This window comes from Zootoca vivipara, chromosome 3, assembly GCF_963506605.1.
Source record: "Zootoca vivipara chromosome 3, rZooViv1.1, whole genome shotgun sequence".
NCBI lineage: Eukaryota > Metazoa > Chordata > Lepidosauria > Squamata > Lacertidae > Zootoca > Zootoca vivipara.
The window spans coordinates 92,366,770-92,438,858 of NC_083278.1; the positions used below are offsets into that span (position 1 = coordinate 92,366,770).

At 43.5% G+C, this 72,089-nt stretch overlaps 1 protein-coding gene across 1 annotated transcript; it reads right to left on the bottom strand.

The window, feature by feature from the left end:
* Positions 1-346: 346 nt before the first annotated feature.
* Positions 347-28,195, bottom strand: RRP15 (ribosomal RNA processing 15 homolog). The gene is made up of 5 exons (XM_035111354.2): positions 28,060-28,195; positions 21,954-22,210; positions 18,473-18,570; positions 16,322-16,523; positions 347-871 (listed from the first exon to the last, which is right to left on the bottom strand). The coding sequence occupies exons 1-5, from the start codon at positions 28,124-28,126 to the stop codon at positions 710-712; spliced, it is 786 nt and encodes a 261-aa protein (XP_034967245.1). The 5' UTR covers positions 28,127-28,195; the 3' UTR covers positions 347-709.
* Between the last annotated feature and the right edge of the window lie 43,894 nt (positions 28,196-72,089).

Here is a 72,089-nt window from a genome sequence, read left to right on the forward strand (position 1 = left end):
CCAAAGTCTCCCTGGGTGCATGGAATTAGTTACACAATCCTTTGGATCCCAGCCTTGGTATCTCAAATTTCAATTAACTTTCAGAGTGCAAACTTAATAAATTAAAGAGAATTCAAAGCCATTACCCCCTCCACACACAAACACACATATGGAAAAAGGAGAGGACACAGTATGGCTACATTTCCTGGCTTTTCCACCTCCTTTTAAAATTAAGTTTTCATGGTCGTCTCCAGTTATATCAACGCTCAGAGACCAAAATCACACATTAATGGTTGCTTTATTACCTACAAAGCCCTTTGAAGCCAAGAAAGGTTAAGTCTCTATAGAAGCAAATAATTTTACATGGTAAGGGTAGTTCACTGTTTTATTTTATGAACTGATAAACACCTAGCCAAGTTACAAACAGAGAGGTGGAAATGCAAGCATCATGTTAATATTTAAACTCATAGAGACCTTGGCAAAAACCCCTCCCTTTTTCCGACTGGGCAGGTGCTGCTGTTTTGACTATACAGCTTTGTTTTGGAAATATGTATAAATTAGACATCTTTAGAGATTTCAGGATTGTTGGACGATGCTTTGTTAAAACAAGTTTCCCTTCAACCTTCAAAGAGACCGTCTGTAAGAAAAAAGGCATCCTTCCTTGAACCAAGAATCTTTATATTAACCACCACCCCAAAAAAACCCACTAGTTTTTGAACCGCTTTGGATTTCAACGGTCTGAGTCACTTTCACTCTCCTCCTTGATTCCACTGTCTTCTCCAACAGCGTTTTCCCCATCACTCTGTTTATCCCAGTCTTTCATGGAAGCTCCCATCATGAAGTCGTCTCGCAATATACTCCAGGCCGGTCCCTCTTCCGATCTAGATTCATCCTGAGGGTTGGGAAAGGAGAAGAGTGTGAATGGTAATATCAAGCAGAAGCAAATTAAGTTACCTTAACTGGAAGCATCCAAGACTGACTATATTTAGAATTACAGATATGCTACCTGGTCCCTACATGGATCTTGCTTTAAAAAGTAATGGAAATATTTAAAAAGTAATGAAAGCATTCCCAGGCAGAGGGCCTTCTTAGTATCACAGTAGTCTCTCACCCACGGCAGTGGACCGCCCTCCTCTCAGATGTCATGGTACTAAACAACTATCTGACTTTAGAAGACATCCAAAGCCAGCCCTGTATGGGGAAGTTTTTATTGTTTGATGCTTTACTGTGGTTTTCTAATCTGTTGCAAGCCATCCAGAGGACAACCCAGTCAGATGGGTGGCATGAAATGTGAAGAAGTGCATGCACACGAAAGCTCATACCTATGACAAACTTAGTTGGTCCCTAAGGTGCTACTGGAAGGATTTGTTTTGTTTTGTTTTGACTATGTCAGATCAACACGGCTACCTACCTGTAACTAGTAATATAAATTACAATTATTAATAGTTTCACTCAAACCCCACCTTACTTGGCTCACAACCGACACCTACTTACATGGCTAGAGCTTACAAAAGAAAGGCCCAAGATCCAATTTAAAAAAGAAATTAATGTATGTAAGCAAACCATCTTAAAAGCAAGAAAATTGTAAGTCAAAGAAGCACCAAAAGGGTTCTTTCTCCAGTAGCTTACTCATGACACCCCATAGAGTGGAGGTGCTCAGAGAAGACGTGCCTCTACTGAAGGTTTTAGCAGGGAGTCCTTCACAGTCCTGAAGTCAACTAAACCCAGACTGGGAGCTTGCAGAGCTGACAAAGCACTGCTACAAACCGATCATGTTGCCTGATGGCAGCCCCATGTAGTAGCCCAACCAGCAGGTTACTGAAACATAGGTTATCAGAAGAACATAGAACACTGAAGTTGGGCTATATCTACCCAAAGCAGACCTGTACCTGGCATGCCTGCCAACCTAAGCTGGTGAAAGGCAACCTGGCCTACAGAGGCAACATGTGCCCTCACCAACAATGCTGGAACACCCCCAGGCAGGCAGCCCCTTTTTGGGGTAGTACAACCCTGTCAAGAACAGGGTGAACCACCCACCAGGGAGACACCAAAACATGAGTAGAAGAACAACAGTCTGCCAGCACATCTTTTGGAAGAGGCCACTGAACAAAAGCACTTGAAAATGGTGCCTCAAATTCCGAGCCATAGGATACCATGGTCAATTGCATTTAAAGCTACCGAGGAGAATTGCACGCAAACTCCTGGTGGTCTTGGTCCCTGGAGGTGACCAAAAGCAGGCCTAAATCCTACAAGAAATGGTTCTAGAGACTCAGCCCTCATCCAAGAGTGCTTGGCATTGTATGGCAATCACATAAGCTCCGTGAATCCCCAAATACGGGTGATTCCCACCTCTAAAAACTAAAGATGTTTAACTGGAGACTTCTTCAGTAAATAGTTTACAGCATACTCCATTATCAAACATGTTAGAGAGCTTATTTTGACATCTGTAAGAAATGCAGCGTTTTAGTAGTAATCCGAGGGCTGGCTCATGCATGACATACGTCACTTAATCTCTCAGCACTCGAGGACTAGCAGCTGAACGCAAAAACTACATCTGGGATCTACAGGAAAGCACAGAGCGCTGCAGAGTGTACAGGAATGCACAAAGACATCTCCCCCAAATCTCTCTTGGTGGATCAAGTTTAAAAGCTTTCGGATCATGCATGCAACTCCCAACTCTGTGTCATTCCAAGAGATTTCAAAATACATGTGAACTGAGGACCGGCTTCATTTTATATCTGCAAACAAGGTGCGTGCAAGGACAAAGCATTGGATGCTTAAGTAGAAAGAGTGCTGGCTATTTTCAGACAGGCTACGAGCATGGCATGGTGCACTTTGACCTCTCCCCACCCCCATGGATTAATTTATAGTTAACTCAGGAAACAGTGTCTTTAAAAAAGACTTCTATGTGGCAATCCAAGCTGCCTCTCTTTTATTACTCTCAAGATACAGCTTCATTAAGACATTTCCTGGCACATTTCACCAACACAAAACATGGTTACAGGTAGGTTGGTCTGGATCGAAGTAAAATAAAAAAATTCCTTCAGTAGCACCTTAAAGACCAACTAAGTTTTTATTTTGGTATGAGCTTTCGTGTGCATGCACACTTCTTCAGATACCTGAAGAAGTGTGCATGCACACGAAAGCTCATACCAAAATAAAAACTTAGTTGGTCTTTAAGGTGCTACTGAAGGAATTTTTTTATTTTACAAAACATGGGTTCCATAAAGTCCTGAAACAAACAACTCACCCCAAAGTTAACATTTAGCGTATCTGGTTAGTTACCTAAAAGCCTCCTTGGTGTGAGCCAGTCATATGGGGCAATATCTGACGATAGTCACACTCAGAGGAGACCCACTGATTTCAGTGGGTCTATTCAGAGTATGACTTAATTGTCTATCATCCATAGCAGAAAGCTGCCATGTGGTTGTTGTTGTTGTTGTTCAACAAGTTCATATCTGGATAGCAATACACTGGTAATTTGGAAGCAGCTAGTATGAGGCTACTTTGAGAAGGTATAAAAGAGACAGAAGAGAGATGCGGAGTTTGGTTTTCACTGAGGATTTAGAACTTCACTAGTTGTCCGTTATTTGAGAATGAAGAAGAAAAAAGGACATTTTCTACAGTGCAACAGCACCACTTTGTGGTGGCTACAATTCAAGCAGTAGCATACTAAAGCATAGCTATGATAGCCTTTGCAACAAAAGCTCAACGTGACCCGTGGCTTAACAAATTTAGTTAGCATTCCTATATACAATTACGTGGGGATAAATCCCACTGAATTCAATGGAGCTTATTTCTAGATAGACACATATAGGACTGCAGTGCTATTGCATCAACAAGGCATTTAGCGCTTTCTTTTTAATAAACATTTACCAAAGAAAATTTACAGAGATCCAGTGTTATGATTCATTTTCAGTCCTATTAAATGCAGCTCAGCCATGTTCAACATCAAATTAACAACATAATTCTAGTTACAGTTAATTCAATCACCCACTCCCACCACAAGGAGGGAGTAATACCCCTCCCCACTCTCTCACTATATATAAGCACCTGGTGACCTCTGTTTCAGTGTATCTGAAGAAGTGTGCATGCACACGAAAGCTCATACCAATGACAAACTTAGTTGGTCTCTAAGGTGCTACTGGAAGGATTTTTTTATTTTGTGAATAATATCCTTATACTATGAATTGTCTGTGTCACCATTAAGAAGAAGGGGGGTAGGAATAGGCCAATAGGTATGTGGACTATCCCTGGATAAAGTGACTATTCTTCTTTTAGTTCTCAAGGGTTGTCAACCGAAGTAGCCAGATGTTTAACTGATAATCAATCACAGTCAGTCAAACATTTGAAAAATAAGGCTTTAGAGCCGCCTTGCCCCCAAATGGCAACTAGACATTCTATTTTGGTAACTGTAACCTTGGTTTAAGGGGGTATTTTGCATCTAGCTTATATATCTGAATTTCTAACACTGATCTGCTATATGTAAAGTGAGAAGTCCTGGGTTTCTGTACCACATCTACACAGCAAAATATGCCCTTTTCATACATCACTGTGTATATGAAGAGTATATGTGATTTTCTACGTGGAAGTGACAGCCATATGGAAAATTTGTCTTGCGGGAGGACACCTATAGACAGAGAAGCACTGTCGGCCACCTAACATATTTTTTAAACTCAAAGCCCACAAACACAAATCAGCCTATCTGATGTGCGCATTGACTTCACCCCATGGGACAACATGTGAATCGATTCTGACCCAGTTCTCCTAAAAGAGAAGAGAGTCCAAAGAACACAATAAGGTCCTTGTCTACATGATTAGCAATTAGCTCACATCGACTCTCCCTCTGCAAAAACGTATTATCTAATGCCAGAATCAAACTTCCTCTAACAAACTTATTCCTGGCACCTGCAACATGATGCAACTTTAATTCTACCTTATTAAGCCAAGGCCTACATTCCTTGCCTTCCAAAATGGCACATTCCTGAGAAGCCAAAACAATTTGTATCTTGGCACAGCAGTGCAGAGAGGTGTATATTCACAAACCCCCACATCTACATAGGCACCTACATACCGGTAGGCACTTATTTTTGCTTTTTTGTAATAAGAATAGTACAATCATATGGCTGAAGTAATAGTGTGCAAAATTCCTCACCCACCCAGAAAAGAAGATGGCTGGTCTTCCACGTTTGCTTCATTGGTGCAAAGCAAAATAAAAATAAAAATTGTAAATTTCAATGGGGACTGGGTAGTCTTGTATTATTTCCTAACATTATCCTTGCAGCAAAGGCCTGCTTCTGGTGGAACAAACTGCAGTTTCTTCTACACCAGAAGCAGAAGCTTTACCTCTCCTCTCCTCATACACACAGAGCACAATGGAGGGCCGAAATCCCAAGACTGGTGCTCATAACAAACCATTGTTTATTGTTGCTTCCCAACCAGTCTAACGTGTATGTGAGAAATACTTCTTAGAAACGGCAAACTTAAGCTCTTGTACTGAAATCAAAAGGACTTACAAGTAAACATGTTTTGCACTAGCTTTTTGCTCATTACTCTGAGGACTCATTTACAAGGGCAAACTAATCTCCATTTAGTAGAAACATATTGGCAGTCCAAGCTCAATTAGTAAAATAAAAATAGAGACAAGTTGGGGGTTCCTAGTTGGGGCACTGCAATTCTTACAGGGTGGCTGAATGCGAATCATTGTAAAGCATTCAAAGCTTCATCCCCCCAAAATTTTGGGGTGGAGGGTGGGCTTGTGACTTTTCTAGTTAGGTATGTAAAATCTTCATTTGGCCTTGCACAGGATTGTGGCCAAACTTTGAAGCTGAGAATTTACCTAGGAATTCTCCTGTCACTGAGTTTGCCAAGCCACAGCACAAGCGAGCTTCTACCCATTTTCCCTGCTTTAATTCTTGATCGCATGAGCAGTCTTTGGGTGTAAAAACAAATTGAGTTTTTGATAGGCAAAGACATCAGCTGGGACATTGAGAGAACGCTATATACAGAGAATGGCTAAATACAACCACTGCAAGCTTGAACATTTAAGCTCCCTATGAATCAATGGGACTGAGACCGAAAAGGGCATTGCTTTCCCAGCTATATTGACTTAGCATCTCTCCTTCATAGCAAAAGGAGATTTAAAGGAAATCTTAAGATGGCTTTTCCTTCCCATCTGCATTTGTAGCTACCATGTATATTGCACATCAGGAACAAACTTGACCTCCCTCACCCACCCCCCTCCTCAGTAAAAATAGGTAACTGAAGCAAACAGTGCACAGTGGGAATCAATGGCAATACAGCATTTAAAGGTAAAGGGACCCCTGACCATTAGGTCCAGTCATGACCGACTCTGGGGTTGGAGCGCTCATCTCGCATTATTGGCCGAGGGAGCCGGCGTACAGCTTCCAGGTCATGTGGCCAGCATGACAAAGCCGCTTCTGGTGAACCAGAACACACGGAAACGCCGTTTACCTTCCCGCTGTAGCAGTACCTATTTATCTACTTGCACTTTGACGTGCTTTCGAACTGCTAGGTTGGCAGGAGCTGGGACCGAGCAACGGGAGCTCACCCCGTCGCGGAAATTCGAACCGCCAACCTTCTGATCGGCAAGCCCTAGGCTCTGTGGATTAACCCACAGCGCCACTTAAATACAGCATTTAAGTGTTCCCTAATGCTGTCTGATAGGACTTGAACTTGCTTCATTCTTAAGCCATTGTGACTTTGGTGCATTACTGTAATAATTACTGTACATCACAGGTCCCCAAAATGAGGAGGAATATTAAAGACATCTATTTCTTTCATGTGGCAACTTTGGTTTATCAGGTCGTTTAGAATTTCTACGATGAAGAAACAAAAATCCCTCTAGGGCCTCAAAGGGGCATTGCAGCTTTGGAAATATGCAAAATGCATTTAGATTTAAGCAAAGGCAAGTGATAAATCATTAAAAAAAATAAGGCTTCAGTCAGTTGAGAGCCATACTGAAAATAAACTCCAGTCCTCTCTGTAGACTGTGCAATTTCAATTGGTGGGTGGGTGATGAAATTGGCCACTGCTGCCTTGGAACAAAACCCAAGCAGCAAGTTATACTGGCTTCAAAACTCAAAATGTGAAAAATGATGTACACAATTGAACACCCACAGTCCCATCAGCAGCTCTTAATCAGGAGGTTCTGCTGCAGCTGCTGGAAAGCATTCCCAGTAAGCAAACATTGCAGAGACTTGTTTACAGCACCTGGTCTCCATTCTATTCTGGATAACTTCATCTCCAGCACACAGAAGTGTTGTGTTTGTCCTGCTTTAATTAGCCACAGAGCTGTGGAATTACAGGTTCGCTTTCTGAGTCTTTGCTGGGGGACCACCCAAGGAAGGCAACCTGTCTCCATGTACACCCAATATTTAACAGCCTCACTTGGGTTCTGTTTCAAACCATGTGAATAAACACATGCCTCAGGTTGACACTGACCAAGGATGAAGCTCCTGCAATCTTAAGCCCAGCACTTAATCAGAAAAATGCACGGAGGGCATCAATGGGCCATACAGCACTTCTAGGATCAGAGGAAGCCTGCCTCTGAATACCAGTCAATAGGGAATTGTAGCAAGTCAGGGGTATCGTGCTCACCGCCCGCCTGGGGTGCTTTCCCAAAGTATCTAGTCTCCCACTGTAGGAAACAGGATGCTTTGATAGACAGGTCTTTTGTCTGATCTGGCAGGGTAAGCTAAAGCATGATACAGATAGTGGACACCACAATTAACATCAGGCCTTTGGGTGCAACCTTACTTACTCCCAGTTTCATCCCACCTACCTTGCTTATGACAGAGTTTTTCCCTGGCCACATTCACTCCTTATCAGCTGGAATGTGCACAGTTTCTATAGCAGTTCTTTGACACGGAGGCAATGGCCACTTTCACACCATGCTGCTTTAAATGTATAGCATACAGAAACTCTGCACAATCAAACTGACAGATTCAGTTGCTTCCAATACTATTCCTCTCCAGCTGCTGACTGTTCCATTTTTGGCATTCAGGATTCAGCGACGGCCCAATACCATCTCTCCTCTACTCCCCTGGTTTATGCACTGGTACACGTCAGTGGCGGCTCATTTAATCAGGTCAGATATTCAGCACATACATAAAAATGGGTAAATGACTCATGTTTTCCTACTTCCAGCCCAGTAGTGGTTGGTGCCCTGGTTTTCCCCGCTTCCTCCTCTACAAAGTCAATACTGAGCCCAAGGAGCAGGATGCCGATGGGCAGTGCCACCCCCTTGACCTGGTTGCAAGGAGTCAGGCAGGTAGAAATCGAGGGCAGAATGTGTTTGGTGGGGCAGTGCCCCACTGGCCCTACGGAATCAGCCTCCAGTGCCCCAGTCCAAGCTGCTGAATTCCAGGGCACTAACAGATCGACAGGATTTGCTTCTGAATAAACAGGGATAAAACTAGACTGCTTTCCAGCCTACAGAACTTTACTTTGAACAACAAAACGGCAGTAGAATTATAGAAATGAGCATGCATAAAGTCACGTCAAAGCAGCTAGTTAAGCAGCAGCAGCTACAGTGGCTTTCAAACTACAACTCAATGAGCAGACAAGTGGCAAATTGCACCTGCAAATTAACCTGGAGGGGCCTTAGAAGCAGGGTCCTAATTATCCTTTTCAGTCCCATGGCTCTATGAGATTTGCAACATTGCCAGATAATTTCCATGTGACCCGCCAGTGTTCAGCGCTGTTCCACCCCTGGGATTCCATGTTCGAAAATATATACAATTAGTACTGGGGCAGAAAAGCTTCATTGTTCTATAAAGGGGAAAAAAAACACTTATTAACTTAAATCTGCATCACTAAACTTGAGATGTTTTCAATAGACCAAGATTCTCTGTAGAATTCCCCCTACTTTTAAGAATGCACTTCTTATTAGGGGAATATGTACAGAGCCAGTTGAGAGACTGGCAGTACTAGGGTCTAAATTCTCTGTTCATGAGCCAGGTAGGGTTAACGAAGGCGTAATGCTTTGTTGAACATCTTAATCCCGACCTGGAAAGATCAGACCGTCTATCGGAAAGAACCCATTTTTATGCTAGCTTAGCCCTTGGCCTCACTGGAGAAGAGCCTGCCAAATCCTGGCCATTCTGTACCAATTCCTAAACTGTGATATGGACCATATAAAAAAGCTTGGACTGCGATTTGCCAGTTAATTCCAAAGCCTCTATGATCTTTCCAGGTTGTTACTAAGATGCAAGCTCAATAAGGCACACAAACACACACACACACAATAAAAGCAAAACTGCTTCCCAAGGTGCACTGCTTACTGATGGTTAAACATGAGGCTCTGATAGCAGCAGGCTGGCTACTGAAAAGCAACAGGATGGTGGGTGCAAAGTCTCACAAACGAGGACAAATACAGCTCGATGCACCACGAGCTAAGGAGCAGGGGAAGAGAGAGAGGCATCCTCCTTCCTTCCCATCTTCTTCTGACTGGTTTGCTAGGAAATGCCCTTTCCTGACCACTTTCTTAACAGGGGGGGGGGGGGGTAAAGTCACATCTTCATTACCAAGGACTTTCATTCCACATTGCTTAACACATTTCCAAAACCCTGAAGAAATCTGGAGGCAACGTTCTGCAAGAAAAAGGCACGCTGTCTATTCTATACAACTGAGTCCAAAGCTAGAAGTCAATTTGGAATTAAAAAGATACCTAACGAAAGCTTAGGAAGTTTATATTTCAGAATTTACTATGGTCATGGTAGTCCACAACAATGTGGCTCAACAAAGACCTGAATGGTGCCATTTTCAACTTCAATGTAAAAGACAGCTTAGGGTTGGGGGAGCCTAAATGAGAGGTAGTGCAGGTGAATGAGCATCCGAGACAATCATGACCACAGGAATAACAGAAGCTGTTAGTACAATGCTGTCAAGTTAAAACTCAAATAAAATATCTGTGACTATCATGCTTCTAAAGTTCAATAAAGCAGTCCTAATTGAATTAGATGTCTGTGCATAATACATGTACTAGATAAAAAGGTGTGTATCACAGGTTGTTCCAAGTTATTTTATATACCATTTTTATATTTAAATAAAAAACAAAAACAAAAAAACCATTCTGGCAGCAATACCAGGGGGAAATAAGGTAACAACCCGAGATCCCCTTGCAAGATATTTCAACACAATGGATAGTACTGGTTGTTAATTTAAGGTCCTGCATTACATATGAACACATGCACAAAACAGGTCATGTAATTGTTGATTTATCACCACTATGATTTAATACGGGGTGTTTTTTTTCTGTTGCAAGTTTCTACAATGCAGTCCTGTTCTTCGGGCTACTTAACACGTTCCAAACGTCTCCCTAGCTCATATATTATAATAGCAGAGGGAGATTCTGGTATGCAGACAAGCAGCTACAGTGCTTCTAGCAGAGCCACCCAGCAGAGGCACCTCCACTTTTGCACAAGAATTGTTAGGATATATGAGGTTCAGCTACACTTCGCATAACAAACTTTTAAAAAGCACAGAGGAGCTTTTTAACTGCTCCTCTCCCCAAGTGTCTCCTTAGTGCGGACTTGGACGCAGCCTGACTACAGAGTGCAGATATGCAGACGTACAACACAACTGCAGGAGCAAGGGGAGCAAAAACACAAGACTTTTCCCAATTGCAGAGGGGATGCATTATGATGAACAAGGGAGCAAGATCCTGACCAGTAGGGAGGGAGACTCTGCATCTTGCATCTAGCCTCAGTGGAAGAGGGGCAGTGTAGAAATCAACAGTACGGCGCAGCCTGCCAAGTTCTTGCATTATCTCCCTCCAAAACCACGCTGGTGCTCATCCTCTATCTCCCAGAAGATTGTATCTTAGTACTCCCTGTGCAAAGGGGTCCAAGGCAGGGTTGGTATTCCTGGCTGGCCCTACAGTGGGCACTGGAGCAGTGGAGATAAAACCCTTCAAGTACTGGGGAACATCCAATAAAGATATACTCAGAGTAGACTCAATGTCCCCATTATGCCTATGTGAGAGGCCATGCTCAGAATAACTCAACTCAACGCTGAGAATACAAATGTTCCAAGCCTGCCACCCCTCACTGCTACCACACTCTAAGTAGTGCAGCACAAACAAGCCCTGCTGCCTTCTCCAAGCAGGCTTTCCAGATAAGGAAGATGGGAAGAGGGCAGAGACCACAAGATCCTGCCCAGAAACAAGCATTGTGTACCTTGGAGAGAGGAAAAAAATATATTACAAAAGTCAGCAGGTTCGGCGAGGATTAAGAAATACTTTGATAAACCGTTAATGATATGAAAGGCAAAGTCCTTGGATCCTGTTCAAAAAAATAATTACTCCCATCTGAGCACACAAAATCTGCAGAGAGGGCTACAGTTTTTAAAAGAAGCATGAACAACTTTTTAAACACCAGACCGTGAAACCTCACTGCAGCTGTAGAGGAGACAGGCGATAGGAAAACCCTTCTCAGCTGGAGAACGTGAACAAGCATGCACAGGATCTGCAGAAGCAGCAAAATTAGGTGGCACGATAAAGACGGTATCAGATTGTAAGCAGGGGTGGGGAAGGAAATCAGACTGTGGTTCCCCCCCCAAAACACACACACACACACAAAATGCTGGCTTTCTAGCTGCATACAATTTTAGGCAGGGAAACTTCCCACACTTCCCAAACTTTGGGATATTACCACCTTATTCCGCTTCATGTAAAGATCTGCCTTACATCTTTTGCAGTTGTAGAACGCCAAAAGCTTCAAAAAGACCCCCCCAAAAAAATCCAGCTCACAATGTAGCGAGGAAGATGTACCACAAACCCTTCCTAGGAATGTACCCTCCATGGCATTAAATTCCTCTATTAAATAAAAAACAAGGCACTTAGGCAGCGAGGGTGGTGTTCAACTACTTCAGATCCTGCTTGTGCCGCTCTCTTCAACTTTGGGTCCCCAGATGGTGTGGGACAACTCCCATTGCCCCATCAATGCTGGGCAAAGCTGGCATTGGATCATGGGACCTAGAAGCCAACAACATCTGGGGCCCAAGGTTGAAGAATTCTGCGTTATAGCATGCTCTGTTCTCTAAGGATCGCATGTGCTACTTTGAGAACGTGGTGAGATAAGGTGTATGCTTGAACACAAGCAAAGCAGGTCTAACCTACAGCATGCAGTTACTTAGGAAAGCTATACAGAATCGCAGGCACTGGAGAGGTCTTGCTCTCTGTTTCAAGGTTTGATCAGGAGCACATCTGCTGCCCACACGACAGTTCAGGCGATGGTGTGTACTGCTGAGCAGGCAGTGTCATACTGGAGAGGCAAAATAAATCCTTTCATCATGACGAGGGCTTCTGAATGACCTGTGGCTGACCTTAAGCTACCATAGTGTAGGAACTGATAAGATTCCTTCCCTGTGGCCTTGGAATATCGACACTTACAAGTTGGCCTACCAGAGCATTTGTTCTTCAAGTTCAATTAAAACTTTTCAAGTTTAATTAAAACTTGCTTTCCAAAGCTGGATTTGCCAGGTTAAAAAGAGAGAGAGAGAGAGAGAGAGATCTGCTCAAAGCAGTTTAGAAACCTAATAACCACACATTTATAGGCATTCCCACACAAAGGACACAAAGTGGTGGTGCACACTTTTGGCAATGCATAGCACAAAAATGTGCACAGTTCTGACATCTACTCATTTCATAGAGCCAGAGGAAATTTTGTGTTCCCCACCTCTCTCTGATCTATGGCCACAATCAAGCTTAATAACCCCCCCAATTAATACATTGACAGTATTTATCCATTGCAAACTGATTACCCTAGAGATATTCATGCAAATTCCATCTTTCGCGGTTCCACTCAATGCATTAACAACCTACCTGTCACATAAAGGCTGCAGAAATCCTTAAGGAAGGAACGCTTAATACACATGTCCCCCAAATACCCCCCATCCACAAATATTTGTGTTCTGAGGTCAAGTTCCTATCTGATGCTAAACATTTCAATTCCCATTTATTTCTTTAGAAGGTGAAGGGTGGGGAACAAAAGCAAAACCAAAGCCAGCCTTGACTGAGAGCTGCATGGCAACCCCCCCCCCAAGTTGGTTTAGTTGAATAGTAGGAAGAGATTTAGAGTTCAAAAAGTTGCAGGAAGTGAAAAGGGGGGGGGGGGAGAGAATAGCCACAAATACCAAGGCATTACTGTAAAGGCAGATTTTGCCGCAAATGCATATGATCTAAAAATCCAGGATTTCGCACACCTCCGCACCAGCTTTATAACATTATTTCAACTAAGGGGTTGAGGGGAAGGTATCAGATGTTAGGTTTGGGAAGCTGACAAAAGCTTCTGCCATCCAAAATTGATTTCCTGAAATACCTACCAGGCGGGGGGTGGGGAGAGAACCAAACACCCCACATCATACTTTTTACCATGCAAAAAGACAACCAGGACATTTCAGCCGTACAGAAACAAGACGTCCTCCAGCGCCCGTTTCGCTCATCAGTTCTGCGGGTAAGATATGTATGGGGCCTAGTCAAATCACAGGAGTCTCTGCTTGGCAACTATGCATATTGGCTAGATACTGTTCACAGCACACCTGCATATACTGCCGAGTTGTGCGCAGTCTCCATTTAACCCACAGTAAAACTGAACACGAACACACACACACACACACACACACACACACGACTTCACAAGAGGAGCTTGTTCTCTTCTCATTCTGCAAGTACTCCAGGCAAAAGGAGAGTGAAGACCCTCCCAAATGGGAGCCTGCCCAGTCCCGCCCCCCCCAATATACCATAATGGCATGGGTTTCATTCTCCTTGGCTAGGCCACTCTTGCATATTACCCCCTCCTTACTTCCACATAGCTCCTGGCCTGCCTTCCCACCCAACCTCAATGATTTTTAGTGACAAGACCTGCTCCATCAGCAACCAAAGCACCAACTCTGACCACAGTACTAGCTAGCTATGCAACACGCCCTGTAAGTCAGTTTTAAGTTTCTGTGTACCAACAGATTACGAACAGCAGCACTGGAGAGCTTCTATTACAACATCAAGCTTATTATTCTAATTTTTCCAGCCTTTGAAATCAAGCAAGCCGGGCAGATTTAAGGAGAAATGGAACACTTGGCGACAGTCTAAGTTACTCTTATTACCCAATGAATTTTTAAAATACTTTAATCGTACACTTGCGTGAAATTCAGAGGGCTCTTCATGCCACGGAGTGTTTCGGCATGCTTCCCGAAAGCACACTAAACAAAGAACGCATGACAAACTGTTGTCTCCCAACTGATTAAAGTATTTCTTGCTGGCACAGGAAAGCGCTTAGTTAACTCCAATGGAATGGGGCCAAGAGAAGTATTCCACCCACTAGCGAGCACAAAGTTCAAGCATGAACACAAATATGCATTATAAACATGCAGCTTCTGAAATTCTAGATTCCGAAACCCCAAGTCCTGCTCCCTTTCAAATATGACTGATCCAACATCTTTGCCCTTGAACGACTTTTTAAAAGCAGATTCCTCTCGGAAGGAATTCTTGTGTCGGCAGGAACCCTGGAGCTGGGCTGGAACACAGGTAACTCGGCAGAACTTTTCATGAAAACTAAAACACTGCAGGTAAAGTCTCTCCCCAATTCAAATCAGTGTGAACAAATGTCATTCTGAGGTCAGCCCCAGAACCAAGTCATTCACAAGCCCACCACAGGTAATGGTAAGTACCAGATGAAATGTAGGAAAGACAGAATTTCTAACCTCCAACCTGTTGTTTCAAGTTTTCAACAGTCTTAATATACAGAATGTAAACAGTCCTTCTGGTTCAGATCAATGGCCCATCAGTCAAGTATCCATAGCAAGAGTGGTTGACAGAGGCTGGGTTGATACGCAACACAAACTCATGATTTGCTTATTTTAAACCAGGCATAGGCAAACTCCGGCCCTCCAGATGTTTAGGACTACAATTCCCATCATCCCTGACCACTGGTCCTGTTAGCAAGGGATGATGGGAATTGTAGTCCCAAACATCTGGAGGGCCGGAGTTTGCTTATGCCTGTTTTAAACTGTAGTTCCATAATGTCTGATTGTGAGCCTACTCACATTTGGAGCTATCGAACTCAAAGCATGGCTTGAAGCTAGGATAAGCTGTGGTATACTTTTATGTTTGAATTGACAGATCACTGATAAGCTTGTTTAGGGCCACTGCTCCAGCTCATGAGGCTACTGCAGATGGAGATGGGAGTGAACTAACGAAGCTGAATGATGAGCAAATAGGAAACAATTCAGATAAGCACCATCGTTTGGCTTCTTAACTATGGCTTGGCATTATGCCTGAACTCAGCCAATGCATGTCGCAAAGATGTGCAGAGAAGGACAATAGGGGATAAAGTGGACCACTTGAAAGCAGAGATGGTAGCTTGGAGTTAGAACAATGCTGCCATAAGATCTCCTTTTTCCTCTTCAACCAAGATGAGAGCGCCAAGGTTTCCTGCAAGTGCTGACATAGTTTCTAACTCAAATTTCAATACCATTTCCCAGAAAAAAAAATCTGTCCAAGACTAAACACTGAAGGACCAAAAGGGGGAAATCTGTCTTAGAAAGTTAGCAGTACTGAATATGTTCATCTCTCCTTAAGATGCTCCAAAAGAAGATACCCAGGACTCTATTGAAAATGTGAAGCGGTAACTTCCAGTGGGGCATTTGGTGTCAATGGCTGTGTTCTTCTAAGTTCCATTGCCCCACCAAGCCCATTCAACGCTATCCAGACCCCAAGGAGGGCAAAACAAAAATGTGAACGAGATAAGGACTTTGCTTAGGGAAAACCTTAGCAACTGAATCTGTAAGAGCTCTTCGAGAGTGGACTAGACCCATAGCTGCCAAGTTTTCCCTTTTCTCGCGAGGAAGCCTATTCAGCATAAGGGAAAATCCCTTTAAAAAAGGGATAACTTGGCAGCTATGACTAGACCGCCTTGGGAAATGGTGGGCTTTACTTTCCTGGAGGTATCCAAGCTAGACTGCCATCTGTCAGGGGTACTGCAACTGCAGAATCCAGCACTCTCTAAAAGTCAGCAGCAAGGGTCATGAAACACAGCATGTCTGGGGAACCTTGGGCCCTCCAGGTGTTGCTGAACCCTCATCTTTGCTGGCCAAGCTTTCTGTGGCTGACGGGAGTCTTAGTTCAGCAAATCTGGAAGGCCTAAGGTTCCCCAGACAGGCTATATAGCTTCCAAAACTTTGAATAACATTCAAGCAGTAACTTACCTGACACCGAAAAAGTTCCATAATCATTTGAAGCCAGGAGAGCAAAATTACACAAAGACACAAGTTGAATGGGTCACTCTGCCACATTAGAACAACTGCTCCAAGAAGTGGCGCCTACCTGTTCGCTTTTCAAGGTCTTCCTGGCAGCTTTTTGCTCCGTTTCCATCCCTTCCATTCCTCTCAATACGTTGATAAAGTCTCTCTTTGAAACGGAGGAGATCAATTTTGCCCGTTTTCTTTCGGAACTCCCTGCTTCTTTCACCTTCTCACTGACGTTCTGTTGATGCTTCCGGACAGCATTAAATAACTGAACGACTCCCCTGGCAGATGAAAGGAGGAGTGGTTAGGCACCTGTTGTTTCATTGCCACACCTCCTAGGTAGCATGGCTTTGATAAAGCGTCTCCTCAGCCCCACTGCACCAGACACACAAAGTAACAACAAGAGGAGTCAGGGTAATAAGTCGGAACGCAAGTGGGTTTAAAACACAATTCAAAAGCCAAAAGGGATCCAAATTATGCACTTTTCGTAAAGTCAAAGAACAGTGAAATGTCAGGACACCGCATACAGTCACCGACCCAAAGGCTAAGAGACCTTGGCCCCCAATTTGTGACGGCAACAATGTGTACTCCTTCAAGCATCCAGTAAACATTCTAAGCCCAGTTTAACACCACACACCAGTTTGCGCTTGGAGAGTAGCACCATGTTAAGGAAAATCAAATTAAGAGACATCACAATCCCATGCTACTTGTGTGCCATGAGCATCGGTATCTTCAGGCTTGCTTGTAACCTTAACCAAACCCACGGACCAGTATTGCCACAAAAAATGACGTGGCCCTATAGAAAAAGCAAGGAATATTCCTACCATTAGCAAAGTGTCCTATGAACCAGGCTGTTGATGCCCATTTTGTGTTAGTGAGTTTGGTTTGTGTGCTGTTTGCTGCGACGGAACTAAGCCTCATTTCCAACACTTTTGTCCAGTAGGTTGTGTGGAATTATTCTCAGTATTTTACAGTATCTTTCAGATGGCCTATAAAAATGTCTTATTCCTGAAACGATTTACATGGATACACAGGATTCATCTCCTCCTTTTATAGTGCCCCTGGGTAACTGTTATCGAAGAACACTGGGCTTAATTCATAAACGACATATTTTCAGTGCACCGTGGGGGTCACCTCCCCTATTGTTTTAGTGCCTCTTCACTTTCCCCCCATTTCTGGGAACCAGGTGGCCTTCTGTGGCACCCAGTTTGAGAAAAGACTTAGTAAAAGTTATTGGTCCCACGTTTTAGCAATTACTGGAAGAAGGGTGGATGCCTCCCTCACATTCCAGAGGAATCTCAAGCAGAGTTTTTTTTTACCATCTCCCTTGGTCTGAGAGAAGTAGCTGTTATTAGCTGCATCCTCCTGTACTTAAGTCAAGACGCAAGTCGCATCTTCCTCTGAGGACAGAAAAATCAAAGAACCCCTTGGCTCTGTAAGCAGAGTCAGCACAGAAAAGGCATTTGCTTCATGCAAAACCTCTCTTCTTGGCATGGAGTGCACACACTGGCAGAGTATCTGTGTGCATGTCTATGCAACCTGTCAGGTGTGTGTATGCACACTGGATAAATTATCAAAATGCTTTTATTCCTGCTAAGGGTCAGTGCACGCAAAAATGACAGAAGCAGAAGGGAAAAGGAACTCGGAACCAACAAGTAGTAAACAAACTGAAAAGTGTGACACTAGGTTCTGGGACATACCAGAGGAGTCAGCCAATGACTTAGCACACCCACCTCCGCAAAGTTCAGAGGCAAGCTTTTAAAGCAGTCTCTGTGGAGGTAAGGATGTCAAAAACAAGCCCACTGATATGATCAAGAAAATGCACTGGTTATGTGCTAGACCAGAGCCATGTGGTGCAATGCTAGGTTAATGCAAGACAGTAATCTGACCGCAAGAACAGCGAGTTTTGGTGAATGCACTTTAGAGAAATACAAAGAGTGGGAGAAGTGATTGATCTGTGTATTTTCTAAGTATGGAATTAACAAAAACGATGAGCTCAGGCCCAGAACTCCTGCTGGGCGAACACTTAACACGTTATAGTCTTGTCCAAATTTTAAGCTTTCATAAGACTTCTGAAATCTTTTGTTGAACTTGATACTGTACGAGACAGAACTAGGTATAAATCATTTGACTCCCACGAGTCACTTCTTAAGAGTTCAATTTGATTAGAAGCAGATTACTCAGGCATGCCTTTAGATCTGTTTTCAAAAGCCCAAACACACACTCTTACCTCGTGGCAATTCTCTGAAGGCTTCTCTCCATTTCTCTGTCTTTCGCAACATCTGGCTTCACTCTGCACATCATTTCCCACTCCCGCTTTTTATCAAGCTGCATCATAAATATTGTTATGTGAAAGAGCATTAGGCATTTTAAAAATGCAGCATGCACATATAGATATTTCTTAAGAAAACCGAGTTGATAAATCATGTAGGACGACGTTAGGTGAGGATGGGGAGAATACAACTACGCTTAACAGCATCATTCCTCTAGTGCCAAGCAATAGGCCCAACAGGTCAGTGGTGTGGATTTTCACATAACAGGCTCTCCAGTGAACCTTTCCAACTACAATAGAACCAATGGATCAAGCGGATTCCTGAGCAGGGATGTTCTGGGCGTTGAGTTCTCCTGCCAGTCAAAGTCAACAACTGCAGTGTGACCAGGACCTTTGGGTGCTCACCCAGGCAGGCGATTATTTGTTCTCACCAAGAACAAAGAAACTCAGTCAAACAACATCACACCTACTTTGAACCATTTATCCTGGGCAAGTTAATGTTTAAAGCTGATCTGCAAGGTTGAAATAGTTAACTTAGAGCATAGCCTCTTATGAAATGAATTCTAAACTAGAGTTGAAGGGTATGCAGGTCCCAACTCATTTGTGGGGCATTACCCCCTTCCCAGATGGTTTGCAGCACCATCTGGCCACCACAGATGAATAATATACAGGGCAGCTCTTCAAGAATGACTTGAGTAAGTTTGCCCGCAAATAAGCAGTGGTGCCCAGTGATAGTGACCTTGTATTCAGACTCTAAATGTTTTGGGAGCAAATGAGCAACCTCAGTACTCTGACAATATATGTGACTATTGCATTTTATGGGGAACCTTGAACAATATCCGAGACTAGAAATCATTCCAATGGTACAACCATCCAAGCCTAAGACACTAGAAGCAAAGAAGCTTCTAGATCAGTGGTGTCCAAACTTTTTTCAAAGAGGGCCAGATTTGATGAAGTGAAGGGCCGTGAGGGCCAACCAAAGTTGTTGCCTAGGATTGAAGTTGTTGAGCTTTTTTTAGGACTGAAGTTTTTTATCCCAGGAAATAAACTGCCACAGGGGCCAGATTAGACCCCTGAAATGGACTTTGGACATGCCTGTTCTAGATGCACACAACTTTAAATTGGAGTATGATACATACTATAGCTATGCTTAGCTATTGTCCAGACCTTTCTTCAACTTTTAAGGAGGTGTGACAGAGAAGATACTTCCTTCCAATACTCAACTCCCAGTGTCTGTTTTGAAATCCACCTGTCTTACTGATGCCAAAACGTTTCTCAGTTCATCCGCTATTTTGTCAGACACTTTTAAAGTTGTTTAACATAGCTCAGAACAAATGCAGTTAGTTTTTCAAAAATAAAAGGATTGCCATTTTTAAGTAGGGTGGAGCCATCAAACTTCTTCATACAGCCAGACTTCAACTTTAACACAACAGTTAAATCAGCTTGCTAAAAGTTTATATTAAATGTGTAACACTTGAGAGAGAGAGTTACATATTTAATATAACATGAACCAATTGTTTTCCAGTAATTATTTACAGTTAAAACTGGAGTTTATGCTTTACATGAGAGAGCAGACAGCTTCAATGCCAATATGCAGATGTCTTAGCTGCAGTTCCAAAGCAAATATGCAGAAGCTTGTCAATTAGAGATAAAGAGCGTTATCATGATTTTTGGAATACTGGAGACATTTCCCACTTCATTTTAATAACGTAGCACTTTACTTATGAAGATTAAGACTGGGATTTACGGTATTATATTTTGAGATAGCCCAATGTTTAGTGAGAAAAAGAAACCAGCTTCAGTGTGTAAAGATTTCTTGATTTAGACACGAAAACCAAACCCAATCACGGTTCCTATCTTTATCGACAGCAATTTCATACACACACAAACACACACATCTATGTTTATTATCCTACCTTTCCCCGGACTCTACTTTAGCAAAACCGACTGTCATGCTTCTTAAAACAATTGAACAGCAAGTTAACATTGTTTGAACCCTCTTAACACTAAGTCTCCATTACCCACAGCCTCTTTTTATGAAGTTATAGAAAACTCTTATCTTTATAATTCCAGGCAGACCGCTATGAATTCATGTCTTGATGACTACGCTCTGGCCTCTGATCAAACAGCTAACCCTATTTTAGTTTTCCATCAGCATGGAATCAATAAAAGGCAGGCTGTTTCAAGTTTATCTCATGATGAACAAATCAGTTTATAGACTAACAGCACACCACCAATTTGTGGTACCCCACATATTTATCTGATAAAACCAGATTCAGAGAGCAAACAGTGACTGAATAGATCCTATATTATAGCCTTACATTTTCATCCGAAAATATCGGGAGTAAGTAAAGCAGCTGTGGTCTGGTAACACAGTGGTATTGAAATGAAGCCGTTTCAATACACATTAGAGCTTCATTAGATTCATACCAAGTAAGAGCAGCTGGCTTACTTGGTACCCTGGCTTACTTGGGTAATGAATCACACCATATAAATCAGTTCAGTTTATACAGCACCACTGTCCAGTCATTAAAAGATGTGAAACACCAGACCCAAGAATTGTAGCCCACCTTATCACTGTCATCAACAGAGTGGAAAACCTAAGTGTCTTTCAAAAGAGACTAGTACCTTGTTCACCAGGTGAATCAGCAGTGACCTAAGCATGTCTTATTAACTCCCAGAAAAGCACTGCTTCCCAAAATTTTACACTTTGACACAGGGAGCACTGTCAGCCGTAAGGACCAGGAACCATGCAAACCCCGGGCCTAAAATGTAGTACTACACAAATTATTGGCTCATTTACAGGGCCAGGAACCAGCATCCTTCAAACAATAAATAACTTTAAATCACAAAAGTGCCAACCAGTGCTTTGAATTCTGATTTAGGAGTTGGCTTATTGAGGGGAGGGGCCTGTTCCTTCCTGGACTCTGAGACACAACAATGCAAAGGTTGAGTATGCATCATCTGTTTTGAGTGACATGTTCATTCTGCATAGATAACTTGCCAGAACTCGTCCCAGTTTCGGTTTTCCCAGTGCTAATATGCTAACTGAGATGGAATCAACAGTCTGAGGTTGAATTCAGATGGTACTTTTAGTAAATTGCGGGCATGGTCCCAGGTCAGCAGCTAGGGAGCAAACTTGCTCCTCCAATGAGCTTTGAACTCCTGCACAAGCATAACTTTGCTTATGTTTCGGCTGCTTTTTTTTACCCTTGGAGCACACTAGTGATCCCTACCATGACACGCCAAAGCATATGCACAGAGCGCAAGCTTCATAGGAACCCAGAGGTGTCTCTCAAACTGACCTTTCATAAATCACTGCCTGCAAAAGGTTAGCAATCTGGCTACTGAGAGTTAGTGTGAATAAATGCTAAAGGGGAGGACTGTTTTTATGGAAGACATAATGTATGGTATCATAATGTTGCATCTGCTTCCTTACCTTTCTCCTCTTCTCCAGCCTCTCCTGCTTTTCCTTCTCTCGTTCCCTATCCCGCTCTTTGTTTTTAACCAGTATGGTGGGCTTACTCTGGGGAACTTTCTTACTGAGCACTTTTGCCATGGCATCAGCCCAGCCAGCATTTCCAGCATCTTTGGCTTTCGTGTCTGGGGTCTGAGGCTCATCCTCATCATCGCCATCAAGTTCTTCACCCCCTGAAGAGAAGCTGTCCTCTGGAATGCCTGAGCTGCACTCAGAACCTAAAAGAAGAGCAGTGGAGAAAAATCAAACTCAATGAGCATGTATGCAACGGTCTTCGTTTTCTAGCAAGATACCTTTATTTGCCAGAGGGAACGTTCCTCCGCAGTCCCTGGGGGGAACTGGAGCAGATTTTAGGGGCACAAAGCAGGAGAAGAGGAAGGCGAAGTCCCACTACACTTGCAGAGTTGCAATTGTAGAGCTTTGGCTGCAACCCTTCATATTTCTAATAGATTTGGGATACCAATACAATGGGATAGCTCAGTTGGTAAGAGCATGAGGCTCTTAATCCCAGGGTCATGGGTTCGAGCCCCACATTGGGCAAAAATAATCCTGTATTGCAGGGGTTTGGACTAATGTCCCTCATGGTCCCTTCCCTTAACTATGATTCTATGACTAATTTAAAACCATCTTAGATAAGTGTGTTAGTCCTAAAGTTCATCTCTAAACAGAACCAATGTCTCTATTACATACACTGAGATAAGGAAGGGTTTTCTCCACAAATGACGAACCAATCAGATTACTTCTTAATACATGATAAACTTCCACCTACCACCCAAGCACAGCCAGGTATTTCATGTTCACCTAAAAATAAATAAAGTGTTCGAGTTTGTTCAGCAACTACTCAGAAAGTGCTTCAACCTGTCACTCACAGGGTTTTGTAATGTTTTCTTTGCGTTCTGTTTTTGTGAGGGTGGGATTGCACCAGCAAAATGGAGCAACTCTGGCAAGAGGAAGAGAAAGTAAAGTTTTCCAGTGCTCAGGGTTCCTATATTCCTAGGCTTTGCCTTGGCTGCAATACCCAAGGCCACTTCTATTCTGGACAAGCTTCCTGGGGGCACATGCCAGGCAAAAGTGGGCAGAGAGGTGAATGTGAGTTTTGCCTTTGTACAATAGACTGGCTTCTACCCACACCCCTCTCTACCCTCCATCCAAACAAGCAAGAGGCAGAACTCTAGGGCACATTCCAGCCAGGCAAAGATGCTTAGGATGCAAAGCAGAGTTATGGAGGAGAGTGTTCCTAAGGGCAGAAAAAGAGGCTGTGTATTTGGCCCCCAGGTCTGAAGTTCTCTAGCCCTATCCCAGTCATACCTTGGTTTTTGGAACAGCTTAGTTCCCAAACGGTTTGGCTCCCAAATGCTGCAAACCTGGAAGTGACTGTTCTGGTTTGCGAACTATTTTTGGAAGCCAAACATCTGACAGGGCTTCCATGGCTTCCAACTGGCTGCAGGAGCTTTTTGCAGCCAATCAGAAGCAGCACTTTGGTTTCCAAACGTTTTGGAAGTCGAATGGACTTCCAGAACGGATTCCGTTTGATTTCCAAGGTACAACTGTATTTGGAAACATTTAAAAGATATTCTCTCTAGAGGTAGAAAAGCAAACCATGTAAAATTAACACATACCACACAACAAAGAAATGTAGTGGCTGGTTGTAAAAATGAAACAATAGTGCAAGTAATTCTCCAGTAAGCTATTTTGTTTAGTGGTCAAATTTGCACCATTACAAAACTATCCACAGGAACCTTTATTTAATAAGACAATAGAAATTGGCCTGTCTCCTTGCTGTTAAATCATGATTTAAACTGCAATTCACCCTGAGAGGAGGTATGCCCAGTTCCTTGCTACTTGGACAGCATCTTTAACCAAGGATAATTTGTCCCAAGTTACTGGAATTCAAAGGACCAGTCACCACTTCCTGCTGTAACTAACCTGCAAAAAAACTATTTGCAGCAAATTGAGAAAATATGAGGATCCACATCATGCAAAATAAAAACAAACACAAAATCCTTTTCAGAACAAAGATTTCAGAAGTCATGGCAGAAGAATCAACAAAACCCCAATACTTTATTATGGAATTAATGTTTTGGGTAAGAGCAACACATTTGAGGGGGGAAACGTGTTTCTGGTTTATTTAAAGAGATTACAATCACAACACTGACATCTAGTGTTGAAATGCCAAAATCAAGATAGATTAAAATAAGCATGTGATACAAGCCAATTCAGCATATACGGTACATGCCAAGTGTACCTCTGATTTCACTTGGTGCAAGTTTGATTAAAACGGTCACTGGTATTTCCTCCATACAGAGAAGATAATCTGAGGCTTCACTCTGCTGTAATTGTCCATCCCTTCTATTCTGATACCTCTTAAAGGAATAAAGCTAAGGCTACTACATCTATGTTGTAAGAATTTAGTTGACCAGGCTGTAAGAATTTATAGTTTGTTAGTGGTTGATAAGGGGAAGAAAACATCCAGCAGCCCATTGGGAAAAGAGAAAAGATTACTAGGACACATTTTCTTACTGCTCTTCCCACCCAATAGTTTCAGAAAACCCCACAGGGAAGCAGGCTGAAAAGACAGCCAAAACACCTTTCAATACACTTTGGTACAGCTTTCTTGTTTTTTTAACAGATTAAGTAGCTGGCAGTATCAGCCACAGCCTACCACCAATCAAAATCCTTACAACCCTTAGCTAACATTATTTCAGAAAAGACTAAACACAGTTCATGTTTAATCAACTCTAATTCTCAAACAAACCTCAGTCATTCTACAACAAATGATGGGCAGAAGAATGTACAGTGGAACCTCGGTTTATGAACACCTCGGTTTATGAATTTTCAGTTTATGAACGCCGCGGACCCATCTGGAACGGATTAATTCACTTTCCATTACTTCTAATGGGAAAGTTCGCTTCAGTTTATGAACGCTTCAGTTTATGAACAGACTTCCGAAACCAATTACACCCATGTTTCAGTTTATGAACGCTTCAGTTTAAGTACTTCGCGGACCCGTCTGGAACGGATTAATCCACTTTCCATTACTTTCAATGGAAAAGTTCGCTTCAATTTATGAACGGTTACTCCGCGGACCGTCTGGAACGGATTAATCCACTTTCCATTACTTTCAATGGGAAAGTTCGCTTCAGTTTATGAACGCTTCAGTTTATGAACAGACTTCCGGAACCAATTGTGTTCATAAACCGAGGTACCACTGTACTGTACTTTGGCACATGGCACAGAATTTGCTCCCACAATATATAGCAGATAGCACTTTCAGTCTCTGAACTGGCTGACAGACATCTGCCACAAGAGATGTTAAAGTGACAATGCAGTAATAATAATAATAATAATTGTATTATTTATACCCTGCCCATATGGTTGGGTACTCCCATCAATAACATCCCAGCCACTCCCATCAATAACATTTTCTCATCAATTTCTGGCTACCAACAACATATGCAAGTCTGAGTAACACAGCACTCTACATGATGTGCCTGACCTATTATGTATGCTATGTTTTCAGAGAACAAAGTATCAATTGTCCATATTATCCTGTGATGATATTTACTTGTCAATCATCAGGGAACAAAGTCCCTCCAATACCCAAGGTGAAAGCTTGCTTACAAGGTACCTACTAAAATTCAAATACAGTACTGTAGACTACTGTCAATCTGTCCAAAAGTAGATATGAAAAACACTGCTTAGCATCTGATAACATTGAATGACCTCATCCATCTCTATGAAGTACAGAGTATGCAGACTAACACTAGCCGGCCACCAAAACCAAACCAAATTAACCACTAATCCACCTTTGACATTCAAAGAGGATGTGGGAGAGAGCATTTTGCCAGTTCAAAAATATTAAATGAGTTTCATTCTAGTGAAAGAGCATCAGATTAATTCTGCATCTGCACTTATGTACAAAGATTAGCATAAAAACAATATGTGTTGGGCCTTAAGAAAAAAAACTGCTAAGTCCTCATGTTTGTAATACTTTTATTCAGGCCAACCCCCCCCCCCCAATCACAGAAATGTGGAAAGTGACAACCCAAAAATGGACTGTAAGAATTTGCCTATTTTACTCACTGCAGCTGAGCAGTACAAATATATTCATAAGCACAATAAAATCATTTCCTCAGCAGCTGAAGTTCAATATTGGCAAGTACAAGCAGTTCCTGGCTCAGTTAATAAATTCACAACAGGATGCCGATTTATCAGCAGCCAAAAAACATCCCCTGACCTAGGACAAAGTTAACTCAGGAGTTTCACCATTATTTCTAGATTGCAGTACATGCTTTCAAGCCCTTAATCCCAATTATCCTTAGCGTAGAGGTATTTCTTATCACCATTTGACAGACTGTAATTTGCCAAGCATCAGGTGATATCACTTAAGTAGATGCCAGCCTCAGCTATAAAGGAGTAAAGCACTTGTATAGAAAGCATGTTCAAGATCACAAGTATATAAAAAACATGAGAAGAGGCCAGCTGGATCAGAGCAAAGGCCCACCTAGTCCAGAATTCTTTCCTCACAGCAAACTGTCCTTTGTGTAGATAACTGTCTGTACAACACAACTGCATGTCTGATGGCATGATCCTATACAAACCTATCAAGGAGTAATTCCCATTGTGTTCCATGGAGTTTAACTCCCAAATGGGTACAAGACTGCAGAATAAAAATCAGGGGTTCGAACAGATAACCCTCGGGGTCCCTTCCAACTCTATCATTCTTGGATTCTAAGTTATAGGATCAGTACACAATCACACACCAAATTTGTCTTCACTTGTTCCACTCTATATCACCTTTCATATCAAAATTTTGTAAGGTGTAAAACAGTCCTAAACTAGCTAGTTAAGTTTTTAACAAGGACTAAATCTCTTTGACACTGGCTACTGCAGTGCTATTGGGCCAATATATAAGCCAATAACACACTGGGTGATCTTCTATTTGCAACTACCCTTACTTTTCGTAGCTGACACTTGAGTGATGCTCCATTTTTGTCCAGTAAAAAAATGTGTGAAATCTAAAGGCTTTCAACTTCATCAGTAATAATAAATAAATAAATAATAGTACAAATAATTTAAAGGTCTAAAAATTGACCCAAGTCATCAGATTCTGTCTCCCAAAGTGATTTCTATTTCTACATAATGAGGATATGAACCAGAGCAATAACAAGGCTGCATCATTAAGGAAAGGAAAGCTCATTACTGTTCCCTGCTATTCAGAGAAAGCCATCCTACTGTTCTTTCTCCTTCCACTCCCCACAGCATAGTGGGTGCTGTCTCTCCAAGTGTGCTGAGAGAGAGATAGAAAAGGGGTATATGAAGAACGGGGAGGGTAAATACATAGCAATCTTATCTAGGGGGGGGGGCGTTGTCATAGAATTGAACGGTCCTCCAAGGCTCATCTAGTCCAACTCCCTGGAATCCAAATCTCAACACGTGATCCCCGATCCAAATTGAAACCATACCCGACCCTGTTCAAGCTTTGCAAATAGGCTAGCAGGTTTTTGTTCTTGTTTGCTGCACCACATAATCCAGGAAGCTTAGAAAAGACAACGAAGATCAAGATTCAGGCATCCTGGATAACAAGTTCGCGTTAGGCACAGAAATGAAACCAGCAGTGGGTTGTTGTTTTTTCTGGGGGGAAGCATAACATTTTGTGAATCTTTGTACCGGTACTTTTGTCCATTTACTGTATTTATTTTCCCCGATTTGAACTATAAAATGGTGATTTTCTTGAGTCAAAACGAGAGTGCCCCTAAACATTTTTTAAAAGAAGGGGGGGGAGCACTGGAAACCAGCATACAACAGTGGGAGAGAAGAACACGGAACTGTGTAGAAAGCAAGAATGAGGCGTAGAAACAAAGGGAACGAGGAAGTGGGGCGAAGACCGTACTTGATCCCAGGCACTTTCGCCCCATTCCACTCTCCGGCGGTGCAGAGGAGCGAGTTTCTCCACCGCTGCCCATCCACGCGCCCCGTAACTTCTCCCTTTACAACACCTGGCTGCCACCCCCTTCCACCACCGGGGTTCCCCACCCAGCGCAAACAGGGTCCTCGCGCCCGTTACCGCTCTCTTCGACTTCGGCTCCGGCAGCCTCGGCCTCCCCACGTGAACCCGCCATGGCAGCGGCCATCTTGCCCTCGGTATGTCCCTCTTCTTAAACCGTCCGGGTGACCCGCGCAGCTGTCACGGACGTTCCGGGAAGAAACGAGCACCTCGAGATGCCTGGAGAGAGGGAGGGGGCGGAAAGGAAGCTCTCGCGGGCAGCAAAACTGCGGGCAGCATTTTATCTTAAAGGAGCTGCCAAGGCATACGCGCCTCCGGTTCTCAGTGAGACGTACTCGGGGCGACGGATACGAAAACACCCCTGGAGGCATAAATATCCTTATTAATGGGTTACCATCGAGGCGTGGGGCTGGATACATACAGAATTGGAATAAGGAACAGGAAGCAAGAGCTGTGCTCTTCGCTTCTCCTTCCCCCATCTCTTTGGTTGCGGGAGGTTTCCGCTTCATGCAGAGATGGGGCGAAGGCGCGAAGCTGAACCCCTCCAGATGTTGCTGGACTCCCAGCCCCGACCAGCAGTGCCAGTAGTCAAGGATGGTGGGAGCTGTAGCCCTGCAACATCTAGAGCATCTAGATCCAATCCCTGATCATTGTACTAATTGGAGCTGGTGGGAGTTGATGCCCTGGCCATATCAAATACTGTATCATATTTCATATTTGTCCAAAAGGGACTCAAGGCGGCTTACAGATAAAATAAGAACAACTGTAAACATGAGTTTGCAAATCATATTTTTCATTCATTCATTCATTATTAAAAGTACTTGCAATCTGCTCTTCACCCAAAGGTCCCAAGGGGAGAAAATTACAGAGTCCAAATCAAAAGTTAAGCAATAAAATTAAAACACTATAAAGCAAAATACAGTACAGAGTTCAGCTCTATAAGCAGCAACAAGAGAAGTTCAAATTCCCAATACAGTATACCTCTACCCTTCTTCAAAAGGCAAAGAGGTGTCTCTTCACCTGCCGACAAAAAGGCATCAGTGTCTTGGTTAGATGCAGGGGTCACGAAAGAGAAAGGTTGCCAGTGGGCCCTCACACAACGAATCTCATAAGGCTGTTGGGACCACCAGCAAAACGTCCCTTGCAAATCTTAAAATGTACGTAGGTTGGTGTAGGACGACAAACTTCTCCTTCAACTACTTGTGGCTTAGGTCATTTGGGGTCTCAAACATTAACACATTAAATTGGGACAGGCAACCACTACAATTGTTTTCAGAAATTATTTATTTCTTTATTTATTGCACTTATATTTCAAATCTCCACATAGTTCTTCGCCCCACCCCCCAACAAACCTGTGAGGTAGGTACGGCTGAGAATGAGTTAGGTGAATGATCCAAAGTCACCATGTGATCTTTATGGCTAAGTGAGGATTTGAACCCACGCTGCCCAGGTGCAAGTCTGACACTCTAACCACTACCCCACACTGTCTATTCCAGGACACCCGCTAGCAACCAGACCACAACAGTTGCAACTTCCAGACCATTTTCAAGGACAGCCCCATTTTCATAGTTCCACCTGGGAAGTTCCCAGAGCATGAATAACTGAACTACTTCTGTCCAGGAATGGCTAAAGCTGGTGTACCAGCCACTGCAGCCAAATGGTGAGCCAGTGTGGTGTAGTGGTTGAAGTGTTGGACTAGGATAGGAGACCAAAGTTTCAAATCCCTACTCAGCTATGAAGCTCACTGGGTGACTTTGGGCCTAACTTACCTCACAGGGTTGTTGTGAAGAAAAATGGGGAGGAAGAGAATTATGTACGCTGCCTTGAGTTCCTTGGGAAGAAAGGTGGGATACAAATGCAATAAATAAAAAGTGACAAAAATGACTCAAAGAGCCACATGCCTGTACCTTCAAGGGGAATGCAGCCCTGTATAGAACAGGCTGCCTCACCCATGCCTGTACCCACCCACCCACAGAATCACCATAGATTTCCACCCATGACCTATGTGCATCCATTCAAAGATTGAAGAGAGCCCCCAAGGGTACAACTTTAAGGAGAAATACTGCAACTCAGTGGGAGAGCATTGCTTTGCAAGCAAAAAGTCCCAGGCTCGGCTGCCTGAAACTCTGGAGAGGTGCTGCTAGTCAGTGTAAACAAATACGAAACGTGATACAGCCTTTATGTCAGGCTGTCCCGATCTTGTGTTCTCCCGTTGTTTTGGCTGTAGTGGTGGTTGGGGATGGTGGGAGCCCTGGCCCCAAACAACTGGATGGCTGGGCACCAGATTGGAAAAAGGTTTCTGAACATTGAGAGCTGACTAACAGCTGCAGCAGACAGCAGAAGGGAGCAATTGCCTTTGTGTCGTGCTTGTGGGCTTTCCAAAGGTATCTGCCTGACCACTTTGGGGCAAAAGGAAGCTGGGCTAGATGGACCAGTTAGTGTGAGCTGGGAAAGCTCCTCTTAGGAACAAAGGAAGCTGCCTTAAGCAAGTCAGGCCATTGGTCCATCTAGCTCAGTATTGTCTACTCTGACTGGCAGCAGCTCTCCAGGGTTTCTGATATGGGTCTCCCCCAGCCCTACCTGGAGATGCTGGGAACTGAATGTGGGACCTTCTGCAAAGTGAATTCTCTACCACTTAGCTACACCCCCCATCCTCCTAGAGTTTCAGCAAAATGCTGCTCCTCTCTTACATGCAAGGCAATTTGAGTGAATAAAATTTCACTGTGGGACCAGGCCAGTAGATATTACAGCAAAGGACTGGGTGACATCATTCCCGGATCAAGCCTGGAAATTAGGCCCTGTGCTTCCAGGACTGTGACAATGATAAGAAAATATTATCCAGACCCTTTTAAAACTAATTATGAGAGGTGTGTGAGAGAAGCCCTGATGGAACCTTGCAAAGGCTGCCTCCTTTTTGGCTTCAGGAAAGGGTGTCCCTTTATATTCTCTCTACAAGTCCATGGTATGTACTTACGTAATGGATTCTCGCCTCTCCCTCTCTTTTTATTTGCATGTGTTAGCCTTTTTTATTGCAAATAGGGTTCTAAATCTTACTTTGGAAAAGAAAATTGCACTGTATAGGAGTGTGTGTTCAAAGGAAGCTATCAATAATGTTAGTTATGAAAACCTGATCATAAGTGTTTTTAGTCCATTAGCCATTCCGGTTTATTTATGTCCCCTTTCCGGCAGAGTTTGGAGCCAGTAATTCAAGAGATGAAATTTGGAAGAGGCACACAGTGCACAAGGATATAAAACACTGACATATCCTTTATGCTAGAAGATCCTTTTTATTTTCTTTTAACTAAACTCTGCAGACACCTACTTTGGAAAGACCACGGGATGTTAACCTTCTTCTAATCTTTGTTTTTCCTAGGGCTGTTAAAGCATAATACCTCTCAAGGATCAACTGGAAGCATTAAATCCAAAATAACCCTAACCCTAACCCTAACCCTAATTTCCTGTGTAAAATTAAAGCAAAGAAGCAATATTAACCAAGTAAGCCTCTCTCCATCAGACCTGGTGGCCAGGACAGAATTGCTCCTTACTACCCTTCTCTGGTGCTGGTGGAAAATATAGTGGTGCCTCGCTAGACGAATTTAATTCATCCCGCGAGTCGCTTTGTATAGCGAAAAATTCATTTTGCGAAGCGGCTCCCATAGGAACGCATTGAAGTGCGGTTTACCATAGGGTGCCTCGCAAGATGGGGGGAAAATTAGTCTTGCGAGGCACCCTATGGGACAAAAAAAAAATCGTCTCGTGAAGCGCGCCATAGGAAACTTCGTCTTGCGAGTCTCCATTGAAATCACAAAACACTTTCGTTTTGCGAGTTTCCATTGAAATCGCAAAACGCTTTCGTTTTGCGAGTTTTTCGTCTTGTGAGGCATTCATCTAGCGAGGTACCACTGTACATTACAATGACATAGCAATATCCTTATTTGTATTTATTTAATTAGTTGCTTAATTATTTGTAAAATGCACTGCAAATACGGCGAAGCAGTATACAACATAAAAACACAATGCTACGATAGCAACAGCATATCAACAAAAACCGGTTGGTAAAAAACACACAAAAGAAATAAATCACATTCTAAACACCAGTCTAAAGAATACAGTTTTTAATCGCCATCTGAGAGAAAACTAAGCTTCTGTTAGCAAGAAGTTCCACAAGGCAGGAACTCAGTAGCTCTGATGGATAAACTACATTTGTCTGTATATACGAGTATGTGTGTGTTTGTGTGCACTTTCAGTGTATGGTCCGTATGCAGCTAGAGAAAAAGGGGGACAAAATTCCAACACCCTAAACCAGGACTGTGCAACAGAACACAGGTTGGGTTGATTCCCCCGACTCCACATTTCCCCAGGCCGTTCTTATGTTTTACGAAGGTTAGTAAAAGAGAGGCTTACAGCAATTAACGAAGAAATGTTGCTGTGAATCAGATTTTCTTTATTCCCCAAATCAAGAATGGTCTTTTTTTTTCTTTGTTGGTCTGAGGGCGTTTTCAGGGTTTCTTTCTTTCTTTTTTCTTTCTGTCTTTTAATGCTTTAATTAAATACTACACAATAATACAATTTGCAGTATATTCCACTGGGCCATGTTCGAAGGCACAGTAACCTCTTTAAAGCTTGGTTGATGGGAGTGGAAAACTTGTTGGACGAGCCCCTCTCAGTTCCCGTCTTGAACTTCTCTTCGCTGGTATTGGACTCAGGAGCCTTGGCCCTTGGATTTTCCGTCGGGGTCTTCTCCGCCAACCCTTTGCCTCGTGAGAGCTCTGGGATCGGATTAGCTCCTTTCCTGCTGCTGAGTCTGTAACATTATTCTGCTTAAATAAAGCTCACTTCCTTGTTCTTACAGTATTTCATATCAGTTATACACCAGAGGGGAGGACGACCTTAAAACGGTTTACAAGCAAGAGAGTCTGCTGAGATGTTTTGGGGTGGGAGTTAGGAGAACCACCACCAAGACGGTGGAATGCATTCCCAAGTGGGGCTCATCGCAACTCAGAATGCTACAAAATTAATAAATAATTCTTTTTAATTTTTTTTATTTTGTTTCAACTACGCCAGACCAACATGGCTACTTAGAATCATAGAATCATAGAGTTGGAAGAGACCATGAGGGCCATCCAGTCCAACCCCCTGCAAGCAGGAAACACCATCAAAGCATTCTTGACATATGCCTGCAAAGCCTCTGCTTAAAGACCTCCAAAGAAGGAGACTCCACCACACTCCTTGGTAGCAAATTCCACTGCCGAACAGCTCTTACTGTCAGTTCTACCTAATGTTTAGGTGGAATCTTCTTTCTTGTAGTTTGAATCCATTGCTCCGTGTCCGCTTCTCTGGAGCAGGAGAAGACAACCTTTCTCCCTCCTCTATATGACATCCTTTTATATATTTGAACATGGCTATCATATCACCCCTTAACCTTCTCTTCTCCAGGCTAAACATACCCAGCTCCCTAAGCCGTTCCTCATAAGGCACTGTTTCCAGGCCTTTGACCATTTTGGTTGCCCTCTTCTGGACACATTCCAGCTTGTCAGTATTACCTACTTGTAATCAGAATGCTACAGCACGATTGCTGGCAGGAAGGAAACCTTCACGTTACACCAGGCCAAATTAAAGGTTACTTTTTGTATAAATAGTGTTGAATGGCTTGAGACCAGTTTGCTCAAAGGATCACCTTACTTCATATATGCCCACTCAAGTGACTTCAATCTGTGGAGCTGCCATTTTAACAAGTGTCATGTAATGTTTATTCCACACTTATAAAGAACCAATCTTTTCGCACCCATGCACAGAAACTCCCTGCCCATTGACATAATGCAGATGCCTTTGCTGTACTGTTTACAGCGGCTGCTAAACACTATTTTTTAAAGGCAAATCTATGGTGGGATGCGGGTGGCGCTGTGGGTTAAACCACAGAGCCTAGGGCTTGCCGATCAGAAGGTCGGTGGTTCGAATCCCCGCGACGGGGTGAGCTCCCGTTGCTCGGTCCCAGCTCCTGCCAACCTAGCAGTTCGAAAGCACATCAAAGTGCAAGTAGATAATAGGTACCGCTCCGGTAGGAAGGTAAACAGCGTTTCCATGTGCTGCTCTGGTTTGCCAGAAGCGACTTTGTCATGCTGGCCACATGACCTGGAAGCTGTATGCTGGCTCCCTCGGCCAATAATGCGAGATGAGCGCCGTAACCCCAGAATCAGTCATGACTGGACCTAATGGTCAGGGGTCGCTTTACCTTTACCCAGATATTTAATGCTAATATGTATTTTGCTATGCTTTTTTATTTTTTTAACTGCTGCTTGTATTTCTGTTTTGAAAAATCTTTTAGGCTACCTTGATTTTAACTTCTGACTTTTATCGATAATTTTAATGTATCTTTTATATAACCCACTTGGAAGCTTTTACAATTAAACAGTAAACAAATTCTGTTAAATAAAACACACAAATCCCGATTTATCTCTTTTTTAGGTAACGTATGTTGCATCTAGGTTCCATTGAGGTTTATTTGTGTGTATTTAACTGCCGTTGCTTCTGTTGGTGTATTTTTTTTTAAATAAAAAAACCAGTCACTTCAATCTGTTTCTGACCTATGATATTCAGTTAAACTATCATGTTAAAACATGATATTATTGTTGTGAGCCACTGTGGGGGTCTGTATGAGTTAAAACGCAGAGAGTTATACCCTAAATGAATAGTAATACAGACAGAGAGCGTTTTCAGGGATGCTAGTGTTCTCATTGAGGAATCCTTAATAAGCTTCCCAAACTCCTCAGGCGCTGCTGGAAAACAATCTGAAGACCCTTCGTACACACGGAGATCAGCTGCCCATTGAACCTGGGAGCAGGTCTGATTAATACCTACTTAAAAATCCACATTTTAAATCTCCAGTTAAATCAATTGATTAATTACACCAATTAATCAGATAATGCTGCCAGGCACAATAAAAATTGTATTTGGGTGACATAAATGGCACAGCCAGCGTTTTAGTGATTGTGTCCAGCTCCAAGGCGGAAGTTCAGTGCATTTTTCTCTGCACGGTGATAACTTCCCCTATAACTTCCAAACTCATTTCATTGAGGGGACGATGCCACATATCTGGACACATAATTTAGACAAAAACGAACGCAAAGGCAAGATCCTTGAGTCACCTAGTCCTTCTCACCAGAATTGTTTCTAATTGAATGTTAAGATCAAAGTTTAAGTTTATAAGAGTAAAAAACAAGCACAGATAAATAGTTATTATCTGACATCCTTATGAAAATTCATGACCTGCAGCTTTATCGGGGACCTTTTAAGAATTCTAATTGTGAAGTATGCAGAACTGTTAAATGGCTAGTGCTCCAGTCTCTTGATAAGAAGTGAGTTAAATAATTGTCCTGTTTAACTTGTGCTTGTTAACCTTTAAGGTCAACTAGTTTGAACATACGTTTAATGAAATCCTGGAGCCAGAATTTATGATACTGCTGCTGAATGTTAAATTGGACAATTTACATAAGCAGGACATTAACCTTCTGAGTACTAAATAGCATTTTAGCACTTAGCCGCTGGGGACAATAAGGGACATGTTCTATATATTTGTGATTAGCTTGCCTGGAAACTCTCATGATGACCAATTGGCCTACCAAGTTTAGCAGCATAATTAAATGAATGGACTCAGCCTAAGTAAATTATCATTGCTGTGTACAGTATATCATTATAGTCCTAAGGAGGAGGGGGAGGGGGGAGAAAGGATATGAATAATTTAATATTACATTACTAATTTATCAATGCTAAGTGACTGTGAGGAGACTCTCTGTAATTCATTGGTTTAAATTTGATATTTGATTTACTGGTGGTGTGATTAAACTTGAGCCTACTTAATTTCTTTATCAGAAATTTATGGTAACTCAGAATTTATGATAGCGCTCCCAACTGCCCCCTCCCCTCTCACACACACATACACACCTTCCCTTTCCGGCAACGGATGCATTTTTCGTTTTCTTCTTCTTTGTTAATAACAGCAAATGCAAAGTATTACGCATAATCAAGCTTGTCATTAAGCCATTTTTCACAGCTCGGGGCGGCTACTTTTCCTCCCTGGCTGGGTCTCTCATAAGAGCCACCTTCAGCTTCACCTGCGGGGAAAGCGGGATACAAATTTAACATGTTAACCAACTGATAATAATTAAATAAATGACGTGCCAGCCTTGGAATTCCCTATACGAAAGTCATGTCTCCAGGGAAAATGTCCCAATCAGATCTAAAAGATAAAGCCAGCCTGATAACCTGCTCCTTCTCCTTGCCTCACACTGAGCCTAGGGCTTGCTGATCAGAAGGTCGGCGGTTCGAATCCCTGCGACGGGGTGAGCTCCCGCTGCTCGGTCCCAGCTCCTGCCAACCTAGCAGTTCGAAAGCACGTCAAAATGCAAGTAGATAAATAGGAACCGCTACAGCGGGAAGGTAAACGGCGTTTCCATGTGCTGCTCTGGTTTGCCAGAAGCGACTTTGTCATGCTGGCCACATGACCTGGAAGCTGTACACCGGCTCCTTGGCCAGTAATGCGAGATGAGCGCGCAACTCCAGAGTCGGTCATGACTGGACCTAATGGTCAGGGGCCCCCTTTACCTTAAATGTCAGGTAGTTGTTTATCTCTCTGACCTCTGATGGGAGGGTGTTCCACAGGGCGGGTGCCACTACCGAGAAGGCCCTCCGCCTGGTTCCCTGTAGCTTTGCTTCTTGCAGTGAGGGAACCACCAGAAGGCCCTTGGCGCTGGACCTCAGTGTCCGGGCAGAACGATGGGGGTGGAGACGCTCCTTCAGGTATACTGGACCGAGGCCGTTTAGGGCTTTAAAGGTCAGCACCAACACTTTGAATTGTGCTCAGAAACGTACTCATTGTAGGAGCCAGATATGATGAGTAATCAAATTTGTCATTTTTCACAGCTGGCTGCATCTTGCTCCCCCTTGCTACACGTGACATAGAATCGTAGAGGTGGAAGGGACCCTGAGGGCCATTCAGTCCACCCCCTGCAATGCAGGAAACTCAAGTAAAGAAGAAGATGGCCATCCAAGCTCTGTGGGAAAACCTCCAATGAGGGAGGTCCTTCCGAGGGACTCCAATCCACAGCCATACAGCTCTTACCAGGGCCGTTTTTACCCAGGGGTGCAAGGGGTGCGGGGCACCCGAGTGCCAAATTTTGGGGGGCGCCAGGCACCCGCCGCTGAAGCCGCCTCAGCATATTGTATTGGGCTGCTATGCGGCAGCGGGGTCAGTGGCGCCATTGACATGACTGATCTCGCACACAGGCTCCGGAACCTTCCCAAAAAGAACTCGTATATGTGTGCTCGCAAGGGCCCTCCCAGCTCCTCTAGAAATAAGGTTGCTCCCACAATGAAAGGCTGGCCGAGATGGCTCTCCCACGCATGCGCACTATGCCCGACCGTCTCATATTTCAGACACCTGCCTACGACCATAAGCGTGCATGCGTGGAGTCTTTACATCGACTCCCAGTGTGTTCTTTGTCTTTAGAAAAGCTGGTTTTAAACAAAAAAAACCCCTCCTTTTGGAGCCCCGCAGGTGTGAGCACTATTTATCAAATGATAATAGTGACATAAGCATAATAAAAGTTCATTTGGGGGCTAAACTAAATTTGGGGGCGCTGGGCGGATCTTTGCACCCCAGCGGCGCATATGCTATGACGGCCCTGGCTCTTAGCATCAGAAAGGTATTCCTAATACTGCAGACATGACTCCTCTGCACACCCAACCAATCACTGTGCTCTGTGGGAGAGGACATCCTACAGATACCATCATATCAGGAGGTCCAATCCACATTGGGGCTTTAGTGTGACAGCACCTGCCCCACAATGCCTATCAGACAGGCACCTTCTATATTGATTTTCCATTGCCTTCTAAAATATCCCACTTGGTTTCTGTCCTGGATCTAAATTAATCTTATGTATTTACTGCTGTTGTTGTTTTTTATCTTTTTTATATTTATAGTTGTCTTTGTCCATTGAGTTTTCTTGACAGGGATACTGGAGTGGCTTGCCAGTTCCTTCTCCAGGTGGATCACGTTTAGTCAAAACTCTCCACTATGACCTGTCCATCTTGGGTGGCCCTGCATGGCATAGCTCATAGCTTCTCTGAGTTATTCAAGCCCCTTCGCCACGACAAGGCATTGATCCACTGGAAGGACAGATCCTGAAGCTGAGGCTCCAATACTTTGGCCACCTCATGAGAAGAGATGACTCCCTGGAAAAAACCCTGATGTTGGGAAAGATGGAGGGCACTAGGAGAAGGGGACGACAGAGGATGAGATGGTTGGACAGTGTTCTCGAAGCTACGAACATGAGTTTGACCAAACTGCGGGAGGCAGTGGAAGACAGGAGTGCCTGGCATGCTATGGTCCACGGGGTCACGAAGAGTCGGACATGACTAAACGACTAAACAACAACAATATTTATAGTTGTTTTCTAAAATTGGTTTAATATGCAATAGGGTTTTTTTTTTAAAAAAAATACTTTCCTATTCAACAGCAACCCCAGCTGCTTTTCACCACACAGAGAGGAAAACCACTATGTATTCCCCCCAAAAAATATGAAGAAAAGCAGCCCAGAAGGATTTTGAATGGGGAAAGAGCCCAAAGGGGAAAGGGCTGAGCAGCCTTTCTCCGTACAGTGTTCAGCTCAAAACAGTATCTTCCAACCACATTTCTTTCAAAAGGGGGTGGGTGGGTGGGGAAGAAGACTCGGGTAAATTTACTTGCAATTGCATGCTATGTATAGTTTGGCCCTCAGCCATTAAGGTGACTCGGGAGTCCAAGCGGAAGAACTGAGCAAGGCATGATGGATGGCAGTTCAAGAAACCGTGCAGACTTCCCGGCTGTTGCTGCTGTGCCTCATATAGGCAGAGCAGGGCAGTTATTAGGCCCTGTGTTCAGGTTAAGCCTTTGTGGCTCTGATGAAGGGAGAGACAATGGGAAGGCCATGACTTGCTCCCTAGAGCCTCCATTTACGGCGGACATGGCGGCGATGGGAAAGGAGCGCCGAGGCTCCACAGCCTAAATGCTCTTCCTGGTGCCTGCTGCTGTTCCTTAGTCATAGGGGAAGGGGGAAGCCAATGGGGTTGCAGGACCCCGATGAAACCGAATCTGTCACTGTCGAAGCACGAGAGCAGAAACCTCACGAGATGATTTATACGCTTCAGCCTGGATGTGATGGATCATGCAGATGCCGAGCCCAACTGCATTAGCCCAGGAGCCAGGGTGGGTGAGAACCAACCAGACACCAACAATGGCACTTGACAGGGAGTGGGGGTGGGGAGGAAGGAGATGTCAACATAAAAAATGGCAGTGTTGACATTTATAGTCTGAGTCTGATGCAGTTTTGCAAAAGCTCAACAAATAGCTCCAGGATGGATGCATGATGTTAATAATGCTTCTCTCAGAAAACACTCATTTATAGTGGGGTTTGAAGTTATGCAAAACGATCCTATTTCAGAATCAGAATACTACATTCATTGTTTATAAATGCATTGTCTCAGTGGCCGTATCAATACTGTAGGAACAGCTTGTCTGTGATGTTCAAATAGCTCCCTCTCTGACTGCCTTCCTCTGGCTTCTGAATGCTTTGCAATTATCATTTCTGTGGGCTTTTAACTTGACACACTGGAATAGATGTTTTATGTCCCGGCCTTTGCTTGGTTGATTTTGCGCTTCTGATTTCATATAGTGATTTTAACTACTGCAAACCTCCTTAAGTAATGCATGCGTAAATATCACAGTATACATTTTTATAAGAAAAAACAAGCACACTCAATCAAGGCTGGATTAAAAGGGGCAAGGGCTATAGGCTGAAGCATTTTCTTTGGTCTCTCCCATCGCCAATCCGAACGCTATACATTGTTTTCATTAATTTTCCTGAGACAAGTGCCCCAATGTGCACCTGTGTGTGTATAAGTGCACACAAACACATTTTCAACTTCACGACTTCTCTCGCCTATCCTGCTCTGTCTTCTAGGATGTTCTTTGGCGGGTTCTTGGATTCACACCATTTGGGATGGAGGCCAACATTTATTTTTAGCATCTTTATGCCACAATTCTCTGCTACAAACGGTACTCAGAATTTCAAAAGCATATAGTAAAAACAACCCAATAAAAACCAGCACGGCTAAAACAATCTGCAGTCAAAGTTAACAACAGGACAGGACAGCAGCAAAGGAAAAAGAATGCTCAGTGGGCACCTTCCTAGGCAGCATGCAAAAATAATAAAATAAAATAAAAATCCCACAAAAAAACCTCCAGACCCCCTCCAGACTGGTGGAGTTTTTGCAGTCATATTCTGCTGTGTGTCACTGAGCTGTGCACATAGCTGCCAAGTTATCCCTTTTTTAAAGGGATTTTCCCTTATGCTGAATAGGCTTCCTCGTAAGAAAAGGGAAAACTTGGCAGCTATGGCTGTGCATTAGCAGTGGGCCGGGGGGGGGGGGGCTGGGTCCCTTCAAACTCTATGATTCTGTGGTTGTTTCAATAATAATGCATTAGTGCTGTATTCATACTGGATCATCCAAACATCGGCTACATTCATACCATACATTTAAAGCACTGTGATACCACTTCAAGCAGTCATGGCCTCCCCCAAAGAGTTCTGGGGATTGTAGTCTGTTAAGAGTACTGAGTGTTTATCAGGAGAGTCCCTAGCCCCCTCACAGAACTACAAATCCCAGAGTTCCCTGGGAAGAGGAATTAATTGTCAAGCCACTCCGGAATTATAAGTAGCTCTGTGAGAGGAATTGAGAGGCAGACTCCCCAATAATGGATTATTGGGGATACAGTGATTTCTTGTCTTGGATAGGGAAAGGATGGCGAAGAAATAGCATAAATCCCCAGTGAGGACCCAGTGACCCCACGTGAGAGTAGAGATCTCGCCACTCATTTGCACAGGGGAAGGCATAGAACCATGTAAAAAATGCAGTTTTTAATTCCTCCCCCAGTTGGAGTGCCTTCGGAAAAGAGTTCACTGTCATGAAAATCTCAACTTGTTCCTCAAAATGAAAGATCTCCCACTTCTCCACCCCTCCCGTCTTGAGGTCAGGATGTTTTTCCCCATCTGCTTGGTCTCACATCTCAGGAGGTGGGGTGTCTGTGCACTTTTTGGACAACCAAGCCATACAGCCTCCCAGAAGCTTAGGGAGCCAATGATCTGCATCAAGACACTTAGTTAACAGTGTGATTCAACTCAGAAATGTCAAAATCACCCCCAATTCAACCCAGTTCACCTGGTATTGTTTTTTTTAAAAAACATTTTCATTTCACCAGCTGTTGGCATCCGTCTGTCTCAGGAGACATTGAAAGAGCGTGCCCATACTATCCATATCCATCTGAACCACTTGTTAATTATTTGTTTTTTTCAATGTAACATCAACTAAGCCTGTGCAGTGTTGCAATGGAGTTAACAAAGAACAAACCAGGGAAAGGCAGGAGTGCCATGACTTCCATATTGCAAACATGGTTTGGGTGAATGGATCCTGTATCTGTCTGAGCAGTGGGTTCCGCATTAATATAAAGGGTAATGCCCTTTTACTTTTCTTTTACTTTCTTTTACTTTGACTGTGACAGCTCCCCAGGTGAAGAGCAGTCAAGTCTTCACTAGCCATTCTAGGTACTAATACCTGTTTAAGAACAGCAACAACCTTGGACCACATTCTAAATATATTTCAGGGCTCAGTCCTGAGTAGCAATCCGGAGTAAGTCTTAGAAACTGGGAGTCTGAAACCAAGAGAGAGGGCTGGAAAACAGGTCTCTGGCTGGAGGGTGCTTGGGAGGAAGGTGGCAGTTCGGGCACCCTGCCTGAAAATGCAGCATGGGGCCGGCACATGCCAGCCACATCCCTGCTAGGCGCTGCAGTCACTCCAGTATGCACCCTGCACCCATGGTGTGCCATGCCCTAGGCGCCAGTGGGGTTGCCACGCCACTGATGAGACCCAGGTAGACCATGTTGCTCAAGCAAGTCTCAGCTGGAAAAGGAAGTCTCTTTATACTCCTTCCTGCAACTTGGCTCCCAGGACATTTTCGAGCACAATTCAAAGTGTTGGTGCTGCCCTTTAAAGCCCTAAACGGCCTTGGCCCAGTATACCTGAAGGAGCGTCTCCACCCCTATCGTTCTGCCCGGACACTGAGGTCCAGCGCCGAGGGCCTTCTGACGGTTCCCTCACTGCAAGAAGTGAGGTTACAGGGAACAAGGCAGAGGGCCTTCTTGGTAGTGGCGCCTGCCCTGTGGAACGCCCTCCCATCAGATGTCAAGGAAATAAACAACTATCTGACATTTAGAAGACATCTGAAGGCAGCCCTGTTTAGGGAGGTTTTTAATGTTTGATGTTTTATTGTGCTTTTAATTCTGCTGGGAGCCGCCCAGAGTGGCTGGGGAAACCCAGCCAGATGGGCGGGGTATGTATAAATAAATAAATAAATAAATAAATAAATAAATAAATAAATAAATAATTTATTATTTATACCCCACCCATCTGGCCGGGTTCCCCCAGCCACTCTGGGCGGCTTCCAACAAAACAGAAATTCTAAAATACAGAAATCCATCAAACATTAAAATACAGAAATCCATCAAACATTAAAAGCTTCCCTAAACAGGGCTGCCTTGAGATGTCTTCTAAGGGTCTGGTAATTGTTGTTCTCTTTGAGCTCTAGTGGGAGGGCATTCCACAGGGTGGGTGCCACTACCGAGAAGGCCCTCTGCCTGGTTCCCTGTAACTTGGCTTCTTGTAGTGAGGGAACTGCCAGAAGGCACTCGGAGCTGGACCTCAGTGTCCGGGCAGAACGATGGGGGTGGAGACGCTCCTTCAGGTATACCGGACCGAGGCCTCCAATAAATAAATAGCAACAGGATAAACCAGTAGCCAACCCGGATGGGTAGAAATCAGCCATCTTCCCAGACAGGCTGCAGTTATGCTACAGTTGTGCAAATTGGTGGTGTTTTTGAGGGTAGAGGAGCTACTGAGGATACCATGTAACTGGGCCTCCAAAACAAGAGGTGTGCAACATTTTTGCTACTAGATTGTTTCCGTCCTGTTTTGAGACTGAAGCTGATGAGGGGCAGGCTGACAGATTTTTAACTAATTGATTTTAATTGGAATTGAGTGACCCAGCATTGGCTTAAAAGCAGTGTTCGAATCTCCCATTGTTCTAGGCGCATTTTGTGATAGGGAATTTCATTAGCCGTGAGCAGCTTCTGAGCTCTGCGCCTAAGATTTCAGATTAAAACCCCAGAGTGGAAGGAGAGGAGGACCTTTTTTCTGCCTCCCCACTTCCAGCTACGCTCTGAAGACTGGAGAAGAGACCCTCTTAAGAATATTGGGGGTGGGCGGGCAGGGGAAGGACTAGACCATGTGAAAAATGAACATAATATTTTGGCTGCAGTTCATTTTCAGCTTTGTATTCTTGTTATCAAAAATGTGCACCCAAACATTCCTCTACTTAAAAAAAAACAAATGCAAAGGAAAACCCACCACCTTCTGAAGCGTCAGTAGTGAGTACCACCAGGAAGTGCTCCCTCATTTGCTTTCTTGTAATTCAAAGTCTTACTCTCTGGAGCCAGAGAAAAGAAGAAGAAAGAAGAAGAAGAAGAAGAAGAAGAAGAAGAAGAAGAAGAAGAAGAAGAAGAAGAAGAAGAAGAAGAAGAAGAAGAAGAAGAAGAAGAAGAAGAGGAGGAGGAGGAGGGGGAGGGGGAGGAGGAGGAGGAGGAGGAGTTTGGATTTGATATCCTGCTTTGTCACTAAGGAGTCTCAAAGCGGCTAACAATCTCCTTTCCCTTCCTCTCCCACAACAAACACTCTGTGAGTGGAGCTGAGAGACTTCAAAGAAGTGTGACTAGCCCAAGGTCACCCAGCAGCTGCATGTGGAGGAGTGGAGACGCGAACCCGGTTCCCCAGATTACAAGTCTACCGCTCTTAATCACTACACCACACTGGCCACTTTCACCTCTTGTTCTGCCCCATGGAGGTTGTGCAGAAGGGAATGTGCCCCCCCCCCCAGCTGAAAAATGTCCCGTCCCTCCGACCAAAGAGATGTTCGCTGGTGGTTGCAGCAGATAGAACACATCTAGGTGGTCGGCTGGTCTGACATGTTTCAGTTTGAAAGCAACTCATTGAAGGGAGCACATCTTTTCTTATAATGACACCTCAAAGGAATCAGGCCCGGGTATATTTTGTGCTAAAAGGAATCTAGAATACTGCAGCGACGTCATCCAAATGATTTGCTCGAAAAGACCGAATTCTCAGAACAGTACAAAACCAGAACTTCTGTTACTGTACTTTTTTCTTTTAAGAAAAAAGAAAAACATATACACTTTAAAATGTCAAATACAGGAAGCACATCTGAAAGCACACGTGTTGTCCAATGAAAACACACAGGCCCGGCAACACTATCAATACTTCCAGTAATCAATCACTGTTTCACAGAGTATAAAACGTATAGATCTAAGGATTTATTACCATCTTCTCATTAGTCCCATTTCATCATCAAGCAGAATTGAGATAAGCTATATGTGTGGCCTAGTCATAACCACTAAGTGAAAGGGTTGTGACTGTTAGCTCCTGTACCAGCCATTGGCTATAAGGGACAAATTGTCCAGGATACTATCTCTAATTATAAGCTGTATATAAATTTATTGACACCAACTAGGAGCTTGTTTCCAATGCTAACTGCAGTATGTCTGGGGTGGGGTGGGAGCAATTTCCTGCAAGATCATAGCTAGAGAAGGAAGGCTTAAACCTCCCCTCCCTATTCCCATGCCATTGGTGTCTAGATCAGGGGTTCCCAAACTAAGGGGTTCCCAGATGCGGCCCAATCGCCTTCTAAATCCAGCCCGTGGACGGTCCGGGAATCAGCATGTTTTTACATGAGTAGAATGTGTCCTTTTATTTAAAATGCATCTCTGGGTTATTTGTGGGCCATAGGAATTCGTTCGTTGTTTCCCCCCCCCCCAAAAATATAGTCTGGCCCTCCACAAGGTCTGAGGGACAGTGGACCGGCCCCCTGCTGAAAAAGTTTGCTCTTATATATGTTTTAAACTGCTGTGTAAATGATGTTTTTTTATCAATCACACTCTGCTTTGCACCCATATGTTTGTTGCACATATTCATGGCACTGTTTGTAAAATGTATGGTTTTGCATTGACGTTTGAAACGAAACTGGACTGGACGGAATCCCGTAAGTCATACATCAGCCTTTTTTTAGCTCAAGAAAGTGGTGTGTGTGTGTGTTTAAGATACATTGCCTGCATCACCTGGCTCTATTTTTCTCCTTTGTTGTTGATGTCACTGCAGTGCATCAGTGCTTTCAATCAGCTGTCACCAGGAGTACAAGGAGCAGGGGTCCTCAGAAACAATTTGAAAAGAGCTGTTCCATGTCAGACGTGTTCCTCTCCTTTCCCTTCCTCCACCTTCCAGGTTATTCTTCATTTGAGACACTTCTTCGTGCATCTGGAAAACCTTCTTAACAAACAAACAAACAAACAAACAAACAAGCATCACAACTCGACACTTTGCACTTTCCCACAGAGGTGAAGAAATCCCCAAAGCAATGCATGGACAGAATGTATTATCCCAGTATGATGTGCTATGAGAAGACTATTAGTGTGTTGTGGGAAATTATGTTGAAAAATTAAGAGCATTGAGGGCCCATCAAAGGCCCCCGTCTGGGCCAGCACCCTGGCAGAGTATTTAAAAGCAGATGCTCTCACTTGGAGGGTGCCTCAGTGTGCTGCGTTACACACAATGACCAGCCAGATGCCTCTGGGAACCCCAAAAGCAGGACAGGGAGGCAGTAGCTCTCCCCCACCACTGCTCTCCAGGGACTGCAGGAATCACAACTCTCTGTGAGTCATTCCTCTGGCATTGCCCCTTTCTTATTGGCATCTGTTGGAGAAGAGCAGCTCTAAGGGAGATGGAATGGCTTAGCCAAGCCTGCCCAGTGTACAGAGATGAAGCAAAATTGCATGTCCTCAGAGGAGTTTGCCAGTTGCATCTCTGCATGATTTACTGTTCTGGCCTTGTCCCCTTCCAACCAGCTTTTGCTGTGGGCAGGTCATTCTGCAACACACCTCTGAACTGGTAAGTCTGGCTCACTCAGTTGCTTCCAGTGCAGAGACACAGCCAAAGTGTTTGCCCGCAGCAGAGGTTGCCCATCTTCTCTCTGCCTGAGTTACTGCACTGAATTTGCCTTTTTCCAGTCAGAAGGCACATGCAGAACCATGACTCATGCAGGACCAAATGAGGTGTGTTGTGGCAATTCTGTGTATTGAAACACAGAACTGCACTCGTCACTTAGAAAGAGGGAGTGGTAGAAATCTGACATTTCCCAGCGAAAGGAACACGACTGCAATACTTTTCAGGGGACCCAGGAAAATCCAAAACAATATTTGGCTTCACATTAACTTGTTTAGAATCAGCATGCCAGTTTTATTAGAGGACATTAAGCTTGTCTCCCACTTCCTCCCCCTTTCCCCTCATTTCAAAGAAATTATTCATCTGAGCAAAAGGTTATGTTTTCCTTCTGAATCTCTCTCTCCGCTGTGGCATATCGAAGTATTTTCCAATGACGCTCCTCAAGAATTATTTTAGATAAAAGCACCCATGTAGCAGATTGATGGAAGGTAATGTTTTTTTTTTAAAGATCTCTCGAATTCTCTTCTCTGTAAAACACCCTCTCACAAAAACAGACTTCCCTCCCAGAAGAAGAAAGAATCTCCCTCACACCCAGCACCCCCCCCCTTTACCATGTAGTTTTTAAAATGTATAATCTCTTCTGTTGCTTTGGTAAGTCAATCACACTAACAGGTACAACGGCCTCAGGCTAAGTACAGCAAGTGACAAAAATGCTTTCAGGTTGTCATGTCTTAAAGCTGAAAGGTTGCCTCCCCCCCTCCAATCCCCACTGCTTATTCATCTTCATCGGCTTGAATAATGCTTTTCCCATGTTGTTACGTGTTGGTAAATTAAAGAAGCCTTCCAGACAGTTCTGTCAACAATTTACTGAAATGTACCTCATTAGTGAGGTTGAGCTGTCACATGAACATAATTTAATCCTACCAAATTATCACTCAAAAACGCTAGAATATCCAGACCAAGGAGGCGAGGTTTAGGGGAGTGCTGCCACATTTCGCCCGTGGGTGAAGTTTCACATGTCTTCCTCTCCCTCCCCATCACCCCCCCCTTTTTTTTTTAAAAAAAAGTTCTTGCAGTTTAGTTTACAATACAACACACACCAGCTCCATATTCCACAGTTTAGCAGTGCAGATTTATGTGTTTTTCTCAGAGATATGCCCCACTGTAATCGATGGGGTTTACTCTCAGGTAAGTGTGCCCTAGGGACGCAGGTGGCGCTGTGGGTTAAACCACAGAGCCTAGGGCTTGCTGATCAGAAGGTTGGCGGTTCGAATCCATGCGACGGGGTGAGCTCCCGTTGCTCGGTCCCAGCTCCTGCCAACCTAGCAGTTCGAAAGCACGTCAAAGTACAAGTAGATAAATAGGGACCGCTCCGTCGAGAAGGTAAACGGCGTTTCCGTGCACTACTCTGGTTCGCCAGAAGTGGCTTAGTCATGCTGGCCACATGACCTGGAAGCTGTACGCCGGCTCCCTCGGCCAATAACGCGAGATGAGAGCCGCAACCCCAGAGTCGGTCACGACTGGACGTAACGGTCAGGGGTCCCTTTACCTTTAAGTGTGCCCAAAGATATGCAACCTGATGGATGTTTTGGTTCTGTGCTATTTTATCACACTGGTTTTGTATTTGATTTTAACGTGGGCTTGTCTCTCAAGCTACTTGTGAATTTTTATTGCCATGTGGTTTTTATTGTTGTTCGTTTATTGTGGTGTTTTATTCTTATTTCTTATTTTGTATGATGCCTGGAGCATGGACTTTATGAGGTGTCTCATAAATAATAATAATAATAATAATAATAATAATAATAAAATACATGGCTGGTTCACATACAACAGATTTTCTGCTTAGTTCTGGGGGTAGTGGGGAACAATGTGTGAAGATCTCACATGTGTTTATTTTGCCTCATGTACATGCTTTGGGAAATAGAGGCTTCTCAAAATATGCACAGTCTTTACACAGAACCATCTGTATGGCCACACACATATTTTCCCTACGTGTTGTCAGTTGTACTTTGTCTCCAAACAGGCACTAATAACTGGTTGATTAAGTAGGGGCTTTACAGAGCACTCAGACAGGCCTCTAAATACAGGCCTGCAGCAGGGTTTTTCTTAGACTAGGGATGAGGAACTTGTGGCCCTCCAAATGTCATTGGACTCCAACTCCCCATCAACCCCAGCCAGCATGACCAATGGTCAAGGATGATGGGAGTTGTAGTCCAGCAACATCTGGGGCTGCTACAGGTTCCCAGCCCCTGTCTGGGGTTGTACTGAAGAGGACAGTGCTTGACTACAACATACCTTCTATCCACTTATGCCTGTGAAGTGAGCCAAATAGCATCAAGGCTATGTGTGAAATATATGAACCGCTGATGCCTACTTGGCACAACTTGGCACCTAACGAACTAAACACAGTTCACCAAGCATTGCTGTGCACCCTACATTTATTTAATTATTTTCTCACAGAACGTGTGTGTGTGTGTGTGAGTACATGAGGCTTCCCAGATGGTTCTCTATGGAGGCACTGACTGGATACAGGCCGACTTAGCTTCAGCAAGGTGGTAGCCCTGAAGGATATGTAGCTATGGGTTGCCTCTGAAGACTTCTCAGAAACATATATATATATATATATATATATATATATATATATATATATATATGTGTAAAAGGACCCCTGACCATTAGGTCCTTTGGCCGAGGGAGCCGGCGTACAGCTTCCAGGTCATGTGGCCAGCATGACAAAGCCACTTCTGGTGAACCAGAGCAGCACACGGAAACGCCGTTTACCTTCCCGCTGTAGCGGTTCCTATTTATCTACTTGCACTTTGACATGCTTTCGAACTGCTAGGTTGGCAGGAGCTGGGACCGAGCAACGGGAGCTCACCCCGTTGCAGGAATTCGAACCGCCGACCTTCTGATCGGCAAGCTCTAGGCTCTGTGTCTCTCTCTCTCTCCCCATAACACTCTAAACAGTAACACACATGTAGGCAATCTGCAGAGAACCTTTGGGTCTCTCCTGAAGGTCCTTGAATGTATTCACACCACAGCAAATATGGCCGACATGGAAAACCAGGTGCAGGGTGAAGAATTGAGAAGAGCCTGGTAAACAATGCTCTTCAAGCTTTCTCCATCACCTCTGTAGAAATTTTCCATGTTGAGGATTGACTGCTGCTTTGCATATCAGGAAGAGCAAATAATAAATGATTCCCTCTACTTTATGCCATATTTCAATTGAGAGGCATTCGGCCTCTTTTGTGGAAATGGCCACTCCCCCCCTTCTCAGGAGGGTGGTGGTTGTGGACCTTGCCTCCGTCCATCATCTGCAGCAGTTAGGAAATTCCCTGGCCGGCAGATTCAAGGAGTGGGGATTCATTGTCAAAATGCGGGCTTCAAATGGGCCAATCGGAGGCCCCAGATGTGAAGTACCTTGCTGGCTGGCTGGCTGGCTAAGCATTGTTGGAGCTCATTCTCTCATACCTCATAGTACTCACTGGGAAGGTGGTACTGCGACTGGTATTACCATCAGGAAGATAGGAACACGGGAAGATGCCTTATATCGAGTCAGACCATTTGTCCATCTAGCTCAGCATTGTCCATATTGCCTGGCATTGGCTCTCCAAGGTTTCAGAAAGGCTAAAGGGAAAATTCCCAGCCCTACCTGCAGATCCTGTGGACTGACAATGTGGTCTTCTGAGCGCAACACAGATACTTTACCACTGAGGTGTGGCCTTCCCTACAAAAGGCTGATTTAAATAGGAAGCTGCCTTATACTATCAGTCCAGGGAGCTCAGTATTATCTGCAATGACTGGTGATGGCTGTTCCTGGTCTCAGGCAAGAGACATTTCCAGCCGAACCGGGAGCTGCCAGTGATGGAACCAGGAACCGTTTGTATCCAAAGGTCTACTAATAAGCTATAGTCTTCCTCCTGAGTCCTCAACTGCACAGAGTATCCCTGCGTAACTTTCCTTGTTGGTAGCTCTGCTGGCGTTTTTTACAGTTTAGTTTTTTTTTAAAAAAGGCATTGTAAATTAGCAGCCTTCCATGCCCTTTCAGACCTCCTTCCACCTCCTTGCATTGTACCTGCCAGGCTCCACAGGCTCCCCTCTAAATTGCAGAAGGGAGAACTGCTGGCTTTGCATAACATAAATTTACAAAGTTAACAGAAACATTGCATTTCCATAAAGATTGCACAAGGAAAGCCTCAGATGCTTCTCCTAACTGGATGTGAAAGAGCAAAGGTCTGTCTTTGTGTGACTCTCACGCAATGAAATGCATGCTACTTTAAAAAGGCAGTTGGAGCCTGGTGCCACATACTTTCCAGTGGGAATGAACTTTCAAAGCTTTTATTCAGAAAAACTAAACTAGCATGCTGTGTTTTTTAAACCACTGCATGGAAAATTCTGAGGTTTTTTTTAGCAAGCTTATCAAGGGTTTGCGTGTTTAGACCTTTAAACCTCCCCCTTAAATAAATTCATACAAGACTCAAATTTTTGGTTTGTTTTTTGGCAGAATTTAGGCCACAACTTTATTGATTACAGCAAGTGAGTGGTTGGATAGGTTCTGGTTCGAATAGCTCCCTGCACCATTGCATTGGCATATATAGGTCCCTTGATCCATTTGACTAGCGTCCCATTGGTCAGATTAAACCTAGCATCAAGGGACCTACCAATCGGGTGTTGTGGCTATCCAATTGTACCCACCCACAACACAAGGGTTTGGTTGCCAGGTCTCACTGCAACATGTGCCCTCTTTGAGGGAGGACACAATTTCTCAACAGGCCACATGCCCTAGGTATAATAATAATAATAATAATAATAATAATAATAATAATAATAAACAACTTATTATTTATACCCTGCCCAATCTGGCTTCGTTTCCCCAGCCACTCTGGGCGGCTTCCAACAGAAAAATAAATATTAAATGCCTTTATCGGGTTGTATGCAACCAACCTTTCCTTAGAGAAGACCCATTGGAATTAAAAGACCTGTTAGTCCACTCTGTATTAGCTGAATGTTGTTGTTGTTTAGTCGTTTAGTCATGTCCGACTCTTCGTGACCCCATGGACCAGAGCACGCCAGGCACTCCTGTCTTCCACTGTCTTCCGCAGTTTGGTCTGACTCATGTTGGTACCTTCGAGAACACTGTCCAACCATCTCGTCCTCTGTCGTCCCCTTCTCCTAGTGCCCTCAATCTTTCCCAACATTACGTTTTTTTCCAGGGAGTCTTCTCTTCTCATGAGGTGGCCAAAGTATTGGAGCCTCAGCTTCAGGATCTGTCCTTCCAGTGAGCACTCAGGGCTGATTTCCTTCAGAATGGATAGGTTTGAAGGCTTAAACTTTAAAGAAGGCTGATCGCCGAAGAATTGATGCTTTTGAATTATGGTGCTCTTGAGAGTCCCATGGACTGTGAGAAGATCAAACCTATCCATTAGTTGAATACAACCCAATAAAAACGGACCAATTTGAAGGATGTTTCCTGTTTTTGTTTATGCAGTGGACAGTTATAACTTTTTCGGGCACTGCTTTGGAACGTTGCAGTATACAAGTATATATATATAAATAAAAATGAATAATATAAAGTGGTATATACATACATACATACATACATACATACATACATACATACGTGTGTGTGTGTCAGACTGAAACCACACCACCTCTTTAAGTTGTAAACTCTAGTTTGTTTACTGTTCAACCAATATGGAAATTTCATATCATAGTTACTCTTCAAGGATTTTTCCTTGTGCAGATTTTGTTTTGTTTTGTTAACTAAGGACCCAAAATGGTCAGCCACCTCATGATTCTTCATTGCTGGTAGAATGATATGGTTGTACAGGCACACCAAAAAACAGACCTTTCCACAATAAACCTGTGTGTGCATAGCATCCAGGACACAAATTTTGCCGAAGGTCCACTTACTTTTAGCGCTGAACTGAACCATTTTTTTGATTTTTAAAAAGAAAATCAAAAAGGTTCTGTGTACTTTTTCAATGACATTTAACAATTCAACTTAAAAATACAGAAGATAGCATTATAAGTTTTGCCCAAAATGATTATGGCAGCCATTTGAATAAAACACAGATTTTGCAAGCTGTAAAGCATATCATTAGAACACATCCTGGCCTAAGGTTTGGTTCACAAACTACAGTGCTCAAACCAAGTCATTAAATCTATCTAAAAGGGCCTCATTTGAGAAGCAATAAAATTTTTAATCATTTTATTATTAAAAGAGTGTTTAATATGTAGCTAATTAAATGCCAAAGGCAGGTTATCTGAGTTTAACCTTCAAAAAGAAAATGATGTATCAAAGTGTGCCTCTGGCATCATGGGATAGAAATGTCATCCTCATAATCAATGCGTGACAACTAGCTAGTGGCCTTTTCTGGAGGTATAGTTAAATTACCTGATTAAATTAATAGCCATTTAGATGTTTTAGGAACTGCACAGGCCTACACTAAATGAAAATTAGGTCCATTAGATTTTCTGAGTGGGCTAGATAGACCCTAAAATAAAACACGTATGCCATTGTCCACATTTCTGAGATTAAGCAATTAAAAGCCCTTTCTAAAAAGCGACTCATTTTCTATAATGTGCAGACAACTAGATTTGTCCTAATGATCACAGATAGGTTTCTATCTCCTCAGCTTCCCTTTTTTATGCTGCTGGTGTGAAACCGCAACAGAGCTTGTGTTCGCTGGAAGGGTTAAATTTCACACCAAGATTTCTACCGACCTCCTGTTCAAGCAGCAGCCTGTAGGGACCAGGAGCTAAACACAGAAGCATTGTGCTAAACACCACATTAATATGGGGGTGGAGGAGAGAGAGACCCACCATGTGATGGTGTAAGTTAGGCATAGGCAAAAGGAAGACTAATCTACAGCTTGATTAGTCAGATGAGTGGGGTATAAATAATAAATATTTATTTATTTATTTATCATCCTCAACAGATTGGGAAAGGTTTCTGATTGCAAATTTTTTAAATCCAGAGCAAGTTTTTTTTATTTTTTATTTAAAAACCCCCGCTATAGCTGCCTTGTGCTAATCACTTCTGCCTCAACCTCAGCGATCCTCACCTGTAAAATATGAACATTAATTGGCTGCTTCTCATGAAATCTTTGCATAGCTCTTGCACGGAAATCCCTAATTTGAAGTAACTCAGATGCAGAATTGAATCTCAATGTATGGTTCATGGGGTCAGGGCCCAGTGCTATCATTAGACCAACCAGGCAGATGCCTTGGGCGCAGACCTCAGAGGGGAGCCGTGCTCACCTTTGAGGGGCGTGGTTTCCTACAGATTACACCTGGATAGTGTTGTGCTGATAATGCCAAGGGTGTAGGTTCAAATCCCGAATGGAACAGCAGGCAGTTGGACAAGATGATCATTAGGGTCCTTTCCAGCTCTGCAATTCTATGATTAGTTTTTGCTATAGCCCATAAATTCCGGATAATAGTTTTTATTTTGAATAATTTTATCATTTCTACAAGGTTTTGAAAACCGAAGTTAGCCATTTTTTCAGGGGGTTGCACCTGCAAGTAGTTAGCCTTACCTATGGCTCAAAATAGACTAGCACTGGGGTTCAGAAGATACTACAGCTAGCCTTTATGTGGGAGAACTCAGCAACACACAGTAATGCTGTTTTTTGAGGGGTAGCTCCAATGTCTCACATAATATGCCGTGCTGTCTCTGTGAGACCTACTAGTCATCCACTGTATTTCATTGTGGGAGCATCAAGGAGAAGGTGCTGTGCCACCACGAAGCCCCCTGAATTCCTTGGAACTTGCACTGGATTTAGGGAAACGTTAGCTGGCATTAGGGAGCTACAGAAACCAATACATCTCATTGGAAGAAAGCTACCTCCTTGTTACAGTGTGCTTGTGGCTGTTGGAGGATGATTTACACCTTGGCCTCAGGAGAGGAAGGAGTAAAAAGACTGCAGGCTGTGAGGACTCAGGCACCACCCAGGTAAGGGAAAAGATAAAAGATAAATCCTCCTCAAATAATTTTTAGTAGCCCTTGGGATAAAAGTCATCCCTGACAGTGATGATTTAACAGTATCTCAAGGTGGGAGGGAAGCGCCTTAAGGCTCAGTGAAAGCTTTTCTCTTTTTTTTTTACTTCCTTCAAGAACTCTCTGCCTCTAGCTCACTTTTACTTTTGACACTCAGACATTATCCTTATGTTTGGGGTCAAATAGGGAATTGGACGAGTGCAGGACTCCCAGAATACGTCCCTCCTGTGAAATAACTGTTCTCTGTACTGCCGTTCCTAGAAAGAGAAGCATTGGCGCACTGAAGGATATTTGAAATCACATAATAGCCGATATTCGGAGGGAGGGGAGGCAGGGGAAAGTCTTTCATCTCTCCAGATCTCAAAGTACTCCGCGGCTTTGGAGAGCCACCATGGGCAGAGGAATCACGTCGGCCCCGCCAGAACGGCAGCATCTATTTATCAGAGCACAGCAAGGCGACAGAGAACAATCTGCGACAACATCTGAAGAACGACAGTGTGAAGGCATGCAATTACCACAGCGGGCAGTGCATAAGGACACACCAACTCAAATCTGTCCCCCTTTTTGTCTGTGGATATTTCTTCCCATTAAGCAGGAGGCACTAGCCTTTAGGTCATAAACCATTAGCTTGTGGTGGTTTTGTTTTGCTTGGAAATAAAATGTGCAAATGACAAATCCTGACTGCGTTCTATGGGGAGATTTGCGCAGGTGCAACCGTGGTGGCATCAGGTGGAGCTTATCCCCTTTCTAATCTCTGCAAGCAGAGGTTAGGCTGCTGGAAGTAAAGCCCTCAGCTTGGGGCAGGATAGTCATTCTAAGCCTCCAGAAAACAATAACACGCACACACTCCTTTAAAATACTAATAGGAAGGAACAAACAAGCCTTATGAGCCAGCTGGGGAGAAAACTGTCAGACAGCGTTAATTGCACCAGCTGTACAAGAACATCACTCTGAAAATGTCCGCCAGTGATTTCCAATATGCTTTTGGGGGGAAGGGGAAACATATAATTAGAGACGTCAGAATGAGGACATTGGTTTTTTCCTTTACAAGCAGAGGTGAGGCCAGCCCTACCATGAGACAAAGTGAACCTTAGGAGGTGGGGGAGCAGTAGGCAAGGTGCTGTAGGACTAAGTTAGTGCCTCCCCAGTCTGCTGTTTTATTGTGAGTATATTCTGGTAACGGTGCATTAGTGGTGGATAAGTTCTACTTTTGTTTGTTCTGGGGTGGTTCCCCAAGGCAGAGGCAGATTTCGGGCAGCACAGGGGGCACTGCAGGGCATTGCAATGCAATGCAATGTTGACATACTGAATTGAGTAGAATGGAAGGCCTTGCACAGGGCGCCATTGAAATTTGAAAGGCCAAAGTCCGTCTCTGCCCTGGGTTACAACATTGTTGCTGCCCAGAAGGGCTGCAGCACAACAAAAGCAGGGCAAAAATAAACCTGAATATCATACCCTCCAACATTTCTCTGATGAAAATAGGGACACCCCATTCCTTAATGGTAATTCTACTATTTATACCCCACACATCTTACTGGGTTGCCCCAGCCACTCTGGGCATCTCCCAACATATATAAAAACATAATAAGACATTAAACATTAAAAAAAGCTTCCTTACAGGATTGCCTTCAGATGCCTTGGGGGTCAGATAACTCCATACCACCCAACATTTCTCCAATGAAAATTGGGGCATCCTAAGGAAAAGTGGGACATTCCAGGATCAAAGCAGAAACTGGGATGGCTTCTCAAAATCAGGGACGCCCCTGAAAAATAGGGACACTTGAAGGGTCTGGAATATGGGTGGTATAAAAAGTTACAGGAGTTCAGCAGTAAGTGACGGGACATGCACTGGTTAGAAATGAAGCCACGGCGGCAGCAAATATCTTAAAGATGACACCCCCCCTTACCTACAGATCCTCTCAGGTAGGAATGTCAGCAGTGGGGGCCCTATTTGTAGTTCTGCCACCCTCTGAAGTTCAGTGGGTGGCCCAGAAGAAGTTGTTCTCTGCGGCAGCCCCTGAGCTGCGCAATGCTCTTCCCACCAAGGCATGCCTGGCCCCTTCACTCTACGGCTTTCAGTGAATGCTGAAGACATGCCTCTTTATGTGGGTCCTGGATATCTGAGGTGTGTGTTTTTAGGACCCACTCTATTCCTATGACTAATTTGTGTTAACTACTACAATGGTACCTCAGGTTACAGACGCTTCAGGTTACAGACTCCGCTAAACCAGAAATAGTACCTCGGGTTAAGAACTTTGCTTCAGGATGAGAACAGAAATCGTGCTCTGGCGGCGCGGCGGCAGCGGGAGGCCCCATTAGCCAAAGTGGTACCTCAGGTTAAGAACTGCTTCAGGTTAAGAACGGACCTCCAGAACAAATTCAGTTCTTAACCCGAGGTAAAGGTAAAGGGATCCCTGACCATTAGGTCCAGTTGTGACGGACTCTGGGGTTGCGGCGCTCATCTCGCGTTATTGGCCGAGGGAGCCGGAGTACAGCTTCCGGGTCATGTGGCCAGCATGACAAAGCCGCTTCTGGAGAACCAGAGCAGCGCACGGAAATTGCATTGTGAACACTGGAGATGTGATTGTCTAACAGCAATGACAAGTGGAGAGGACATGGGCATCTGCAAAAAATAAATATTAAACGCTTGCCCCGCCCCCCCAAAATGACACCCCGCCCCCGTGGGCGATGCGCCCCGTCCCCAAAATGCGTGCCAGCCCCGCCCCCGCCTGCCCTCCGCCCCCCTAGTGGCAGAGCATGAAGCTATGCCAGTGACCCAGAGTAGAAAACACACACCAAAAAATCCCCCCGAAACAAAAGCAAAGCAAGGAAAAAAGAAGAAAAACCAGGGAGATAAAAAGCAACAAAAGAATAAGGAAAGGAACGAAAGGGAAAGAGAGAGCAAATAAAAAGGGCTTTCAATTCCCCGCCTGCCAGTTATATGTAAAAGGATTATTCAGAGTATTCACTCCAAGATGGTGGACTAGATGGGCCTATGATCTGATCCAACAGGACTCTTCTTATATGTGTGGGGAACTTCTTCCATGTGGGGAACCTGTGGCCCTCCACATGTTGTCAGACTGCAACTCCAAGCATCGTTGACATAGCCTTGCAGATCTGGAGAGTTTCTTATCCCATGCTACAAAAGGGGGTCAGAAGCATTCAGAGCAGCTGAATAACTGTAAACTTTTTTAAAAACTTTTTTTAAAAAGGAAATATGTGTGCAACCCTGTTATAAAAGGGCTGGTTCCCCCTCCCTGCAAGCCAGGATTTTTAAGAAGAGGGGTCATTTGTGAAAAAGGCACAGCTCATCCATAGGCATAATCAATACGACAATGCACTGACCAAAACAATACAAAATGCTTATCAAATAGAGCTGCACAGCAGTCTTGCCAAAGGCTCTTCATTATCCACCAGCGGCCTCTTAAGAACAGAAATCTATTGCTTTAAAGAAGCCACTTGAAGAAAAAGACAACGGCTAGGGCTAGGCTTTGCAAAGCAGCTGAGGATAAAATAGGATGCTTTCTCTTCCTATACAGAGCTCCCATTAAAGGAACAAAATGACTCAAAGAATCTTTGAAAACCATCTCAGATATCACACATACCCCTCTCACCAGATATCAAGAAAAGACTGTTTTCCAAATGCATGAATGAATTTTGTACTTTGAAAATGTTTCCTAGAAGGTCATTTTCTTTCCTTCAAGGAAGTACTGTGGATTTTGGTGTGGGTGGGTGCGGAATTGCCACATCATTAAAACAACTGAAACCTGGAAAACACCCCTGTTAGCAGGCACATTTTGGGCCATCTCTTACCCTTTCCTCTTTCTTACACAGAGGAAAATCCTGATGTGGGTTGGAGCCCCTTGCACTTGCTACTCCTGGCAGAAAATGTGTCCAATAAAGGACGTATAGGACCACCTACCCGTATAATATGGCTCCCCCTTCATGGGTCACTGCAAAGGGGCTTGAATAAGTCAGAGAAGCTATGAGCTATGCCGTGCAGGGCCACCCAAGATGAACAGGTCATAGCCGAGAGTTTAGACTAAATGTAAGAAGGAACCGGCAAGCCTGGAGAAGGAACCTGGAGAAGGAACCGGCAAGCCACTCCAGTATCCCTGCCAGTAAAACTCCATGGACAATAACAACAGGACGAAACTCTGGGAGGCAGTGGAAGACAGGAGTGCCTGGTGTGCTCTGGTCCATGGGGGTCACAAAGAGTCAGACATGACTAATCGACTAAACAACAACAATATTTCAGCTCACACCTCTTATACTCCATCCCTGATACACAGCCTCCCTCCCTCCCTCTGCTATCCCACAGCCTTCCTGGGTTGAACCATTGCTATGCATTGCAACTGCATTCCTTCCTTAACCTTCTGTTGCAAATTGCGATTTTCCTTGACACACACTCCGAGCATAACAGCTCAGAACGTAACAAAGAGACAGAATGTTGGGAACTCAGGGCCATCTTAAGTATATCCGGTGCCGTGGTGCAAAAATCCCTCCAGCGCCCCGCCCCCCCCATTTCCCAGAGTTGCTGACCTTTTGCGGGGCTTGATGAGGCGGGCAGCAGCTGGATAGCAGCTCCTCTGGCAGGGACTTGGTGCCCTGGCACCCCCACGCCCCTTGCCTCTATGGGCAAGACACCCCTGTGGGAACTGAGCATATGTAGAGACAATGTACTTCTATTTGAGTTTTCTGTTTACTTGGCCGGAAACAGTCATCCTAAAACGCAATTCTTGATGTGACTTATGCTAACTGCATGAGCATAACCTTCATCTTTTACACTCCTGGCTTGGAGATACAAATATGCATGGCTTACCCTCCTACCTAAGAAGCGTGTTTATCATTTTTATTATTGAACCTTCCGCCTTGCAGTGTTGATGCAAATGCCTCTAATACTGTTAGGAAACCTGTGTGTTTTAGCATCTGTGCAATATCATCAGTCCTCCAAGGCTGAGCCTGGAGCTACAGTGTTTAAGAATTTATATGGCCGTCCTTCTCTTCTCTCTCTCTCGCTGTGGCAAAAACAATAATGAAATGCACAAGCTACACCCTTAGAAAATATAAGTGGGCTATTTGTGATTTTGATTCACTGTTTAGTCCCCATCAAATAAATTGTTTTACAGGTATTCATCTTCAATATTTATTTGTTAATGGTTAAGCGCTAGACAGATTTCCTTCTCACAATGTAAGTATTTGAACTTGGAAGAGAAAACGAGTCCTTCAAACAAGTTGATTTCTTTCAGGGATTCCTCCCCCTCTCCTCCCCAGTATGTGGGCTTCACTGTGTAGTGACTACTCATAATATTTTCTGTTATCATCTTGTCAGGGTTCAATTCATTATTCCATTCATTATTCAATTTGTTGGGCTATGAACATCTGAATAATTGAAAACGGCAGAAGTATTATAAATTATCATGTCTCTATGAAAAACCCCTTTTAGAGATTTTATGACATGACTTTAAAGCACACACGCACACTCCACCAGAATTGGCCTACAAGCACTCATCTTGGAAGGACAGTTTCACATGTGTGTGTGTCTGAGAGAGGGAGAGGGGGGAGAGAGAGAGAGAGAGAGAGAGAGAGAGAGAGAGAGAGAGAGAAGAGAGAGAGAGCATTGGGAGGAGAGATTAAAAATATTTTCTGCATATGCATAAACACACACAGCCCCTCAAGTGCACTAAACCTCATACTCATTATGTGCACATTACATCATTTTAATTACTGTTGCATTCACAGCAGTGAACATTGTAGTCCAAGGCGGTAACATAAATAACCGACCCATAGTGATTATTAATGAAAGCAGCTTTCCTCTGGTTAATGCCGGCATGTCAGTATACAGTCCTAACACTACAGTGCCCTATATTATCTCAGACAAGAATGCAAAGCAAAACAGTACCTATAAATTGGGATGGCTGAACAATTTTTGGGCTGCGTTGACCCAGCTTGCTTTGGGCTGCATGTCAAAGTGAGTGGTATGAGATGAGGTGTGGCCCAAAGTGGTCACAGTGAGTGTGGTGTGCCCCTTTTAAAGCGTTGAAGCTGTGCAGAAGAACAACATTGCCGGCATTACTCCTCGGCATATGAAAGAAGGCAGACTTCTTCTCCCAGATCCATCTGGTCTCCCAATATGTTTGCAGCTGTATTTCACAAAGCTGCGGTGAGAGCATTTGTACCGGATGTTAAATCTGCCAAATTCCACCTGTCTCAGAAGTAGATGGAAACCTGAATATAGTGGTACCTCAAGTTAAGAACTTAATTTGTTCTGGAGGTCTGTTCTTAACCTGAAACTGTTCTTAACCTGAGGCACCACTTTAGCTAATGGGGCCTCCCGCTGCCACCGCGCCGTCACCGCGCGATTTCTGTTCTCACCCTGAGGTGAAGTTCTTAACCCGAGGTACTATTTCTGGGTTAGCGGAGTCTGTAACCTAAAGCATCTGTAACCGGAAGCGTCTGTAACCTGTGGTACCACTGTATTCATTCAAGGAAGGTGTTGTAAATCAAAAGCTCCTGTCGGATTTATCCCGGCCACTATTTATGTCCATAAGTGTAGCAGTTAAAGGTGCAACAAAAGGATCGACTTCTGTTCCCCGCAAATAAATATTTATGTGGAATGGCAATTCAAGCGAATATTGTATTACTTAAGATACTGTGCTGCTTTTCAAAACCAAAGTCCTCCCAAAGCAATTGCCCCGTTTCAGTCTATGAGTAGTCAGATATCTGGGCAACCTAGAAATGCATGATCCAGGGACTGAACCTGCATGTGAAGGAGGAACATAGGAACATAGAAAGCTGTCAGACCATTGTACCATCTAGCTGAAAACTATACCCACTGACTGGCTGTGGCCCATAGCTACTAAGTTTGGGCCTGAGAAATAAGAGACTGGACCGGAAGTAGCAGACCGGAAGTAGCACTGCTGCCATTTTGGAACTGGGCGGAGCATGCTCAGAAGCTACAGCGTGACTTCTGGTGCGGTGGCCATTTTGGAACAGGGCAGAGCAGCATCAAAAGTCGCTTCTGAGCATGCTCCGCCCAGTTACAAAATGGCCACCACGCCAGAAAAAAACGGGAAAAAATAATAATCCGTTTTTTCGGCTGGGGACAGCTGGAAAAACGGGGGTTTCCCGGGGAATACGGGAGACTTGGCAGCTATCCTGTGGCCCGCTAGAGTGTCAGACCAGCATGTTCCAGTGAACAAGCTGACTGCTTTGCCCTGAAACCACTCAAAGACAATGTAGAGACTGAGAAAAGCAAATGTGGCGTATCACTTTGTCCCAGGCACCAATATGTCCCCGCCATTACAATTTGGATAATTCTAAGAGAAGTTCTCATTATAACATTTAGTGATATAGTGATTTGGAGAGATTCCATCACTTATATTAGAGGGTGTTCACTCAAACCTCCCTTTACATCACTGTAATTTATGTCAAGTCTGGAATCTCCCCCCCCCCCATGTATTCTGTTGAGTGGGGCTCCAGACATCTGCCCCCAAGTCCTACTTTGATGGCATGCTAAGGGCCCTCAACACTGTCATATTTGGCTCCTGCCCTAGAAATGTTGCCTGAAATAGGTCTACATATAACAAGCATGTCCTGATCTGCTCATACAGTCTTGGATTACAGTAATTTAGAAGCCTTCCTCCAATGCAAATCATAACTGTATTCATAAATATAAGCAGCCGCTTTTAATTCCTATTGGGGGTGGGGGCAGATTGTAAAGGTTGGCCAAATATCCCTATAATGGAAATTACAGCCGCAGTCAGCTAAAGAAAGCCTGCTATAATTCCACAATATTACTCGCAAAATTGAATCTAAAAGCTATTTTGTTTACTGTTGGAGAAGGATTGTGGAATGAAGACATAAAAAGCTACTGAGGGTTTTTGGTTTTTTTTAATGCAACTTTTGCATAAATCTTGTATCTATAACCTGATCTTGGTGACATAAATATTAGGAGGCTTGTTTCCATTTCATCTCCCATAGAACCCATGCTGTCCTACAGCAATAACCAGCCAGAGAATAGAGCTATTTGCTGCTGTCATAAATAAGGAAGGGTGTCACGGATGTTTTCATTTGACTGAGCAGTAATGGAGTTAATTATACTTCCAGTCTCTTTGTTTTTGATCTGTGTTTCCAAAGTCATCTTGGTGTCCTGAGTTCTCTCAGTATTTTTAACCTTTCCTACTCCCACCACCAACAGTAATTTTTCCTAGTTTGATGATGAATTAGGAAATGTTATTGGTGAAATCTTGCAATTGAGTATCTATAAAACAAATACCAGTGAAAATTTTCATTACTGTAGAAGTATTCCAAAATGAATAGTTATAGGCTGACAGATGAGATGTAGAAAATGCTACTGAATATGTTACTTATTAATATATCAGTACGCCATTAAGAGAAAAGGCCCCTTCTAGAAAAGCACTCTGTGCTAGTAAGAAAATAAGAAGAATCAGTTATGATACATTGGGCTAAGGATGCTGGTTATAATATACAGTTAGAAGACTGGGTAAAATTATGGAAGGATGGAATAAATTTTACGGCTTGCAGTTCTCTTAAAGAAAAATATAATGAAAATGATGTATAGATGGTACATAACATCAGTGAAATTAGCAAAAATGTACAAAACAAATAACCAATGTTGGAAATGCAAAGAGAAAGAGGTTACCTTTTATCATATGTGGTGGGTTTGTAAGGAAGTGAAGGCTTTCTGTGAAATGGTTTATAATGAACTAAAAAAAATTGTTGAAATATAAATTTGTAAAAATCAACAACCAGAAGCCTTCCTAATTGGTATTGCAGGCAATGAAATACATAAGCAAGATTTTTTTAAAAAAAAATTATATGCAACAACTGCAGCAAGAATATTATTAGCCCAACGATGGAAGCAGGAAGAGATACCAATGAAAGAAGAAACGGATTTAACAGTAATAACTACAGTAAGAAAATGCAGTATCAGAAAGTAAGTTGGAAGACCATCAGGCGAGGAGGATGGAAGTCTTAGCCAAATGTATGTTATTTTATATATAAGTTGGATGTTATGTTTAAAAATATGTGTAAAACTAATAAAAAATTATTATACGAGAAGCCTCAAAGCAGCACCAGAGAAGAACAGCAGTTCCTTGCATGTGATTTCCAGCAACTGACAGTGGAGCAAATTTCCTCTGACAGTGGAGACAGAACAACATAACTGTAGCAAGTAGCCATTGATAACCATGAATTTGTCTAACCCTCTTTTAAAGCCACCCAATTTGCTGGCTGACATTACTTCTTGTGGAAGCAAATTTCATTGTTTAATGAAATTAGGAAGCACTCTTTTGTGTTAGGAAGTACTTTCTTTCGTCTGTCCTGAATCTTTCAACATGCAGCTTTCTTGGATGTCCAGAGGTTCTTTTTGTGTTATGAGAGAGAGAGAGAAAGCTAGGGGGCTCTGGGGGGGGAGGGGTGGAAGGAAACCCAATTACAAAAATGGACCTCCTTTGGATGGTCGCATCTCATAGGTTCCTCTTGTGGCAGGAGGGGGCCTGTGGGGAGGCAACACAAAGAAGGTGGAAAATAATGTTGATTTTAAAGAATAAGAATTGGAATTAAGAATAAGAAACCCGCTATAATTATATTAAGAAATTATGAAAACCAGGAAGAGGGGATCTGAGGAAGTCACAAATATAATGTTTAACAAAGTAAGAAATTGATATTTTTAATTGTCTGTTTGTTTGTGTGTCACGTTGGAGGATTATATATAAACAGCTGGGGGGAATCCAACCCTAATCACTCCTTTTATCTTGGGGCCTCTTGGTGGCAGGGGGGGCCCAGGGGTTAAGGGGGGGGAGGACAAACCCAGCTTTAAAATGGACTACCTTCGACTCTCAGCACCCGCAGGACCTACTTGTGGCAGAAGGGGACTTGTGGGGGGAGGGAGGGAAGGTGGATGGATGGATATGTCTTTTATGCTTTGTCTTTTTTGTGTTATTATATAAAACCAATAAAAATTATTTTTTAAAAAATGAGTGAGAGAGAAAGCTTTCGCTATTCAATTTTTTGACACCGTGCATAATTTTATGCTCTTAACATGTCTCTTCATTGGCTTTTCTCTAAACTAAAAAGCCCTGAATGTTGTAACCTTTCTTCATAGGAATGTTGTTCCACCCTGTTGATGATTTTGGTTGCTCCTTTCTGCACCTTTTCCAGCTCTAAAATATCCTTTTTGTGTGTGTGGTGAGGTGATCAGAACCGCACACAGCATTCCAATTGGCATTGCACCCAGTGCTATTTTTTCTAGAAAAAGAGGTGCCAGAACTCAGCATGAACCTCTCCCTCATCTTCTTTGAGTGGTGATGTTGCCCAACTGAGTTCCAATGGGTTCTGGCTGAAAAAAGCCCCAATTGCACCATAGATTTGTATAATGGCATTTTGATATTTGCAGTTTTATTTTCAGTTCCTTTCATTATGATCCTTAGCACGAAATTCAAATTTTTCACACTGGGTCAACATATTCATCGAGCTGTCCACTGCAACCCCAAGGTCTCATTACTGGTCAATAACTACCAGTTCAAACCCCTTGAGAGTATCTCTCTGTGTGTAGGTTTATTGTTGTTTTTTCCCCTAATGTGCATAATTTTAGATTTGTTTCCACTGAATTGCATTTGCCATTTTTCTGTTGATTCACTCAGTTTGGAGAGAGCCTTTTCGAGCTCTTCATAGAACCATAGAATCTTAGAGTTGGAAGGTACCCCAAGGGTCATCTAGTCCAACCGTGTGCAATGCAGAAATATGCAGCTAAAGCATCCATGACAGATGGCCATTCAACCTCAGCTTAAAAACCTCCAAGGAAGGAGAGTCCACCACCTCTCGTGGGAGCCTGTTCCACTGTCGAACAGCTCATACTGTCAGAAAGTTTTTTCCGAATGCTCAGTTGGAATCTCCTTTCTTGTAACTTGAAGCCATTGCCTCAAGTCATACCCTCAAGACCAGGAGAAAAGAAGCATGCTCCCTCTCCCATGCGACAGCCCTTAAGATATTTGAAGATGACTGTCATATCTCCTATTGGTCTCCTCTCCTCCAGGCGAAACATACCCAGCTCCTTCAAGCACTCCTCGTAAGGCTTGGTTTCCAGATCTTTGATCATCTGGGTTGCCCTCCTCTGCGCAGGTTCCAGTTTGCCAACATCCTTCTTAAATTGTGGTGCCCAGAATTGGACGCAGTACTTCAGGTGTGGTCTGACCAAGGCAGAATAGAGCAGTACTACCGTATTGCTTTCCTTGACTGGGACACTATACTTCTGTTGGTGCAGTAACTTTTTTGTTTTAACCAACCTGACCCACTTAGCCCTGCATCCATCAATTTCTTGAAAGTTTTATTTCCCTGTGAAAGAGCTTTCCACTTTCCTGCATTATTCTCTGGGTGCTTTAGAATTTCTTTAGAATTTTGATTGGTGCGGGATTGAGTCTACCTTATCGTTGCAAGGCGTAAATGGATGGCGAGTGTGATCATATTTACACCACACATTTAAAAGCACAATTATACCCATTCCTCTCATAGAGCTACAATTCTTAGAGTTTCCTGGGAAGAGGGTTTGTTTGTTAACTCATTCTGGCAATTGTACCTCTGTGAAGGAAACAGGGGTATCCTAACCATTCTTAGCAGACTATAGAAACTACAGTTCCCAGGTTCTTTGGGAGGGAAGCCATGCTTGTTAAAGTGGTATAATAATGCTTAAAATATGTGGTGCTGATGTGGTCTTTTCTTTCCATTAAACATTTCCACGGTGCTTTGCAGCCTCCCCAGCTGCCTGAGCAACTTGAACATTGGGGGGGGGGGGCATGAGAGAATTTACCTCAGAATTTCTCCCTGTGAGTTTTACCTGAAACAGAACCCCAGAGAGACTGGCTACTGAGCGCCTGAGATCAGTACACTCTCTGATGTTGTTTTTAAGGCAGGCTTCCTCAAACTCGGCCCTCCAGATGTTTTGAGACTACAATTCCCATCATCCCTGATGACTGGTCCTGCTAGCTAGGGATCATGGGAGTTGTAGGCCAAAAACATCTGGAGGGCCGAGTTTGAGGAAACCTGTTTTAAGGGAAGGCCTTCATTTCACCTTTCTTTCTTTTTTTCTTTTTAAATCCACATAGATTTTTTTTTACTTTAAAAAAAATTCACGTGGGTTCATTTAAAAATAATAAACATCTGTCAGGGCACATATGGCTATCTCCACACATTCCCATGCTTAGAGGAAAGCCCAGCGAAGGATATCAATGAGTTTTCAAGAAGCACAGGCACCCAGGAAAGGTGGTAATATGCAGAGTACCAGAAAGATGATCTGAGGAATTAAGGAAAACTTCTTTGCTGCCTCAGAAGTAGGCCAAGCACAACCGAAGCCATGCATAGCACACATAAGAATTTCACTGATTTCTTTCTCTCTCTCCTTAGATAATTTTCAAAAGCATTGTTTCCTCATTAATTGATAGAGAAAGGTAGAAAAAAAAGTGGAAGACATTTTCTGCATGGCACTACCTTATGCTCATAGTGTGATTTCATCCACCTGACCCCCCCCCCCTCAATGTAGCCATTCTATGAGAGTAGATTACATGTAGAACGATTGTGTTGGAATATGTTATTCTTGTGATTAGTCTGTGAGCAGGCTTTGGCAGGAATCTAGGATTATCCTCAGAGGATTGTGGAAACAGTATACGAATAACCAGTTCTGATGCAAATCCTTCCACATGTGTGCACCCATGGGATCACTTTCGAAAAGGTCATTCATGGGCAACAAATTGGTAACATAGACAAGTGGGACTTCAACAAAATGTTGCAGTGCGGTGTGTTCCAGTCAGTTAGCCATGCCCTTTTCTCAGAAATTCCATTATTCCTCCCACCTAATCCACCCCCCCCCCGGCAATAGTTAGCCAGCTTGCTATAAGCACTGAAAATGCTCAGTCCTCAACTAACTGTTCTTGTGGTCTCTGCCCAAGGTTTATTTCCTTAAATTCCTTTGTACTTCTGAAGACCTTGAGACTCCCCTTCCCCTGCTCATACCTCCATCTTGAATGTGGATGGCACCCTTTTGACTATATAACCAACACCAGGTATCCCCAAACTCCGGCCCTCCAGATGTTTTGGACTACAATTCCCATCGCCCCTGACCACTGGTCCTGTTAGGGATCATGGGAGTTGTAGGTCCTGTTAGGGATCATGGGAGTTGTAGGCCAAAACATCTGGAGGGCCGCAGTTTGGGGATGCCTGATCAACACCACTATTCAGAAATAGTGGAACGATCTACTCTTAAAGCTCTGTTCTTTGTCCAGGAAAAAAATAATCTGGATTAAGACACACTTCCTACATTCTCTCTAAACCCAATCATGATTGATATGCCAATAACTCACTAGCATGCAGGTTTACAATTTAAAAAACAACACAGAAACACTTCCGGTTGATCGCCATATGGCCATATGGCTAAGACCTATTCACCCCGCTGGAAAACTTTGTCAGAACAAAAATGTCTTCAATTGTTTTCACCCACCCACCCCCAAATGTAGCTAGAGGGTGCCTGTCATATCTCAACAGGTGTAGCCAATCTAAAAGCCCTACTACAAAGGGGACTTCTGAGATCTTTGGAACTTGAAGGAACTTGAACTTCTCCAGACTCCAGTGACTTACATCCTCATCACTAGGCAGTGCTTCATTTTGTCTTTGCGGCATGTAGGTAAAGGACAGAAAACTGGGAGGATCAGTTCCTGCTTGTGGTGGAAGTGACTATGGGAACAAAAAGGAGACAAACTCTGGTGCTTCTGGCAATCAGCTGCCTATTAAGCTCAAAGCTTTTCAGAGAAATCTCCTTCATCACAAGCGGTACAAGCCGTTCAGCCTCCTAACTCCAACAAAGTCTGTATGTGTTAGGTTCAAACATGAACAAATTAATCTTGCAGTGTCCCCACAGGATGGAGTGATATTCCCATTCAGAATGCAAGGCCAATGGACTTTGGGAATAAAGGAAAGGTTTGACTGTCTGCAGCATCATTTCTGCACTCATGAAAAATACAAGACTCCAGGCTGGTCGACTAGGTAGCCATTCCCATATCTGTACTTTAATGTACCATGGCTATAGAATCATGGAAGTGTTGGAAGGGTCCATGAACCTCATCTAGTCCAACCCCCTGCAATGCAGGAATCTTTCACCCAACGTGGGGCTCAAACCCTAGGATTAGGAGTCTCATATTCTACCAGCTGAGTGCCATCTGTTTTTTGCACTACCCTGAGATTTTAATAACAAAGACTGGTATAGAAATGCTTTGAATAAAATGAATTAAGGGGAGAAGGACCCTCCAACAAATCTCCACACTGACAGCAACCCTAAAGAGCCAAAGGAACAAAGAAAATAAAAATAAGGTGCTTACAGCATGAAGGATGGTGCTTGTTCTACTGGTAAATAGATCCATGCCATTTCGAGACTACATTTAAAGGAGGGGGGTGGTGTGGTGGGAATGGTATGAAAGAACGGCTAATGGGAAAGAAAACCTTCTTAGACCTAAGGTTTATAAATTGGATGCTCGTTTAGATACAGGAGGTCACTCGATCCTTTTCTTCTTCTCTGTCATTGTGTTGCTGCAGTAGTGAGGCCTCCTGTTTTTTCTAAAACATGCAGCTTTCCAGTTTTGGTTTGTGAAATTGCTTTAAGTTTATCTCTCTCTCTGTGTGTGTGCATGTTGTATATATACTATACATGCAATCAGCATTCCCTGGTTTCACTCTCTGATCTTTCTACAAAAGCAGTGAAAGAGACAGAAGAAACTCAACCCTCTGAGCTCCAAAAAGCTCTACTGTCTATAGTGATAATGGATTTATCCAAGCTTTGCCCTTTGTTAGGGAAGGTCAGGGTGTTGTGTTCTTTGGTGTGTGTGTGTGTGTGTTTCACTCTCTAAATTCTTCAAGGCTCTGAATCCAGTTTGCATATTGAGCTTCCAGGAACTATTTTCAACTTCCAAGGGCATTTGAGCATGAAGAACACATTTCTTGATGTCTTTAGCTACAAATTGGCACGCAGCTGGGCTTGCAGTAGCATCGTGAGGAGGGGGCCAACATCTTAAATCCGCTGTTTATTACCCAGGAAGTTCTGATCAAGTTTATGGTTCTAAAGACTTCAACATATCAACTCCACTGAAGAACAGGACAAGCTATTGTAAATATGAACCATCAAAGCACCAGCCATTTCAATGAAATGAAGCAAATCAATTGTTTTTCGCAAAGGTGCCTTTCAGATCTCCTTTTTCAGGTTCTCCATTACTTTATTGGTTTCAGCGTTTTTTGTATGTTAGGCTATTGAATGAAAATAAACTAACTGAAAGGGTCTCCCTCCCCTAATTAAACCTCTGAAGATCATTTGTCTCATTATGGCACCTTGACATGTTTTACTTGACCAAAAACGAGTGGAGTTACCTTGAAATGTTGCAGACAGAGGCACACCTCAAAGATCACAATCTTGCAGAATAATGTCCTGCACATCACTTTGAATTTTCTCCTCCTGGTGAGGGAAAGCTGAAAAAGAAGGAAGTAATGAACAGTGTTTGAGGAATCTGAAACCTTTAAATTGGAGAAAGTGTTCAGCTGGTTCATCAGGTTTCCTTCACATGGGAATATCACTGATTTCCCCCACTACGGAGGCACCGATGCTTTCTGTGACATCAGTAGCCATTTCAACCACCACCACATACATCTCAAACCTATTGAGTCAAGGTATGTGTGCATTTGCCCTGCCTGTACCCCAAATAGTGAGGCAAATCAGGCTGATTTGGGGTGGTCTTTCAGGTTGTTGAGTGGCTTCATACTGTTAAAAAGACGTGTGAAGGTGGATCCAGGAGTGCCCAACCTTCCAACTAGCTCTGCTGCCACAGTTTTCCCATGAAGTTAAATATATTGCAGATTCTCCCCACTTCACCCCCAATTTCTTTTCTTTTCAGAGAAATTAAGCCGCGCTGAGTGGGGAATGCCCAGAGATCGAGAGGGGAGGGTCCTCTCCATCCACTTCGGGGCCGCAATGGTCCTCCACATTCTTTAGAGATCACCCCTTCTCAAGGCTGTGAAGCAAAATGGGACAATTATCTCCAGCAGAGGTGCATGGATAGAAGAAGTGAATTGGCCCACACATGCCTCAGAATTGGCTGTGCTCTTTTACAATTGGCTGGCCAACCTGCTTGCTCTCCTGCAGCTGCCATCATAACCAGCATCCCACCCACTGAGGCGAGATCAGTCTGACTGCTGCCCCCTCAACACTCCTTTGGGTTTGTAATTTTGAGCAAGGTTGCCAGGATTGTGCCTCAGCTGTTGCAGAGGTTCATTGCCACAGCTAAAAATACAATCATAGCGTCTTCTTCTTTTTTAAAGTTGTAAATATTGTTCATAGAATTGTAAAGTTGGAAGGAACCACAAGGATCATCTCTAAGTCCAACCCCCTACCAACTTTGAAGTAACTTTTAAATGAAGCTTAAATGGGATTTGTAGCTACAATTTTAATAGTATTAAAATGACATTTAATGGCACTTCTGTAGCAGCAGCAGTGTAGGGAGTCACCCAGTCACTTTGCCCAGAAGGATCCCCTTAGTTCCTTCTCGGTGTGATGTGTGTGTGTGTGGGGGGGGGGAGGTTGAGAGGGGCAGAGAAAACTCCAGTGCTGCCACCAGCAATGAAACAGCAAAACAAAATGTAGCTGGGGAGGAGAGATTTATTGCTGAGCCACTCGGGGAATAGTAGCTCTGGGAGGGGAATACATATTTTTAGGCGCTAATAATAATAATAATAATAATAATAATAATAATAATAATTTATTTATACCCCGCCCATCTGGCCGGGTTCCCCCAGCCACTCTGGGCGGCTTCCAACAAAACAGAAATTCTAAAATACAGAAATCCATCAAACATTAAAAGCTTCCCTAAACGCTAGGTGAAAACATTCTTCTGTCACCAAGCCTTTGGCTGAATAAACAATTGATGCCCTTTAAATGTGTTTTTGGGAAGCCTTTTCCCTGGTTTTTTATTTGTTTGTTATGTTATGTATTTTGTGTTTTCATTTTGTAGTTTTATGCTGTCTTCATCTTTGGATGAAGGGCAGTACAGCCAAACCTCGGATCCCGAACGCTGAAAACCCATAAGTAACTACTCCAGTTTTCGAATGATTTTCAGAAGCCGAACGTACTACGTGCTTCCATTTTGAGTTTCCCTGTGGTATTGAGGCTTCCGCTTTCAGTTGTCGAATGGAACGAAGTGGAACGGTCTTCCGGAACGTTCGACAACCGAGGTTTGACTGTATATAGATTTAAATAAATAAATAAAACAGGGTTCTCCTAACAATTCCCAGCACCTTTAGCAAACTACAGCTCCCATAATTCTTTGGGAGAAGCCACGACTGTTTAAAGTGGTGTCACAGTGCTTTAAATGGTGCAAATGTCTCCCCCCCCCCGGGTGCCCCATCACTTGGAGCTGATTGAATTACATGGCAAGTCACCACATAATGTTGCATTGTATCGTGGCAAAATAATATAAACTTTCTTGGAGATCGTTTGACTGAAAGCTGAGATATAAATCTTCAAAATACACAAATAAATGCATGCTATTACCTAGGACGACATGGTGAGATGAAAATACATTTCTGGTCTGAGATGGGCTAACGGCAAAATATTATAATAAAAAAATAGGTGAACAATTAGTGAATTAAAAAGATGTTCAAAATGACATTTGTGGGAAAAAAACCAGAAGCATTTTTGTTAGAGATTTTAGGACAAGACCTGCCAAGGAAAACAAAGAACTTATTTATGTATGCTACAACAGCGGCAAGAGTCTTGTTAGCAGAAAGATGGAAGAATGAGGAAATCCCAGCGAAAGAACAATGGCAAGAAAAACTGATGAGCTATGTGGAGTTGGCAAAGTTGACATATAAAGTACGTGAGAGGGAC

Excerpts from the sequence above, each read along its gene's own strand:
- RRP15 (XM_035111354.2), bottom strand. The coding sequence starts at position 28,126 with ATGGCCGCTGCCATGGCGGGTTCACGTGGGGAGGCCGAGGCTGCCGGA. Across the intron at positions 22,211-28,059 it reads AGCCGAAGTCGAAGAGAGCG|GTTCTGAGTGCAGCTCAGGC; the intron begins GTAACGGGCGCG and ends CTCTTCTTTTAG. Across the intron at positions 16,524-18,472 it reads CTTCAGAGAATTGCCACGAG|GGGAGTCGTTCAGTTATTTA; the intron begins GTAAGAGTGTGT and ends TTCATCTGCCAG.